The 72,089-nt window shown below is 44.6% G+C and overlaps 2 protein-coding genes, 1 long non-coding RNA gene, 1 other non-coding gene and 1 pseudogene across 4 annotated transcripts; all 5 read left to right on the top strand.

The window, feature by feature from the left end:
* The first annotated feature begins 41,694 nt into the window (after nucleotides 1-41,694).
* On the top strand, nucleotides 41,695-43,155 carry LOC123161972 (aspartyl protease family protein 2-like). Its single transcript, XM_044579774.1, has one exon. It carries the CDS (start codon nucleotides 41,750-41,752, stop codon nucleotides 43,070-43,072), a length of 1,323 nt encoding a protein of 440 aa, XP_044435709.1. The 5' UTR covers nucleotides 41,695-41,749; the 3' UTR covers nucleotides 43,073-43,155.
* Nucleotides 43,156-45,587: 2,432 nt separating this feature from the next.
* LOC123162986 (uncharacterized) lies at nucleotides 45,588-46,645 on the top strand. The gene is made up of 2 exons (XR_006481621.1): nucleotides 45,588-45,928; nucleotides 46,071-46,645. It is a non-coding gene; the product is annotated as an uncharacterized lncRNA (long non-coding RNA).
* Nucleotides 46,646-55,938: 9,293 nt separating this feature from the next.
* TRNAE-CUC (transfer RNA glutamic acid (anticodon CUC)) lies at nucleotides 55,939-56,011 on the top strand. The gene has a single exon. It is a non-coding gene; the product is annotated as a tRNA-Glu (tRNA).
* A 1,742-nt stretch (nucleotides 56,012-57,753) lies between these two features.
* On the top strand, nucleotides 57,754-61,027 carry LOC123158467 (aspartyl protease family protein 2-like; annotated as a pseudogene).
* Nucleotides 61,028-67,050: 6,023 nt separating this feature from the next.
* On the top strand, nucleotides 67,051-70,660 carry LOC123157399 (uncharacterized). The gene is made up of 2 exons (XM_044575675.1): nucleotides 67,051-69,217; nucleotides 70,103-70,660. The coding sequence occupies exon 1, from the start codon at nucleotides 67,346-67,348 to the stop codon at nucleotides 68,969-68,971; it is 1,626 nt and encodes a 541-aa protein (XP_044431610.1). The 5' UTR covers nucleotides 67,051-67,345; the 3' UTR covers nucleotides 68,972-69,217; nucleotides 70,103-70,660.
* The last annotated feature ends 1,429 nt before the right edge of the window (nucleotides 70,661-72,089 follow it).

Genomic DNA, 72,089 nt, shown 5'->3' with positions numbered 1-72,089 from the left:
CATATTGGGCCTTAGTGGAAAGGTGGAAAGGAGGGAGAAGGAGCAAAGGAGGGGGCTCCCCCCCCCAAGCCCAATCCGAATTGGGAGGGGGGCCGGCCCCCCCTTTCCTTCTTCCCTCCCCTCTCTTCCTTCCCTCTCCTACTCCTAATAGGAAAGGGGGGCCAAACCTACTTGGAGTAGGATTGCCCCCCCTAGGGCGCGCCTCTCCCCTTGGCCGGCCCCCTGCTCCTCTCCCCCTTTATATACGGGGGAGGGGGGCACCCCTAAGACACACAAGTTGATCTACGAATCGTTCCTTAGCCGTGTGCAGTGCCCCCCTCCACCATATTCCACCTCGGTCATATCGTCGCGGAGTTTAGGCGAAGCCCTGCGCCGGTAGAACATCATCATCGTCACCACGCCATCGTGCTGACGGAACTCATCCCGGACGCTTTGCTGGATCGAAGCCCGGGGAACGTCATCGAGCTGAACGTGTGCTGAACACGGAGGTGCCGTACGTTCGGTGCTTGGATCGGTCGGATCGTGAAGATGTACGACTACATCAACCGTGTTGTCATAACGCTTCCGCTTACGGTCTACGAGGGTACATGGAAAATACTCTCCCCTCTCGTTTCTATGCCATCACCATGATCTTGCGTGTGCGTAGGAAATTTTTTGAAATTACTACGTTCCCCAACAGTTGCATCCGAGCCAGGTTTTATGCGTAGATGTCATATGCACGAGTAGAACACAAGTGAGTTGTGGGCGATACAAGTCATACTGCTTATCAGCATGTCATACTTTGGTTCGGCGGTATTGTGAGATGAAGCGGCCCGGACCGACATTACGCGTACGCTTACGCGAGACTGGTTTCACCGTTACGAGCACTCGTGCTTAAAGGTGGCTGGCGAGTGTCTGTCTCTCTCACTTTAGCTGAATTGAGTGTGGCTACGCCCGGTCCTTGCGAAGGTTAAAACAGCACTAACTTGACGAACTATCATTGTGGTTTTGATGCGTAGGTAAGAACGGTTCTTGCTAAGCCCGTAGCAGGCACGTAAAAATTGCAACAACAAAGTAGAGGACGTCTAACTTGTTTTTGCAGCGCATGTTGTGATGTGATATGGTCAAGACGTGATGCTATATTTTATTGTATGAGATGATCATGTTTTGTAACCGAAGTTATCGGCAACTGGCAGGAGCCATATGGTTGTCGCTTTATTGTATGAAATGCAAACGCCCTGTAATTGCTTTACTTTATCCCTAAGGGTAGCGATAGTCGTAGAAGCAATAGATGGCGTAAACAACAACGATGCTATGATGGAGATCAAGGTGTCGCGCCGGTGACGATGGAGATCACGACGGTGCTTCGGAGATGGAGATCACAAGCACAAGATGATGATGGCCATATCATATCACTTATATTGATTGCATGTGATATTTATCCTTTATGCATCTTATCTTGCTTTGATTGACGGTAGCATTTTAAGATGATCTCTCACTAAAAATTATCAAGAAGTGTTCTCCCTGAGTATGCACCGTTGCCAAAGTTCGTCGTGCCCAGACACCACGTGATTATCGGGTGTGATAAGCTCTACGTCCATCTACAACGGGTACAAGCCAGTTTTGCACACGCAGAATACTCATGTTAAACTTGACGAGCCTAGCATATGCAGATATGGCCTCGGAACATGGAGACCGAAAGGTCGAGCGTGAATCATATAGTAGATATGATCAACATAGTGATGTTCACCATTGAAAACTACTCCATCTCACGTGATGATCGGTTATGGTTTAGTTGATTTGGATCACGTGATCACTTAGATGACTAGAGAGATGTCTATCTAAGTGGGAGTTCTTAAGTAATATGATTAATTGAACTAAAATTTATCATGAACTTAGTACCTGATAGTATTTTGCTTGTCTATGTTTGTTGTAGATAGATGGCTCGTGCTGTTGTTCCGTTGAATTTTAATGCGTTCCTTGAGAAAGCAATGTTGAAAGATGATGGTAGCAATTACACAGACTGGGTCCGTAACTTGAGGATTATCCTCATTGCTGCACAGAAGAATTACGTCCTGGAAGCACCGCTGGGTGCCAGGCCTGCTGCAGGAGCAATGCCAGATGTTGTGAACGTCTGGCAGAGCAAAGCTGATGACTACTCTATAGTTCAGTGTGCCATGCTTTACGGCTTAGAACCAGGTCTTCAACGACGTTTTGAACATCATGGAGCATATGAGATGTTCCAGGAGTTGAAGTTAATATTTCAAGCAAATGCCCAGATTGAGAGATATGAAGTCTCGAATAAGTTCTACAGCTGCAAGATGGAGGAGAATAGTTCTGTTAGTGAGCATATACTCAAAATATCTGGGTATAATAATCACTTGATTCAACTGGGAGTTAATCTTCCGGATGATAGCGTCATTGACAGAATTCTCCAATCACTGCCACCAAGCTACAAGAGCTTCGTGATGAACTATAATATGCAAGGGATGAACAAGACAATTCCCGAGCTCTTCGCAATGCTAAAGGCTGCGGAGGTAGAAATCAAGAAGGAGCATCAAGTGTTGATGGTCAACAAGACCACTAGTTTCAAGAAAAAGGGCAAAGGGAAGAAGAAGGGGAACTTCAAGAAGAACAGCAAGCAAGTTGCTGCTCAAGAGAAGAAACCCAAGTCTGGACCTAAGCCTGAAACTGAGTGCTTCTACTGCAAGCAAACTGGTCACTAGAAGCGGAACTGCCCTAAGTATTTGGCGGATAAGAAGGATGGCAAGGTGAACAAAGGTATATGTGATATACATGTTATTGATGTGTACCTTACTAGAGCTCGTAGTAGCACCTGGGTATTTGATACTGGTTCTATTGCTAATATTTGCAACTCGAAACAGGGCTACGGAATAAGCGAGCACTGGCCAAAGACGAGGTGACGATGCGCGTGGGAAACGGTTCCAAAGTCAATGTGATCGCGGTCGGCACGCTACCTCTACATCTACCTTCGGGATTAGTTTTAGACCTGAATAATTGTTATTTGGTGCCAGCGTTGAGCATGAACATTATATCTGGATCTTGTTTGATGCGAGACGGTTATTCATTTAAATCAGAGAATAATGGTTGTTCTATTTATATGAGTAATATCTTTTATGGTCATGCACCCTTGAAGAGTGGTCTATTTTTATTGAATCTCGATAGTAGTGATACACATATTCATAATGTCGAAGCCAAAAGATGCAGAGTTGATAATGATAGTGCAACTTATTTGTGGCACTGCCGTTTAGGTCATATCGGTGTAAAGCGCATGAAGAAACTCCATACTGATGGACTTTTGGAATCACTTGATTATGAATCACTTGGTACTTGCGAACCGTGCCTCATGGGCAAGATGACTAAAACACCGTTCTCCGGTACTATGGAGAGAGCAACAGATTTGTTGGAAATCATACATACAAATGTATGTGGTCCGATGAATATTGAAGCTCGTGGCGGATATCGTTATTTTCTCACCTTCACAGATGATTTGAGCAGATATGAGTATATCTACTTAACGAAACACAAGTCTGAAACATTTGAAAAGTTCAAAGAATTTCAGAGTGAAGTGGAAAATCATCGTAACAAGAAAATAAAGTTTCGACGATCTGATCGTGGAGGAGAATATTTGAGTTACGAGTTTGGTTTACATTTGAAACAATGTGGAATAGTTTCGCAACTCACGCCACCCGGAACACCACAACGAAATGGTGTGTCCGAACATCGTAATCATACTTTACTAGATATGGTGCGATCTATGATGTCTCTTACTGATTTACTGCTATTGTTCTGGGGTTATGCTTTAGAGACGGCCGCATTCACGTTGAATAGGGCACCATCAAAATCCGTTGAGACGACGCCTTATGAACTGTGGTTTGGCAAGAAACCAAAGTTGTCGTTTCTTAAAGTTTGGGGCTGTGATGCTTATGTGAAGAAACTTCAACCAGATAAGCTCGAACCTAAATCGGAGAAATGTGTCTTCATAGGTGTCACGCCCAATATGCGACCCTATCCAAAAGGAACTCGAAGGTCCCACCAAGGATAGACCCGCATATTGGAACACTTTTGCAAGGTGGATATCATTACATCAACATTACATAATAGATGGGGATACATACAAAAGGCATACAATGTCACATGAATACAACAATACATCATACAAGAGATCAACATCCGACTACGGATGATACATAAACAGAAACTCAAACAATATCCACCCTGCTAGCCCAGGCTGCCGACCTGGAACCTATCCCCTGAACGAAGAAGCAGAAGAGGAACTCAAGGCAAGCAAGCATCGCTCTCGCATCATGATCATCGCATAACCTGTACCTGCAACTGTTGTTGTAGTAATCTGTGAGCCACGAGGACTCAGCAATCCCATTACCATGGGTATCAAGACTAGCAAAGCTTAATGGGAAAGGAAGGGGTAAAGTGGTGAGGTTGCAGCAGCGACTAAGCATGATATGGTGGCTAACATACACAAATGAGAGCGAGAAGAGAAACAAAGGAACGGTCGTGAAGCTAGCAATGATCAAGAGGTGATCCTGAACACCTACTTACGTCAAACATAACACAGAAACCGTGTTCACTTCCCGGACTCCGCCGAGAAGAGACCATCACGGCTACACACGCGGTTGATGCGTTTTAATTCGGATCTGGTGTCAAGTTATCTACAACCGGACATTAACAAATTCCCATCTGCCACATAACCGCGGGCACGGCTCTCGAAAGTTTATACCCTGCAGGGGTGTCCCAACTTAGCCCATGACAAGCTCTCGCGATCAACGAAGGAATAGACCTTCTCCCAGGAAGACCCGATCAGTCTCGGAATCCCGGTTTACAAGACATTTCGACAATGGTAAAACAAGACCAGCAAAGCCGCCCGATGCGCCGACAATCCCGATAGGAGCTGCACATATCTCGTTCTCAGGGCACACCGGATGAGCCAGACGTCGGGTTGGCATAGACCCTGGTTGCCCAGGGGGCGCCGGACATCGCTCGGTTCGGACCAACACTTAGACAAGCATTGGCCCGGGGGGGCTAAAATAAAGATGACCCTCGGGTTGGCCGACCCAAGGGAAAGGATAGGTGGTGGTGAGGCAAATGGTAAAACCAAGGTTGGGCCTTGCTGGACAAGTTTTATTCAAAGCGAACTGTCAGGGGGGTCCCATAAATCACCCGACCGCGTTAGGAACGCAAAATCCGGGAACATAACACCGGTATGACGGAAACTAGGGCGGCAAGAGTGGAACAAAACACCAGGCATAAGGCCGAGCCTTCCACCCTTTACCAAATATATAGATGCATTAATAATATAAGAGATATTGTGATATCCCAACATAACCCTGTCCACCATGGAGCAATCTTCAACTTCACCTGCAACTAGCAACGCTATAAGAGGGGCTGAGCAAAGCGGTAACATAGCCAAACAACGGTTTGCATAGGAAAGGTGTCAAAGGTTAGAGGTTCATGGCAATATGGGATGGCTTGATAAACAGGTAATAGGTAGCGCAGCATAGCGATAGAACGAAGCAACTAGCATAGCAATGATAGTAGTGAGATCCAGGGTAGCGGTCATCTTGCCTGAAATCCCGCAAGGAAGAAGAACGAGTCCATGAAGAAGATGAAGCCACGAAGACGAACCACACGTAGACGAACGAATCCTCACGATCGCAACGAAACAGGAACTATCGAGAAGAAGCACACAACATAGGTAAACACACCACACATGAACAAGGCATGATGCACAACAAGCATGATGCATGACCAAGCTACATGAAGCTACTCATGGCAAGAGATGATGCAAACAAGAACAACACATCAAGGCAAGTTTAAATGAGGCCGGGAACAACATATAACAATTCCGGTAAGTCCTCATATGCAAATTTCGAAATTGGTCCAGAACTGAATAAACCTTATGTTCAAGTTGTTAAACAGCAAGTTAAGATGCACCAAGATGATCTACATGAAATTCTAGTCAAGTTACATATAAAGTTCATTAGATTCGGAGCTACGGCCTAGAAGATATGAGCAAAACAAGTTAAACATGGCATTGATGCAAAATGCATACAAACATCAAGCAAACACCTCAAAACAAGGATGCAACATGATAATATGAAGCTACATGCAAAATCAAGCAAGTTTCATATAGAGCACACTCAAAACGGAGCAACGGTGCAACACATACACTCTATACAAGTCATAACAACAATCTGTCCATAACAGCAACTAGGCATATTGCAAGCATCAAAACAACATGCTACAGCACCCCAACATAATAACAAAAGGCATGGGCATGAAGTACAGGTAAAGCATAACAAAACATGAACACTGAGCTATCTCCAGAAAAGACTAGAACATGCTCAAAAAGACATGGAGATATTGCAAATAATAACAGTTTCAGACTTTAGCAGAAATAACATCAGGTTGCAATGTTTAGAGCTATCAAACAACATGTTACAGGAACATATCATGGCAAACAAAGGCATGGCATGAATCTACTAATTGCATAGATCAAAAGTCCCTTACTGACCATGAGCCAAAAAGGCATAGAAAATATGATGGCACCCATGTAAACATGGCAAGTTATATTACAGATTCAAACATGGCAGGAACAACAATAAGTAGGCATGTTGGTGAGCTTGAACCACTCACCACAGAGCAATACATGGCATGGCAAGGCAACCAACAGTAAGAAGGCATGTTTATGAAGCTAAGCATGGCAAGAGCAAGGTCATAGGGTGCATGGATCACTAGGAAACATCATGGAAACATTGAACTTAATGTTAACAGGCTGACAGCAACATTTTCAAGCAACTTTGGAGCAAGATATGAACAATCTACAGCAAGCTATAAATGCAACCAGGGGCATGGATGGATAGGGCATACATGTAGATCAAAACATGTTTATAGACATCTCCAGATTATGCATAGAATGATTAGTAGCAACATGTTAACATAGCAACAAAATATACAGAATCTGTCTAGCAAAACAGCAACAGCAAGTACACTACTTAACAAGCTCGATTCACTCACCACAAGTCATTGCATGACAAGATAAGCATAGCATCATCAAGAAGACATGTTTGTGAAACAAACAAAGTCAAGAACAAGTCCATAGCATGCAAGGATCAACTATAGCAACCTTGGCCAAATTGAATAACATGTAAACAATCTGCCAGGAAACATTTTGAAGCAAAAGTAGAGCACTCAAATGACATGCTAGACTACTCCATAATTGCAAACAAGGGCATGAATGGATAGACAATAACCATATGTTCAAAACACCCTTACTGAAGTATCTCAAAATATGCATGGATCTCTCTATAGCATCAAGTTTACATGGCATCAAAATAACAGCAGAACAGGGACTAAAATCAGCAATATCACGAAGCCTAGTTTGCATGCTTGTGCTAGTCACCACATTGATCACAAAAATACATGGCATACACCTCTGGAAAGATGGCATGGCATAGATCAAAACACATGAAGACATCAACCTCATAGGATGCACACATCAATCATGGCAAAAATGACAAATGAGCAAGTTATAACAGTTTCAGCAGATTAACATCAACATGCACTCTTCCAACAGCATTTCGGGCGTCAAGATGAGCTCAAATGAAAATGTCGCAATGGAATGAAATGAAGTACTCGTCGAGGCGAACAATTTGACATATTACACGCACGAAACAGAGCTACGGATGCAGAGATACAGCATGATGAACATGACATGATTATGTCACGGATTCGGGGACTTGGAGAGATTTTTACCCCGCGGAAAAAAAACGAAGCGGATCGGGTCCGGGCGCGGATCGGGCCGGGGCGGGACCCGGGCGGTGGCGTCGGCTCCGGCGAGGTCGGAGGAGGCCGGAGGAGGCGTCGGCGAGGCAGCCCCGGACCGGATCTGGCCGGATCCGGCCGGCGGCGTGCTGGAGCGGCGGCGGACGGCGGCGACCGGCGCTCGGGCGGCCGGGGAGCCGCAGGAGGCGCGCGGGCGGCGAGGCGACGGGGCGGCGCCGGAGGCGGAGGCCGGCTGCGGCGGTCGGGGCCGGCGCGGAGGCGGCGAGGCGCGGCCGGGCCGGCTCGCGGGCGCGCAGCGGCGACGACCGGGCCGAGCGGGCCCGCGATGGGCTCGCGTGGGCCGGCGGCGGGCGCGGAGGAGAGAGAAAGAGGGTGCGGGTGAGGTGGCGGCGCGGGAGTGGCTGGCGGCGGCGGCGCGGGTGACGTGGCACGCGCCCATTGGTTGGGCGACGTGGCTGGCTGGACGTGTCCGGCCGGGGGCGGACCTGTCCGGCGGCGCGAGAAAGAGGAGGCTAGGGTTTGATCTGCATTTTTGGACGAGGAGGGACACATATTTATAGGTAGAGGGAGCTAGGAGAGTCCAAATGAGGAGCGGTTTTCGGCCACGCGATCGTGATCGAACGACCGAGAGCATGGAGGGGAGTTAGATGGGTTTTGGGCCAGTTTGGAAGGGGTGTTGGGCTGCAACAAAAGAGGCTTGCGGTTACCCGGTTAACCGTTGGGGTACCAAACGACCTCCAAATGGCACGAAACTTGATAGGCGGTCTACCGGTGCTATACCAAGGCCGCTTGGCAAATCACGTTCCATTCCGAGAAAGTTTAACACCCGCCACAAGAGAAGAGGCAAAAAGGGGACGCCGGAGGACATAGGAGTGCCGGATTGCGAAACGGACAACGGGGAAAATGCTCGGATGCACGAGACGAACATGTATGCAAAATGAAATGCACATGATGACATGATAAAATGCAACACGCAAGCAAATGACATGGCAACGACGGCGAATAACTGGCGGACACCTGGCGCATCGAATCCGGGGCGTTACAACACTCCTCCACTAACAAGAGATCTCGTCCCGAGATCTTAGGACCGAGACGGAAGAGAAAAGGGATGAGGTGAAACAAGAACTCAAGAGAAGAAGCAAAGAATCGAGAGCATTCGAGAAGAAGAAGGAACGATGAGAATGACGAGAATCGAAAGCTCACGGAATCAGATAGACTATGAAATCACTCGTTCTAACCGGAGTGGTTAGAATGAGAAAAGAAACGGATAAGACTGAAAGGATTTAGGCAGCACTCCGGCTGAAAATGGAGGATTAGAACGAACTTGAGAGGATGGAATGGTACTTGATGAACTCTTGAAGAATGAATTAAATCATGAAGAACCACCATGAAGACTCCGGTAACAAAAGATGATGAGATAGAATGAAGGATGAAAGAATAAGATGAGCCTTGCGATGATTTAGATGGAGGTTCCGACGAAATGGCCGAGGAAATTCGAACTCCGGAAAAGAAAAGATGAAAACACTTGGAACTAGAATTTATTCATCAAGAACAAACTCCGAAGGAAAGGATTAACCACTTGGATGAAATAAGAATAAGATTTATTGTATGCTTATCCTTCATCAAATTAAATTGATGACAAGCAATGGATTTACATATTACTTATTCTTCTTGAAAAAGAATTGAGAAGTGACATATCGCAAACTTGGGAAGGTCTTCATGAACCACCGGTAGGATTGAAACGAACGAATGGATTAATATGATAAATAAGGAAAAGACTCTGAAAGAACCACCGTGAGAATTCGAAAAAGACTGATGAAAGAGACTTAATCAACGGGAAGAATTAGAAAAGCACAAAGATACTTGAGGAATAAAAAGACAAGATAATGGCGGAATCGCGAACTGGTTGAAGAATACTTGTACGAAGCACCTGGAGAATATAGAGACGACCGATACTGAAAACATAGAACGTAGAAATCTTCCGAAAAGATGACCTCCGGATGATCGAGAGAGAAAGCAACTCCTTAAATACTCCGGATGGATGAAAAGGAATTGCACGACTGGAAACAATTTGGTAGGATAACATCGAGCTAGCACCGCGAATCTCCGGGTAACGGACAAGATTTAGGGGGAAAACTCTTCTCCGATCATCAAATGACGACGAGAAACACCACCAAAATTACTGAGATACTCCGGGAGAATGAAAACGAAGAGGTTAAGACAACAATGAAAAGAATTTGAAATCGATCTTGGATAAGGCATGTGACTGATGAAATTCGTTCTTACGTCACACTTGAAAAGAATTTAGAATTACTCCGGGGGAATTAGAAGAGTCAGGTAAGATCCTGGGAAAAGAACTGTGGGTTAGGGCCCACTAAAGAGATAACACCGTTGGAAAAGGATTGTTGAACAGATAGGTGATGCACCGGAACAATTGAAATATTTGAATGAGGTGACAACCTTGAATTAATTGGAACAGAGACGAATCTCTTGAGATGTCTTGAACTCCGGAAGGATAAACTGGCGAGAGGCGAACGAGCAGGGAAAACACTTGAGCTGAGGGAAAGAATATAATCACTACCGAAAAACTTGAGTTGAATACACCGGAAAAAGAAAAAGAGATGAAGAATGGCGAGCGAGACGAGAATTCACCGGTTGAAATAATGGAAAGGCTGAAGAGGCTCTACACGAATGAAATTGATGGTTGAAAGAGACTCAAGCTCCGGGAAGAAGAGGGTGGGAGGGCGGGAAAACAAAGGCAACTTGGAAGGGGAAACCGACGAACAACTTGAAGAAAAAAGACTGGTTGAAATCATTGAGGAAAGAAACAAAGACTTCGCACGAGTAGGATGGATACTCGATTACAGACTCCGGTTCCGAGAGGAAGAAGGGTGGGCGGGTGGGAAAAAGAAAGACAACTTCGGACAGGGAAAAACAACGACGTCGGAGGAATAACTGAGGATTGATCTCGAAAACGAAGAAGAGGCACGAGTCAACTTGACGAGAAATGCACCGGATAAAAGAGGATGGACAACTAACAAAAACTAACTGCGTGAACCTAAAGAAAAAATTTGAAGGGGAAGAGGGGTAGTTCAAAACACCTATGTCAAGATTCCTTACCAGAGCGACGAAGGGGCAGAGGAGTAAAAAGAATTCCTACTCTCCGATATAACTAGACTCAGAAAAAGTTTTCTTCTAGACTCAACAACGGCCAAACTACACGATCAATCAAGGGGGGCTCCTAGGGTCGGTCGAGGCTCTGATACCAACTTGTCACGCCCAATATGCGACCCTATCCAAAAGGAACTCGAAGGTCCCACCAAGGATAGACCCGCATATTGGAACACTTTTGCAAGGTGGATATCATTACATCAACATTACATAATAGATGGGGATACATACAAAAGGCATACAATGCCACATGAATACAACAATACATCATACAAGAACAACATCCGACTACGGATGAATCATAAACAGAAACTCAAACAATATCCACCCTGCTAGCCCAGGCTGCCGACCTGGAACCTATCCCCTGATCGAAGAAGAAGCAGAAGAAGAACTCAACGCAAGCAAGCATCGCTCTCGTGTCATGATCATCGCATAACCTGTACCTGCAACTGTTGTTGTAGTAATCTGTGAGCCACGAGGACTCAGCAATCCCATTACCATGGGTATCAAGACTAGCAAAGCTTAATGGGAAAGGAAGGGGTAAAGTGGTGAGGTTGCAGCAGCAACTAAGCATGATATGGTGGCTAACATACGCAAATGAGAGCGAGAAGAGAAACAAAGGAACGGTCGTCAACTAGCAATGATCATGAGGTGATCCTGAACACCTACTTACGTCAAACATAACACAGAAACCGTGTTCACTTCCCGGACTCCGCCGAGAAGAGACCATCACGGCTACACACGCGGTTGATGCGTTTTAATTCGGATCTGGTGTCAAGTTATCTACAACCGGACATTAACAAATTCCCATCTGCCACATAACCGCGGGCACGGCTCTCGAAAGTTTATACCCTGCAGGGGTGTCCCAACTTAGCCCATGACAAGCTCTCGCGATCAACGAAGGAATAGACCTTCTCCCAGGAAGACCCGATCAGTCTCGGAATCCCGGTTTACAAGACATTTCGACAATGGTAAAACAAGACCAGCAAAGCCGCCCGCTGTGCCGACAAATCCCGATAGGAGCTGCACATATCTCGTTCTCAGGGCACACCGGATGAGCCAGACGTCGGGTTGGCATAGACCCTGGTTGCCCAGGGGGCGCCGGACATCGCTCGGTTCGGACCAACACTTAGACAAGCATTGGCCCGGGGGGGGGCTAAAATAAAGATGACCCTCGAGAGAGCGACTCCCAAGGGAAAAGATAGGTGGTGGTGAGGCAAATGGTAAAACCAAGGTTGGGCCTTGCTGGACAAGTTTTATTCAAAGCGAACTGTCAGGGGGGTCCCATAAATCACCCGACCGCGTTAGGAACGCAAAATCCGGGAACATAACACCGGTATGACGGAAACTAGGGCGGCAAGAGTGGAACAAAACACCAGGCATAAGGCCGAGCCTTCCACCCTTTACCAAATATATAGATGCATTAATAATATAAGAGATATTGTGATATCCCAACATAACCCTGTCCACCATGGAGCAATCTTCAACTTCACCTGCAACTAGCAACGCTATAAGAGGGGCTGAGCAAAGCGGTAACATAGCCAAACAACGGTTTGCTAGGAAAGGTGTCAAAGGTTAGAGGTTCATGGCAATATGGGATGGCTTGATAAACAGGTAATAGGTAGCGCAGCATAGCGATAGAACGAAGCAACTAGCATAGCAATGATAGTAGTGAGATCCAGGGTAGCGGTCATCTTGCCTGAAATCCCGCAAGGAAGAAGAACGAGTCCATGAAGAAGATGAAGCCACGAAGACGAACCAAGCGTAGACGAACGAATCCTCACGATCGCAACGAAACGGGAACTATCGAGAAGAAGCACACAACATAGGTAAACACACCACACATGAACAAGGCATGATGCACAACAAGCATGATGCATGACCAAGCTACATGAAGCTACTCATGGCAAGAGATGATGCAAACAAGAACAACACATCAAGGCAAGTTTAAATGAGGCCGGGAACAACATATAACAATTCCGGTAAGTCCTCATATGCAAATTTCGAAATTGGTCCAGAACTGAATAAACATTATGTTCAAGTTGTTAAACAGCAAGTTAAGATGCACCAAGATGATCTACACGAAATTCTAGTCAAGTTACATATAAAGTTCATTAGATTCGGAGCTACGGCCTAGAAGATATGAGCAAAACAAGTTAAACATGGCATTGATGCAAAATGCATACAAACATCAAGCAAACACCTCAAAACAAGGATGCAACATGATAATATGAAGCTACATGCAAAATCAAGCAAGTTTCATATAGAGCACACTCAAAACGGAGCAACGGTGCAACACATACACTCTATACAAGTCATAACAACAATCTGTCCATAACAGCAACTAGGCATATTGCAAGCATCAAAACAACATGCTACAGCACCCCAACATAATAACAAAAGGCATGGGCATGAAGTACAGGTAAAGCATAACAAAACATGAACACTGAGCTATCTCCAGAAAACACTAGAACATGCTCAAAAAGACATGGAAGATTGCAAATAATAACAGTTTCAGACTTTAGCAGAAATAACATCAGGTTGCAATGTTTAGAGCTATCAAACAACATGCTACATGAACTTATCATGGCAAACGAAGGCACGACATGAATCTACTAATTGCATAGATCAAAAGTCCCTTACTGGCCATGAGCCAAAAAGGATCAGAAAATATGATGGCACCCATGTAAACATGGCAAGTTATATTACAGATTCAAACATGGCAGGAACAACAATAAGTAGGCATGTTGGTGAGCTTGAACCACTCACCACAGAGCAATACATGGCATGGCAAGGCAACCAACAGTAAGAAGGCATGTTTATGAAGCTAAGCATGGCAAGAGCAAGGTCATAGGGTGCATGGATCACTAGGAAACACATGGGAAACATTGAACTTAATGTTAACAGGCTGACAGCAACATTTTCAAGCAACTTTGGAGCAAGATATGAACAATCTACAGCAAGCTATAAATGCAACCAGGGGCATGGATGGATAGGGCATAACATGTAGATCAAAACATGTTTATAGAACATCTCCAGATTATGCATAGAATGATTAGTAGCAACATGTTAACATAGCAACAAAATAACAGAATCTGTCTAGCAAAACAGCAACAGCAAGTACACTACTTAACAAGCTCGATTCACTCACCACAAGTCATTGCATGACAAGATAAGCATAGCATCATCAAGAAGACATGTTTGTGAAACAAACCAAGTCAAGAACAAGTCCATAGCATGCAAGGATCAACTATAGCAACCTTGGCCAAATTGAATAACACGTAAACAATCTGCCAGGAAACATTTTGAAGCAAAAGTAGAGCACCAAAATGACATGCTAGACTACTCCAAAATTGCAAACAAGGGCATGAATGGATAGACAATAACCATATGTTCAAAACACCCTTACTGAAGTATCTCAAAATATGCATGGATCTCTCTGTAGCATCAAGTTTACATGGCATCAAAATAACAGCAGAACAGGGACTAAAATCAGCAATATCACGAAGCCTAGTTTGCATGCTTATGCTAGTCACCACATTGATCACAAAAATACATGGCATACACCTCTGGAAAGATGGCATGGCATAGATCAAAACACATGAAGACATCAACCTCATAAGATGCACACATCAATCATGGCAAAAATGACAAATGAGCAAGTTATAACAGTTTCAGCAGATTAACATCAACATGCACTCTTCCAACAGCATTTCGGGCGTCAAGATGAGCTCAAATGAAAAATGTCGCAATGGAATGAAATGAAGTACTCGTCGAGGCGAACAATTTGACATATTACACGCACGAAACAGAGCTACGGATGCAGAGATACAACATGATGAACATGGCATGATTATGTCACGGATTCGGGGACTTGGAGAGATTTTTACCCCGCGGAAAAAAAACGAAGCGGATCGGGTCCGGGCGCGGATCGGGCCGGGGCGGGACCCGGGCGGTGGCGTCGGCTCCGGCGAGGTCGGAGGAGGCCGGAGGAGGCGTCGGCGAGGCAGCCCCGGACCGGATCTGGCCGGATCCGGCCGGCGGCGTGCTGGAGCGGCGGCGGACGGCGGCGACCGGCGCTCGGGCGGCCGGGGAGCCGCAGGAGGCGCGCGGGCGGCGAGGCGACGGGGCGGCGCCGGAGGCGGAGGCCGGCTGCGGCGGTCGGGGCCGGCGCGGAGGCGGCGAGGCGCGGCCGGGCCGGCTCGCGGGCGCGCAGCGGCGACGACCGGGCCGAGCGGGCCCGCGATGGGCTCGCGTGGGCCGGCGGCAGGCGCGGAGGAGAGAGAAAGAGGGCGCGGGTGAGGTGGCGGCGCGGGAGTGGCTGGCGGCGGCGGCGCGGGTGACGTGGCACGCGCCCATTGGTTGGGCGACGTGGCTGGCTGGACGTGTCCGGCCGGGGGCGGACCTGTCCGGCGGCGCGAGAAAGAGGAGGCTAGGGTTTGATCTGCGTTTTTGGACGAGGAGGGACACATATTTATAGGTAGAGGGAGCTAGGAGAGTCCAAATGAGGAGCGGTTTTCGGCCACGCGATCGTGATCGAACGACCGAGAGCATGGAGGGGAGTTAGATGGGTTTTGGGCCAGTTTGGAAGGGGTGTTGGGCTGCAACAAAAGAGGCTTGCGGTTACCCGGTTAACCGTTGGGGTACCAAACGACCTCCAAATGGCACGAAACTTGACAGGCGGTCTACCGGTGCTATACCAAGGCCGCTTGGCAAATCACGTTCCATTCTGAGAAAGTTTAACACCCGCACAAGAGAAGAGGCAAAAAGGGGACGCCGGAGGACATAGGAGTGCCGGATTGCGAAACGGACAACGGGGAAAAATGCTCGGATGCATGAGACGAACATGTATGCAAAATGAAATGCACATGATGACATGATAAAATGCAACACGCAAGCAAATGACATGGCAACGACGGCGAATAACTGGCGGACACCTGGCGCATCGAATCCGGGGTGTTACAACACTCCTCCACTAACAAGAGATCTCGTCCCGAGATCTTAGGACCGAGACGGAAGAGAAAAGGATGAGGTGAAACAAGAACTCAAGAGAAGAAGCAAAGAATCGAGAGCATTCGAGAAGAAGAAAGGAACGATGAGAATGACGAGAATCGAAAGCTCATGGAATCAGATAGACTATGAAACCACTCGTTCTAACCGAAGTGGTTAGAATGAGAAAAGAAACGGATAAGACTGAAAGGATTTAGGCAGCACTCCGACTGAAAATGGGAGGATTAGAACGAACTTGAGAGGATGGAATGGTACTTGATGAACTCTTGAAGAATGAATTAAATCATGAATAACCACCATGAAGACTCCGGTAACAAAAGATGATGAGCTAGAATGAAGGATGAAAGAATAAGATGAGCCTTGCGATGATTTAGATGGAGGTGTCGACGAAATGGTCGAGGAAATTCGAACTCCGGAAAAGAAAAGATGAAAACACTTGGAACTAGAATTTATTCATCAAGAACAAACTCCGAAGAAAAGGATTAACCACTTGGATGAGATAAGAATAAGATTTACTGTATGCTTATCCTTCATCAAATTAAATTGATGACAAGCAATGGATTTACATATTACTTATTCTTCTTGAAAAAGAATTGAGAAGTGACATATCGCAAACTTGGGAAGGTCTTCATGAACCACCGGTAGGATTGAAACGAACGAATGGATTAATATGATAAATAAGGAAAAGACTCTGAAAGAACCACCGTGAGAATTCGAAAAAGACTGATGAAAGAGACTTAATCAACGGGAAGAATTAGAAAAGCACAAAGATACTTGAGGAATAAAAAGACAAGATAATGGCGGAATCGCGAACTGGTTGAAGAATACTTGTACGAAGCACCTGGAGAATATAGAGACGACCGATACTGAAAACTTAGAACGTAGAAATCTTCCGAAAAGATGATCTCCGGATGATCGAGAGAGAAAGCAACTCCTTAAATACTCCGGATGGATGAAAAGGAATTGCACGACTGGAAACAATTTGGTAGGATAACATCGAGCTAGCACCGCGAATCTCCGGGTAACGGACAAGATTTAGGGGGAAAACTCTTCTCCGATCATCAAATGACGACGAGAAACACCACCAAAATTACTGAGATACTCCGGGAGAATGAAAACGAAGAGGTTAAGCCAACAATGAAAAGAATTTGAAATCGATCTTGGATAAGGCATGTGACTGATGAAATTCGTTCTTACGTCACACTTGAAAAGAATTTAGAATTACTCCGGGGGAATTAGAAGAGTCAGGTAAGATCCTGGGAAAAGAACTGTGGGTTAGGGCCCACTAAAGAGATAACACCGTTGGAAAAGGATTGTTGAACAGATAGGTGATGCACCGGAACAATTGAAATATTTGAATGAGGTGACAACCTTGAATTAATTGGAACAGAGACGAATCTCTTGAGATGTCTTGAACTCCGGAAGGATAAACTGGCGAGAGGCGAACGAGCAGGGAAAACACTTGAGCTGAGGGAAAGAATATAATCACTATCGAAAAACTTGAGTTCAATCCACCGGAAAAAGAAAAAGAGATGAAGAATGGCGAGCGAGACGAGAATTCACCGGTTGAAATAATGGAAAGGCTGAAGAGGCTCTGCACGAATGAAATTGATGGTTGAAAGAGACTCAAGCTCCGGGAAGAAGAGGGTGGGAGGGCGGGAAAACAAAGGCAACTTGGAAGGGGAAACCGACGAACAACTTGAAGAAAAAACACTGGTTGAAATCATTGAGGAAAGAAACAAAGACTTCGCACGAGTAGGATGGATACTCGATTACAGACTCCGGTTCCGAGAGGAAGAAGGGTGGGCGGGTGGGAAAAAGAAAGACAACTTCGGACAGGGAAAAACAACGACGTCGGAGGAATAACTGAGGATTGATCTCGAAAACGAAGAAGAGGCACGAGTCAACTTGACGAGAAATGCACCGGATAAAAGAGGATGGACAACTAACGAAAACTAACTGCGTGAACCTAAAGAAAAATTTGAAGGGGAAGAGGAGTAGTTCAAAACACCTACGTCAAGATTCCTCAACAGAGCGACGAAGAGGCAGAGGAGTAAAAAGAATTCATACTCTCCGATATAACTAGACTCAGAAAACAGTTTTCTTCTAGACTCAACAACGGCCAAACTACACGATCAATCAAGGGGGCTCCTAGGGTCGGTCGAGGCTCTGATACCAACTTGTCACGCCCAATATGCGACCCTATCCAAAAGGAACTCGAAGGTCCCACCAAGGATAGACCCGCATATTGGAACGCTTTTGCAAGGTGGATATCATTACATCAACATTACATAATAGATGGGGATACATACAAAAGGCATACAATGTCACATGAATACAACAATACATCATACAAGAGATCAACATCCGACTACGGATGATACATAAACAGAAACTCAAACAATATCCACCCTGCTAGCCCAGGCTGCCGACCTGGAACCTATCCCCTGAACGAAGAAGCAGAAGAAGAACTCAACGCAAGCAAGCATCGCTCTCGCGTCATGATCATCGCATAACCTGTACCTGCAACTGTTGTTGTAGTAATATGTGAGCCACGAGGACTCAGCAATCCCATTACCATGGGTATCAAGACTAGCAAAGCTTAATGGGAAAGGAAGGGGTAAAGTGGTGAGGTTGCAGCAGCGACTAAGCATGATATGGTGGCTAACATACGCAAATGAGAGCGAGAAGAGAAACAAAGGAACGGTCGTGAAGCTAGCAATGATCAAGAGGTGATCCTGAACACCTACTTACGCCAAACATAACACAGAAACTGTTTTCACTTCCCGGACTCCGCCGAGAAGAGACCATCACGGCTACACACGCGGTTGATGCGTTTTAATTCGGATCTGGTGTCAAGTTATCTACAACCGGACATTAACAAATTCCCATCTGCCACATAACCGCGGGCACGGCTCTCGAAAGTTTATACCCTGCAGGGGTGTCCCAACTTAGCCCATGACAAGCTCTCGCGATCAACGAAGGAATAGACCTTCTCCCAGGAAGACCCGATCAGACTCGGAATCCCGGTTTACAAGACATTTCGACAATGGTAAAACAAGACCAGCAAAGCCTCCCGCTGTGCCGACAAATCCCGATAGGAGCTGCACATATCTCGTTCTCAAGGCACACCGGATGAGCCAGACGTCGGGTTGGCATAGACCCTGGTTGCCCAGGGGGCGCCGGACATCGCTCGGTTCGGACCAACACTTAGACAAGCATTGGCCCGGGGGGGGGGCTAAAATAAAGATGACCCTCGGGTTGGCCGACCCAAGGGAAAGGGATAGGTGGTGGTGAGACAAATGGTAAAACCAAGGTTGGGCCTTGCTGGACAAGTTTTATTCAAAGCGAACTGTTAGGGGGGTCCCATAAATCACCCGACCGCGTTAGGAACGCAAAATCCGGGAACATAACACCGGTATGACGGAAACTAGGTCGGCAAGAGTGGAACAAAACACCAGGCATAAGGCCGAGCCTTCCACCCTTTACCAAATATATAGATGCATTAATAATATAAGAGATATTGTGATATCCCAACATAACCCTGTCCACCATGGAGCAATCTTCAACTTCACCTGCAACTAGCAACGCTATAAGAGGGGCTGAGCAAAAGCGGTAACATAGCCAAACAACGGTTTGCATAGGAAAGGTGTCAAAGGTTAGAGGTTCATGGCAATATGGGATGGCTTGATAAACAGGTAATAGGTAGCGCAGCATAGCGATAGAACGAAGCAACTAGCATAGCAATGATAGTAGTGAGATCCAGGGTAGCGGTCATCTTGCCTGAAATCCCGCAAGGAAGAAGAACGAGTCCATGAAGAAGATGAAGCCACGAAGACGAACCACACGTAGACGAACGCATCCTCACGATCGCAATGAAACGGGAACTATCGAGAAGAAGCACACAACATAGTAAACACACCACACATGAACAAGGCATGATGCACAACAAGCATGATGCATGACCAAGCTACATGAAGCTACTCATGGCAAGAGATGATGCAAACAAGAACAACACATCAAGGCAAGTTTAAATGCGGCCGGGAACAACATATAACAACTCCGGTAAGTCCTCACGTGCAAATTTCGAAATTGGTCCAGAACTGAATAAACATTATGTTCAAGTTGTTAAACAGAAAATTAAGATGCACCAAGATGATCTACACGAAATTCTAGTCAAGTTACATATAAAGTTCATTAGATTCGGAGCTACGGCCTAGAAGATATGAGCAAAACAAGTTAAACATGGCATTGATGCAAAATGCATACAAACATCAAGCAAACACCTCAAAACAAGGATGCAACATGATAATATGAAGTTACATGCAAAGTCAAGCAAGTTTCATATAGAGCACACTCAAAACGGGGCATCGGTGCAACACATACACTCTATACAAGTCATAACAACAATCTGTCCATAACAGCAACTAGGCATATTGCAAGCATCAAAACAACATGCTACAGCACCCCAACATAATAACAAAAAGGCATGAGCATGAAGTACAGGTAAAGCATAACAAAACATGAACACTGAGCTATCTCCAGAAAAGACTAGAACATGCTCAAAAAGACATGGAGATATTGCAAATAATAATAGTTTCAGACTTTAGCAGAAATAACATCAGATTGCAATGTTTAGAGCTATCAAACAACATGTTACAGGAGCATATCATGGCAAACAAAGGCATGGCATGAATCTACTAATTGCATAGATCAAAAGTCCCTTACTGACCATGAGCCAAAAAGGAACAAAAAATATGATGGCACCCATGTAAACATGGCAAGTTATATTACAGATTTAAACATGGCAGGAACAACAATAAGTAGGCATGTTGGTGAGCTTGAACCACTCACCACAGAGCAATACATGGCATGGCAAGGCAACCAACAGTAAGAAGGCATGTTTATGAAGCTAAGCATGGCAAGAGCAAGGTCATAGGGTACATGGATCACTAGTGAACCATCATGGAAACATTGAACTTAATGTTAACAGGTTGACAGCAACATTTTCAAGCAACTTTGGAGCAAGATATGAACAATCTACACAAGCTATAAATGCAACCAGGGGCATGGATGGATAGGGCATCACATGTAGATCAAAACATGTTTATAGGAAATCTCCAGATTATGCATAGAATGATTAGTAGCAACATGTTAACATAGCAACAAAATATGACAGAATCTGTCTAGCAAAACAGCAACAGCAAGTACACTACTTAACAAGCTCGATTCACTCACCACAAGTCATTGCATGACAAGATAAGCATAGCATCATCAAGAAGACATGTTTGTGAAACAAACCAAGTCAAGAACAAGTCCATAGCATGCAAGGATCAACTATAGCAACCTTGGCCAAATTGAATAACACGTAAACAATCTGCCAGGAAACATTTTGAAGCAAAAGTAGAGCACCAAAATGACATGCTAGACTACTCCAAAATTGCAAACAAGGGCATGAATGGATAGACTATAACCATATGTTGAAGTATCTCAAAATATGCATGGATCTCTCTGTAGCATCAAGTTTACATGGCATCAAAATAATAGCAGAACAGGGACTAAAATCAGCAATATCACGAAGCCTAGTTTGCATGCTTGTGCTAGTCACGACATTGATCACAAAAATACATGTCATACACCCCTGGAAAGATGGCATGGCATAGATCAAAACACATGAAGACATCAACCTCATAGGATGCACACATCAATCATGGCAAAAATGACAAATGAGCAAGTTATAACAGTTTCAGCAGATTAACATCAACATGCACTCTTCCAACAGCATTTCGGGCACCAATATGAGCTCAAATGAAAATGTCGCAATGGAATGAAATGAAGTACTCGTCGAGGCGAACAGTTTGACATATTACACGCACGAATCGGAGCTGCGGATGCAGAGATACAGCATGATGAACATGGCATGATTATGTCAGGGATTTGGGGACTTCGAGGGATTTTTACCCCGCGGAAAAAAACGAAGCGGATCGGGTCCGGGCGGGGATCGGGCCAGGGCGGGACCCGGGCGGCGGCGGCGGCTCCGGCGAGGTCGGAGGAGGCCGGAGGAGGCGTCGGCGAGGCAGCCCCGGACCGGATCTGGCCGGATCCGGCCTGCGGCGTGCTGGAGCGGCGGCGGACGGCGGCGACCGGCGCTCGGGCGGCCGGGGAGCCGCGGGAGGCACGCGGGCGGCGAGGCGACGGGGCGGCGCCGGAGGCGGAGGCCGGCTGCGGCGGTCGGGGCCGGCGCGGAGGCGGCGGGGCGCGGCCGGGCCGGCTCGCGGGCGCTCGGCGGCGACGACCGGGCCGAGTGGGCCCGCGATGGGCTCGCGTGGGCCGGCGGCGGGCGCGGAGGAGAGAGAAAGAGGGCGCGGGTGAGGTGGCGGCGCGGGAGTGGCTGGCGGCGGCGGCGCGGGTGACGTGGCACGCGCCCATTGGTCGGGCGACGTGGCTGGCTGGACGTGTCCGGCCGGGGGCGGACGTGTCCGGCGGCGCGAGGAAGAGGAGGCTAGGGTTTGATCTGCGTTTTTGGACGGGGAGGGACACATATTTATAGGTAGAGGGAGCTAGGAGAGTCCAAATGAGGAGCGGTTTTCGGCCACGCGATCGTGATCGAACGACCGATAGCATGGAGGGGAGTTAGATGGGTTTTGGGCCAGTTTGGAAGGGGTGTTGGGCTGCAACAAAAGAGGCTTGCGGTTACCGGGTTAACCGTTGGGGTACCAAACGACCTCCAAATGGCACGAAACTTGACAGGCGGTCTACCAGTGCTATACCAATGCAGCTTGGCAAATCACGTTCCATTCCGAGAAAGTTTAACACCCGCACAAGAGAAGAGGCAAAAAGGGGACGCCGGAGGACACAGGAGTGCCGGATTGCGAAACGGACAACGGGGAAAAATGCTCGGATGCATGAGACGAACATGTATGCAAAATGAAATGCACATGATGACATGATAAAATGCAACACGCAAGCAAATGACATGGCAACGACGGCGAATAACTGGCGGACACCTGGCGCATAGAATCCGGGGCGTTACAACAGGATACCCAAAAGAGACTGTTGGGTACATCTTCTATCACAGATCCAAAAGCAAATATTCGTTGCTAAGAATGGATCCTTTCTAGAGAAGGAGTTTCTCTCGAAAGAAGTGACTGGGAGGAAAGTAGAACTTGATGAGGTAACTATACCAGCTCCCTTATTGGAAAGTAGTTCATCACAGAAATCGTTTCCTGTGACACCTACACCAATTAGTGAGGAAGTTAATGATATTGATCATGAAACTTCAGATCAAGTTTCTACTAAAACTCGTAGGTCTACCAGAGTAAGATCCACACCTAAGTGGTATGGTAATCCTATTCTAGAAGTCATGTTACTTGACCATGATGAACCTACGAACTATAAGGAAGCGATGATGAGCCCAGATTCAGTAAAATGGCTAGAAGCCATGAAATCTGAGATGGGATCCATGTATGAGAACAAAGTTTGGACTTTGGTTGACTTGCCCGATGATCGGCAAGCCATTGAGAATAAATGGATCTTTAAGAAGAAGACTGACGCTGACGGTAATATAACTGTCTATAAAGCTCGACTTGTTGCGAAAGGTTTTCGACAAGTTCAAGGGATTGACTACGATGAGACATTCTCACCCGTAGCGATGCTTAAGTCTGTCCGAATCATGTTAGCGATTGCCGCATTTTATGATTATGAAATTTGGCAGATGGATGTCAAAACTGCATTCCTGAATGGGTTTCTGGAAGAAGAGTTGTATATGATGCAACCGGAAGGTTTTGTCGATCCTAAGGGAGCTAACAAAGTGTGCAAGCTCCAGCGATCAATCTATGGTCTGGTGCAAGCCTCTCGGAGTTGGAATAAACGCTTTGATAGTGTGATCAAAGCATATGGTTTTATACAGACTTTTGGAGAAGCCTGTATTTACAAGAAAGTGAGTGGGAGCTCTGTAGCATTTCTAATATTATATGTGGACGACATATTGTTGATTGGAAATGATATAGAATTTCTGGATAGCATAAAAGGATACTTGAATAAAAGTTTTTCAATGAAAGACCTCGGTGAAGCTGCTTACATATTGGGCATTAAGATCTATAGAGATAGATCAAGACGCTTGATTGGACTTTCACAATGCACATACCTTGATAAAGTGTTGAAAAGGTTCAATATGGATCAGGCGAAGAAAGGGTTCTTGCCTGTATTACAAGGTATAAAGTTGAGTCAGACTCAATGCCCGACCACTGCAGAAGATAGAGAGAAAATGAAAGGAGTTCCCTATGCTTCAGCCATAGGCTCTATCATGTATGCAATGCTGTGTACCAGACCTGATGTGTGTCTTGTTATTAGTTTAGCAGGAAGGTACCAAAGTAATCCAGGAGTGGATCAATGGACAACAGTCAAGAACATCCTGAAATACCTGAAAAGGACTAAGGATATGTTTCTCGTATATGGAGGTGACAAAGAGCTAGTCGTAAATGGTTACGTCGATGCAAGCTTTGACACTGATCCGGACGATTCTAAATCGCAAACCGGGTACGTATTTTTATTAAATGGTGGAGCTGTAAGTTGGTGCAGTTCTAAACAAAGCGTCGTGGCGGGATCTACATGTGAAGCGGAGTACATAGCTGCTTTGGAAGCAGCAAATGAAGGAGTCTGGATGAAGGAGTTCATTTCCGATCTAGGTGTTATACCTAGTGCATCGGGACCAATGAAGATCTTCTATGACAATACTGGTGCAATTGCCTTGGCAAAGGAATCCAGATTTCACAAGAGGACCAAGCACATCAAGAGGCGCTTCAATTCCATCCGGGACCAAGTCCAAGTGGGAGACATAGAAATTTGCAAGATACATATGGATCTGAATGTTGCAGACCCGTTGATCAGCCTCTCTCACGAGCAAAACATGATCAGCACCAAGACTCCATGGGTGTTAGAATCATTACTATGTAATCTAGATTATTGACTCTAGTGCAAATGGGAGACTGAAGGAAATATGCCCTAGAGGCAATAATAAAGTTATTATTTATTTCCTCATATCATGATAAATGTTTATCATTCATGCTAGAATTGTATTATCCGGAAACATGATACATGTGTGAATACATAGACAAACATAATGTCACTAGTATGCCTCTACTTGACTAGCTCATTAATCAAAGATGGTTATGTTTCCTAACCATAGACATGTGTTGTCATTTGATTAACGAGATCACATCATTAGGACAATGATGTGATTGACTTGACCCATTCTGTTAGCCTAGCACTTGATCGTTTAGTATGTTGCTATTGCTTTCTTCATGACTTATACAAAGTTCCTACAACTATGAGATTATGCAACTCCCGTTTACTGGAGGAACACTTTCTGTGCTACCAAACGTCACAACGTAACTGGGTGATTATAAAGGTGCTCTACAGGTGTCTCCAAAGGTACATGCTGAGTTGGCATAAATCGAGATTAGGTTTTGTCACTCCGATTGTCGGAGAGGTATCTCTGGGCCCTCTCGGTAATACACATCACTTAAGCCTTGCAAGCATTGTAACTAATGAGTTAGTTATAAAATGATGTATTACGGAACGAGTAAAGAGACTTGCCGGTAAGGAGATTGAACTAGGTATTGGATACCGACGATCGAATCTCGGGCAAGTAACATATCGATGACAAAGGGAACAACGTATGTTGTTATGCGGTTTGACCGATAAAGATCTTCGTAGAATATGTAGAAACCAATATGGACATCCAGGTTCCACTATTGGTTATTGATCGGAAACAGTTCTAGGTCATGTCTACATAGTTCTCGAACCCGTAGGGTCCGCACGCTTAACGTTACGATGACAGTTTTATTATGAGTTTATAAGTTTTGATGTACCGAAGTTTGTTCGGAGTCCCGGATGTGATCACGGACATGACGAGGAGTCTCGAAATGGTCGAGACATAAAGATTGATATATTGGACGGATATATTTGGATACCGGAAAGGTTCCGGATGAGATTGGGACTATACCGGAGCCCCGGGAGGTTATCGGAACCTCCCGGTAAGTATATGGGCCTTATTGGGCCTTAGTGGAAAGGAGGGAGAAGGAGCAAAGGAGGGGGCGCCCCCCCAAGCCCAATCCGAATTGGGAGGGGGCCGGCCCCCCTTTCCTTCTTCCCTCCCCTCTCTTCCTTCCCTCTCCTACTCCTAATAGGAAAGGGGGGCCAAACCTACTTGGAGTAGGATTGCCCCCCCTAGGGCGCGCCTCTCCCCTTGGCCGGCCCCCTCCTCCTCTCCCCCTTTATATACGAGGGAGGGGGCTCCCCTAAGACACACAAGTTGATCTACGGATCGTTCCTTAGCCGTGTGCAGTGCCCCCCTCCACCATATTCCACCTCGGTCATATCGTCGCGGAGTTTAGGCGAAGCCCTGCGCCGGTAGAACATCATCATCGTCATCACACCGTCGTGCCGACGGAACTCATCCCCGACGCTTTGCTGGATCGGAGCCCGGGGAACGTCATCGAGCTGAACGTGTGCTGAACACGGAGGTGCCGTACGTTCGGTGCTTGTATCGGTCGGATCATGAAGACGTACGACTACATCAACCGCGTTGTCATAACGCTTCCGCTTACGGTCTACGAGGGTACGTGGACAATACTCTCCCCTCTCGTTGCTATGCCATCACCATGATCTTGCGTGTGCGTAGGATTTTTTTTGAAATTACTATGTTCCCCAACATCTTCTTCATTCATAACATAACCCTTAGGAACAACAGGTAATACATAATCATTGGGAGAACCTTCATCATCACTATCATCAGTAATAGGATCTTTAGTAATTTCATTCCCCCTAACTCTAGCAAGTTGTTCATCAAGAAATTCACCTAATGGCAGAGTAGTATCACGCACAGAAGTAGTTTCATCATGCATAGCAGAAGTGGCATCATCAATAACATGCGACATATCAGAATTCATAGCAGTAGTAGGTTTAGGTGTCGCAAGCCTACTAATAACGGAAGGAGAATCTAGTGCAGAGCGAGATGGCAATTCCTTACCTCCCCTCGTAGTTGAGGGCAAAATCTTGGTTTTAGCGTCTTTCAAATTCTTCATAGTGATCAACAGATATAAATCCCAAGTGACTCAGAGAATAGAGCTATGTTCCCCGGCAACGGTGCCAGAAATTAGTCTTGATAACCCACAAGTGTAGGGGATCGCAATAGATTTCGAGGGTAAAGTATTCAACCCAAATTTATTGATTCGACACAAGGGGAGCCAAAGAATATTCTTGAGTATTAGCAGTTGAGTTGTCAATTCAACCACACCTGGATAACTTAGTATCTGCAGCAAAGTGTTTAGTAGCAAAAGTGGTATGATAATAATAGTAACGTAGCAAAAGTAAAGATAAATGTTTTGGGGGTTTTGTAGTACTTGTAACAGTAGCAACGGAAATTTAAATAAGCGAACAACAATATATGAAAAGCTCGTAGGCAATGGATCAGTGATGGATAATTATGCCGGATGCGATTCCTCATGCAATAGTTATAACATAGGGTGATATATAACTAGATCCAATTCATCAACGTAATGTAGGCATGTATTCCATAAATAGTCATACGTGCTTATGGAAAAGAACTTGTATGACATCTTTTGTCCTACCCTCCCGTTGCAGCGGGGTCCTAGTGGAAACTAAGGGATATTAAGGCCTCCTTTTAATAAAGAACCGGAACAAAGCATTAGCACATAGTGAATACATGAACTCCTCAAACTACGATCATCATCGAGAAGTATCCCGATTATTGTCACTTCGTGGTTGTCGGATCATAACACATAATAGGTGACTATAGAGTTGCAAGATAGGATCAAGAACACACATATATTCATGAAAACATAATAGGTTCAGATCTGAAATCATGGCACTCGGGCCCTAGTGACAAGTATTAAGCATAGCAAAGTCATAGCAACATCAATCTCAAAACATAGTGGATACTAGGGATCAAACCCTAACAAAACTAACTTGATTACATGGTAAACCTCATCCAACCCATCACCGTCCAGCAAGCCTACGATGGAATTACTCACGCACGGCGGTGAGCATCATGAAATTGGTGATGGAGGATGGTTGATGATGATGACGGCGACGAATCCCCCTCTCCGGAGCCCCGAACGGACTCCAGATCAGCCCTCCCGAGAGAGATTAGGGCTTGGTAGCGGCTTCGTGTCGTAAAACGCGATGAAACTTTTTCTCTAATTTTTTTCTCCCCAAACGTGAATATATGGAGTTGGAGTTGACGTCGGTGGAGGTCCAGGGGGCCCACGAGATAGGAGGCCGCGCCCTAGGGGGGGCGCCCCCCTGTCTCGTGGACAGCTTGTGGGCCCCCTGGCATTAATTATTTCGCCAAAAATTCTTATTAATTCCAAAAAGTGCCTCCGTGGATTTCCCGGACATTCCGAGAACTTTTCTTTTCTACACATAAAACAACATCATGGCAGTTCTGCTGAAAACAGCGTCAGTCCGGGTTAGTTTCATTCAAATCATGCAAGTTAGAGTCCAAAACAAGGGCAAAAGTGTTTGGAAAAGTAGATACGTTGGAGACGTATCACATTCCATTCCATGTATCTAACGAAACACTGAAATGGAATGGTCCCAGTTCACCTACTTACCACAATAAAACATAGGAACGAAATCAACCCATTCCAGTGGAATAGAACTATGACATTTTGTTCCACTTCGTTCTCCAACAAAACACACCCTAGGTGAATGATTCCCCTGCATTAGGCAACGCAAACACGTTGTATTCATCGTCACTTCATAGAAATAAAAGGCAGCATTAATATAAACTTGAAGCATTTTCAAGGTTTTGAGGGGGGGGTGAAAAAATCAGTGATGTAACTCTCGATGTTGATAGTATTGAACAACCCCCCCACCCCACCCCCACCCTACATGTGTAACCCGCCTATCCAGCCCACCTCCATTTCATCCCCAAAGTGTTTCTAGCGGAGCATGTACGTACCGGGTAAATATCCGACATTGATTCGCTTCAAGATCTGTGTATTTTGGACTCCTATTCATGTGGTATTCTCTGTATTTGCTTTGCCTCTCATCTTGTTTAGAAAAATTGAAGTCATATCAGAGGATCCAATCACCCTTTGTGCCAAAGAGCAGGATGTAATGTGCACGCATGACTCTGTCATTCTCCCACCCCTCCCATGGAAAATAGCAACATTATTTTCTTAGTGTTTTTATATGATTAATATCTTTTAGACTAGAATTAAAATTTTCAATTTTTTATATATTTGAAATCCTGATGACAAGATCTTTCAAATAAGATAATATTGAATATAGTTTTAAACTCATTTAATTTTTTCCATTTCACAAAATTGATTGGAATTGAAATGAGTATAACAAATTTTAACTATTTCTTCAATTGGGTTAATTTGAATTGAATCCTATATATCACTTTATGCCATAAATTTCAATAACATTGTTACCAGATGCATTTCAATTGCCAAATCGCTTTGTTACGAGATGCATTTCAATACCAAATGTTTCACTATCAGATGAAATTGCCAGCATATGAATTTCAATACCAGATGCATTTCAGTTACCATACCACTTTCAGTACCATATTCATTTCAACAACATGCATTTATCTTAATTTCAATACTATTTAAAAAAATATTTCAATAAAATTTAGTACAACATCCATTTCAATAAAAAAATGTGAAATGTGGATGATAAATTTCAGTACCAAATGCATTTTGATGATAAATTTCAGTACCAAATGCATTTTGATAGGGAGGCATTACAACCAAAATTTGGAAAAGGAGGTTTACCTCCGGCCTCCTGCATCAATTGATGCATTTTGATACGAGAGGCATTACAATGCCACATAACTTTGTTACCAGGTGCATTTCAATACCATATGCTTCACTCAGATCATTTTGTTCGCATTTACAGTTCAATACCAGATGCATTTCAGTTAACAGACCACGTTTTTTTGGAAATATCATACCACTTTTAGTACCACATCCATTTTAATAACTTGCATCTGTTTTGCCACAGCTTTTAGCACCACAACTCATTCCCATGCTAATTGAGCATGATACTGAGTATTTCTTTTATAATGAAAAAGACTTTTGCATTTGGAAGAGTCCACATGCTTGATTGTGATGCCCTATAAATTTGTAATCGGCCTATACACGGTCCTTGCCGGTTCTGCATAATTGTTTTCCTTGAAAAGTCTGCTTACTTGCCTATCTATACAATTCAGATTCTTAACAAGCTCATAATGTAAAAGTCAGCACAGAGATAAACTAATTTCTAGGCGATTTAATATCGTATGGGAAAATGACCTACGAGACATGAGAAATTTTGACTCTTTTTGTTACGAGGCAAAGTGCCAAGCTTTTTTTTCTCCAACCAGTATCGAGTAATTTGTCTAGAAATGAACTTCTTGTTCAAGGGCTTTATATTTTCATTAAGACCATTTGATGTGCTGCAACTTACATGCTAATTTTATCAAAGACTTTATGTCAAGGATAAACCCCTTTTTGTTCGAGCAGTGATAGGCGCCGGTCGACCGACCGAAATTTTGGCCGGTTCCCGCGCAGCCCTTCGATCTCATCGCGTCTAAACCGTACGGTCAGTTTCATTCCCCTCGAACTTCACTCCTCGCAGCCCCCTCCTCTGAGAAAAACATGGCAGCTGCCCCCCCCCCCCCCCCCACGTCCCACATGGCGAATTTCTACCCCTCGCCGTTCGATGCTCACCGTCGAATCTCACCGCCGACGCTCGATGCTCGCCGCTGTCAAATGCAGCAAAAATAGACAACAAATGTATCAAAACGCGAACACCACAGTAGCAAAAATGACTATGGTTACAGCAAAAAGCACATAATCGGCCCGTCATGAAAAAATGATGTAGCAATTGACAAGGCGATAGTAGCAAAACTCAAAACGGTTGTAGCAAAAATTGGTACATTGCTTCTACCAAACAAAGACATGGTAGCAATTATTTTGGTTGGTTCGAGCAAAAACCGAACATGGTGGTAGCAATAATTGGTACACTGCTTCTACCAAACAAAACATGGTAGCAAAAATTTGAGTTGGTTCCAGCAAAAAACTGAACATGGTGGTAGCAAATTGGTACCCGCTAGTTCCAGCAAAAGAGAAACTTGGTAGCAAAAAAATGGTTGATTCCAGCAAAGAAAAAGACGATGGAAACAAAATATGTGGCTGCTTCCGGCAAAAAAGGTACCCGCCATATCTCCACCTCGTCGTTGTAGTTCCAAAAGCCCCTGAACACCGGACGCCGTGGCTCTCCAACACTTGTCGCCGCGGTCTTCAACACCGGTGTGTGCTGGTTTCAGCACTGGTCCAGCACAAGGCGGCACTGTCGGATGGAGCTCAAACAACCGCCGGTTGCAGCTCCCCTCACTAGTAGAAAACAGGGCTTTCGTCCAGGCCAGTTTAGCCCATTAGTCCCGGTTCAATCCAGAACCGGGACCAATGGAGCTATTTGCCCCGGTTCGTGAGCCCAGGGGGCCGGCCGGGCCACGTGGGACATTGGTCCCGGTTCGTCCGGACCTTTTGGTCCCGGTTGGTGGGACGAACCGGGACCAATGGTCCTGGCTCCTGGCCCACCACTATTGGTCCCGGTTGGTGGCATGAACCGGGACCAAAGGGTTACCTTTAGTCCCGGTTCATGCCACCAACCGGGACTAAAGGGTTGGCCCTCGTTGCACCCAGCTTTTAGTCCCACCTCGCCAACAGAAGGGCGCCCACACCTGTTTATAAGCCCGTCCCTCTCTGTGTTGTTGATCTCCTCTCAAAGTGAAAATAGATGCACCTATAGAGGAAATTGGACCTAAATTTATAAATAGAAATTGATTGTGAATTTATGTTTAATTTTCTCTATAAGTGCATCTATGTTCACTAACAGAGAAGTTTTTATTTTTTGTGACCTAAAAGAAAAAAGAAATCACCAAAAAACTGTAAGTATTTATTTCTAAGTAGAACTGAAAAAATAATGGCACTAGTAAAGTTAATCACAAACTTCAAATTCACACAAATTTCAAAGAATTCAATTTAACTATTCACACAAATTTCAAAGAATTAAAAAATAAAGCAAAAAAACAAAAGAAAATAATTAATGCAGAAAACAAAACAAAAAAACTGGAAAAAACTAAAAATAGCAACAATAAGTATTTTATTGTAAGTAGAAACAAAATAAAATGAATAAAGCAACAAAGAAAACAAAAAAAGAGTTTCCAAATTTGAAAACTAATGGCACTAACAGAAAGTTTATAATTTTTCTAGAACTAAAAGCAAAAAGAATTAAAAAATAAAGCAAAAAAGAAAAGAAAATAAATAATGCAGAAAACAGAACAAAAAATTGGAAAAAAAAATAAAAATAGCAACAATAAGTATTTTGTTGTAAGTAGAAACAAAATAAAATAAATAAAGCAACAAAGGAAACAAAAAAAGAGTTTTCAGATTTGAAAACTAATGGCACTAACAGAAAGTTTATAATTTTTCTAAAACTAAAAGCAAAAAGAATTAAAAAATAAAGAAAAAAAACAACAAAAACTAAATAATGCAGAAAACAGAACAAAAAACTGGAAAAAAAATAGCAACAATAAGTATTTTGTTGTAAGTAGAAACAAAATAAAATAAATAAAGCAACAAAGAAAACAAAAAAAGAGTTTTCAGATTTGAAAACTAATGGCACTAAGAGAAAGTTTATAATTTTTCTAAAACTAAAAGCAAAAAGAATTAAAAAATAAAGCAAAAAACCAAAAGAAAAATAAACCAAAACCAAAATAAACTAAATAAAGCAACAAATAAAACAAAAAAACAAAAAAAATGCCACCTACTGGGCGCCCACGGCCTGAATACGACTAGAAACCCTATGGGCCAGGATTCAGGCCCGTGGAAGGCCCAGTAGGCCCACAGGCACAGATGGCAGAGTTAGGCCCGAAAGCCTGCTTTAGAGAGGAGCTCGAGAGGGGAGCCGCACCGCACCTTATAAACTGGTGCGGCTCCCTCTCAACTAGCGAGGTGGGACTAAACATTTGGCGCGGGGCAGCACAAGGCCTTTGGTCCCGGTTGGTGGAACCAACCGGGACTAAAGGGGGCCTTTGGTCCCGGTTGGTGGCACCAATCGGGACTAATGCCCCCCTTTAGTCCCGGTTGGTGCCACCAACCGGGACCAAAGGCCGCCGCTTCCTGCCCTTTGGGCTGCTAAAAATTGGCCTTTGGTCCCGGTTGGTGGCACCAACCGGGACTAACGGGGGGCATTAGTCCCGGTTGGTGCCACCAACCGGGACTAATGCCCTTGCTATATAACCAGGACTTGTGAAAATTTCACATCTCCCTCGCCTCCCTAGCCAGTTGCCCCCGCCGCCAGGCTGCCCAAATCGCTTGCGCGCTCCTCGTCGCCGTCGCCGCCGCCGGCCGCCATCCCCGTCTCCCCGTGCCCCTGCCCCGCGCCCGAGCCCACGCCGGCCGCCGCCCCGTGCCCCTGCCCCGTCCCCGAGCACGCACGGCCGCGCCCCTGCGCCCCGGCCCGCCCCCACCATTGTCGACGTCGTCGCCGGTGCCCGCCCCCACTGCCGCCCCTGCCTCGACGCCGCCCCTCCTCCCCGTTCGGTCCGGCTCCGGCGACCCCCTTTCCTCCCTGTCCCCTCGATCCTCTTCATATAATTTTTTTTCATATGCATATGTTGATTATATGGATGGATGGATGATGTATATGTTCATTATATGGATGGATGGATGATGTATGCTTTTTTTCATATAATTTTTTTAGGCAGATTTTTAGATTTTTTTAGGCAGATTTTTAGAATTTTTTGTGTATGTATGTTATGTTTATATGTATGTATGTATGTTCATATGTATGTATGTTTATATGCGAAGCATATGCAAAGAAAATGTATGAATGGTCATATGCAAAGAAAAATGTATGTATGGTCATATGCAAAGAAAATGTATGTATGTATGTTCATATGAAAGAAAAATGTATGTATGTATATCTGTTTATATGTCTTTTTTTTTAAAAAATAATTGTTTTTTGCATTTTTATAAAAATGTATATATGTTCTCTGTGTGTATATATGTTTTATGTTCATAGATTTTTATTTGAACATTATTTAAAAAAAAACAAGCAATACAAGAAGAAGAAAAAGAATGAGAGGAAAAAGGAAAAAAGAAGAGGAAGAAAGGAGAAGAAGAGGGGATAGGAAGAAGAGGAGAAATAAATAAGAAGAAGAAAAAAGAAGAAAAAGAAGAGGAGAAGAAGAAAAGAATAGAGGAGAAGAAGAAAAAATAGAAAAATTTCTATTTTTTCTTCTTCTCCTCTATTCTTTTCTTCTTCTCCTCTTTTTTGTTCTTCTTTTTTTTCTTCTTCTTCTTCCTTCTTCCTCTTTTCTTCCTTTTCCTTATTTTCCTTTCTCGAGGGATAAGAAGAAAAGAAGAGGAGAAGAAGAAAGAAAGGAATAGAGGAGAAAGAAGAAACTTTGACACGAGGGGGGGGGGTACCGATACCCCCTCCCCGATAACATTATTTTCCCATGTATATGTATATTGCGTCGTTGTCGATATAACGAGGGTGTCGAGGATCACCGAGGGGTCGAGGGTCGGGGGTCGTTAAGGGGTCAAGGGTCGAAGGTTTCAGGGTCGAGGGTTCCTATAGTGTCAAAGTATTGAAGAAATCCAATAGCTTGTGGGCGTCGATGCCCACGTCGATGCCCACGTCACTTGTGGGACATAGATGTATTGTTCAACGCCGACCCCCTCCCGATAGCTTCAACACGTGGGGGGGTCGATATTACCCCCTCCTAGCTTGAAGCGTTCTCGAGGCCACCCCCTAACCCTTGAAGCGTTGTCGAGGCCACCCCAAACCCTAGACGAATCCTTATTGTGATTAGCTAGCTAGTTCTACGTTTGCCACTAATATATCCATATCTGTCATGTTTGAATAATAATTGCCATGTTGTAAATATTTGTAGAAACTATGGACACCCCCCGAGACGAAGCACAAGAAGCGTTGTTGAGGGACATAATCGCAGAAGGAAGTGATGCCCTCTCGATGTTTCTCAACGACAACGATGGTCTGGAAGGAGAGGGTGAAGAAGCAGCTGGCCCTCTCCTCATTGATTTACATGGCTCCGATGACCCAATGCCGGTGCAAGAAGGAGAGGGTGAAGAAGTAGACCGTGAGGACGGCTCCGGTGATCACCAAACCGAGTCCGGCCAGGTATATATATTAGTTAAGCCTGTGCTGACTAGCTAATTGATGCATTCATTGTTTTGGTATGTACACATATTAATTAACTCTCGTCTTTGTTCTTTTTTCTAGCCCTCCGGATCGAGCACAACTTCGGTAAAGAGACGAGGCCCGAAGAAAAAGTTGAGCTCGGATGAAAAGTTTGAGATCATACAAATCGCGCGCGACGGCCAACCGATTGAACCCTACCGGACAAAGAAGGCATTTGTTGCTCAGTGTGGGGTTCTGGTTAGGGACAAGATCCCGATCAGCATCCAGCAATGGTATAAGCCTAAGAACAAAGACCCTGAGGTGTCTTATGTCAATGAGATGCAGGAAGAGAATCTTTGGACTGAGCTGAAGTCAAATTTCACCCTACCGCCGGAGGATGATCCGGAGAAGCCAGTTATAGAGCCATTAATCAAGTCTTTTGCTTTGAGGAAGATGGCAGACCTATTCAGGAATTGGAAGAAAGACCTCAATAGGTATGTCGAAAAAAATGAGACACCAGAATTCATTGGCAAATATGAGAAGATCAGAGATGACTGGCCCGCATTTTCCCACAAGACATCGGAAAAGAGTAAAAAAATGTCGGCGACAAACAAGAGAAATGCTGAGAAGAAGAAGCTTCACCATCGCACGGGGTCAGGTGGCTACCTCGTAGCCCAGCCTAAGTGGGCCAAGGCTGAGAATGATCTGCTTGATAAAGGGATCGAACCAGAGACAATGAACTGGCCAGAACGTTGCCGGACTTGGTTCTTTGGGGCCGGCGGATCCTTGGACCCTATAACAGGGAAGTGCATTTGGACGGAGGAACAATTGGACATACCAGTCAAGAAGCTTCAGCAATATATCGAAGCAGCGCAGCAAGGGACGTTCGTTCCAGACAGGGAGAAGGACGAGCTCACAATGGCCCTCAGCAATCCTGAGCACCCTGGACGGACACGAGGCACGCCAGGCTCCGTTTCGTGGAAGGCTGGATTTCCGGACGCAGGGGGTTACAAAACCCACGAGAGGAGGAAGAAACTGGAGCAGAGCCAACTGCAGTCGCTGCACGAAAGGGTAATGGGGCTAGAGGAACGAGAAGCGGATCGCAGCAAACGACCTGCCGAAGCTTCCCCCGAAGCTACCCCGCCATCTCAGCGGAAAAGTAGCGTGGCTTCCACCGAGCTGCTTCAGCCAGAGCATGCCTTGACGGCTCCTGCCAGCTATCCCGTGGATGCTATCACGGATGCTGAAAATTGCCACCTTATGGCGCAATGGAGCAATTTGAATGTCAAGGCGGCTGTTGGCTCTGTTTATCCTACTAAACCCGACTCAACTTTTCAATGCCGGCCGATTCCAGAAGGATATGCTAAGGTGATGGTCGATGAAATAACGGAGGGATTTGAGGACCTCCGGCTTGACCACCCTACCGGTGAAGGGGAGTATCGGCTGGGTTCTGCTCTGAAGACTCCATGCCTATGGCGGAAGGATCTCATCAACCTTCCGAACTGGACGCCTCCGCCTCCTCCTCCTCCTCCGGCGAGTCAGGGCACTCCGCCTCCTCCACCGGCGAGTGACGATCAGGGCACTCGGCCCGCTCCTTCTCCGGCGCGTGGTGGCACTCCGCCTCCTTCTCCGCCTGCGCCGGCGCGCCCGAGCTGCCAGCCTCCTCCTTCTCCGCCTCGTCAGCAAGGGCGGAAGAGACCCGCCACCGCTCCGGCTTCTACGGCGCGTCGCAGTCCTTCTCCTCCACCTCGTAAGCAAGGAAAGAAGACATCCGCTCCGTTTACTCTGCCGGCGTCTAGCAGTACAGCCAAAGGCGGGAGGAGATACAGATTCGGTCCTTCTCTGAAGACTCCAGAGAAGTTACCGTACGAGAGGAGCGAGGAGGAAAACGCGAAGATCGCGCAGACCGAAGTGGATGACTGGTTTCAAGGGTTGAAAGCAAAGAGACATCCACCTCCGGAGGAGAAGGTAGATCCAGTGAAAGGGAAGCGCACTCTGGCTGCCCTGACAAAACCACCCAAGTCTCCGCCGAAAGGCAACTATGAGCGCATTATTGGAAAGGCATTTGCCGAAGCGGAGAGGTCGGGAAGTACTAAAAGTGATCAAAGGATGAAAGAACGACGAGCTGGGAAACAAATTGCCCAGCTCGGCGAACAAGCGAAGCAATCGTGCCCCCCGCTCAAGGTGCCTGCTAGCGACATCGTCGATCCGAGGATGGTGCCCGATTATGGCAATCCTGCAAATTACCTGCCCGACGATGTACATTATGATATCATGGAGGTGCAGATACAAAGATACGAGTACGGGAAGCCTCTCGTCAAAGATGAAAGTTCTCTATCAACGATGATGTGAAGATTGCATGATTGGTACATGAAAACCTGCAAAGAGTCTGAGGGGAGGAATACTTTGTATATGAGAGTTAAAAAGGAGCATGACCTCCTTGGAATTGAACTGTTGCCTATTCCATTTGAGGAGTTCTATCAGTTTTTCAATCAATTGGCCATCGATAAAGCAACGGTCACCTCCTACTATCTGTAAGTAGTACTACTTCCGTCATTAAGTATCTCTATATAACTCAGCCCTTTCATTTGCATGTATTTATAATTATCCTCACTATATTATGCAGATTGAAGATCGCCGAATTGAAGAAAAGACAAGTGGGAGATATTGGGTTCATTAACACGTATCGCATAGATGCAACTGAGGTTCAATATCGTGCCCAAGAAACCGAGGCCAACTTGCTACGATCGTTGGAAATAAATGAACACAAAGATATAATACTCTTTCCTTACAACTTCAAGTGAGTGTTACTGTCTTGTGGCATATTCGGTTTCCTTATTAGTCCAGGTTATAGTAATGTAATATTGATGAGTTATGCATGTGTGCGCAGCTACCACTATATTCTCCTAGAGATTAAGCTTGAGAAGGGAGTAGTAACTGTCTTAGACTCCAAGCGAAAAGATCCCAAGGAGTATGCGGACATGACTGAAATGCTCGAGAAGTAAGTTAAATCGATCATTATCCACCATATCAGCAACTTAATTTGTTCATTTCTGATATCAAGTAATTGTTTTCTTTGTATGGCAGGGCTTGGAGAAAATTCACCAAAAAAGCTCCGGGACTACCGAAGAAGCTGCAATTTAGGCACCCGAAAGTAAGTACTATATAGTAGCATATTCCAGGCATCTCCTAGTGATTCAAGCGCTAGTTTCATCAATACCATTTAGCATGCTTGCTAATTATCAGTTTGATTGACCTCTATTTCTTGTAAAGTGGTTGTGGCAGGAACAAGGGAATGATTTCTGTGGATACTACATTTGCGAGTCCATCCGCCACACGACCTGTGAGCGGGGCTACTCCGACAAACAATATGAAGTGCGTAAATAACAATATTCACAATTTTATTTTATTACCATCATTTGTGTTGAGTTTCATTCATTCATATATATATATATATATATATGTATTGACCCCCTTCTTAAAATTAGATGTTTCGGATGTGGGATGAACTCCTAGCACCAGATCGCATGCGAGCAATTCAAGAGGAATTGGCGGCATTCTTTCTTGACCACGTGATCGCTGAAGACGGAGAATACTATGTGGACCACGCGTCCGTATTTTAGGAGATTATATATTTGTAAAAGATAATTATTGTATATATGTAGCCGGTAGTGTCGGATAGATATACGAGAACTTGTTTGTTCGACCAATCTCTCGGAGAAGGAGAGGTGGTCGATATCACTTCTCTCTGTATGCATATATGTTCATGACGATCTTCTGTTTGCTTACTAGCTAGCTAGCGTGTCTAGCTAGTCCTCTCTATACATATGTATGTATGGTACGTAGCGTCGACCAAGCACGGACAAAAGAGAGGACACTTCTCTCTATTAATTAGCTAGCTATAGCACAATATATGAAACACCTAAATTAACCCCCCAAAACCCCCCAACCCCCCCCCCTTTAAAAAAAACAAAAACCATAGCCACATAAACGCTGACGCGTGGATGCCTATTGGTCCCGGTTGGTGCCACCAACCGGGACCAAAGGCCCTCCTGCCTGGGCTCAGGGGACAGGCCACGTGGAGGCCCTTCTGTCCCGGTTCTGGATTGAACCGGGACTAAAGGGGGGAGGCATTAGTACCGACCCTTTAGTCCCGGTTCACCAACCGGGACTAAAGGCCCTTACCAACCGGGACAATAGGCCCTTTTTCTACTAGTGCCTGGACGCCGTTGCAGCTCGACCAACCCGAGTTTGCAGATTCTGCAGCCACCGGTTGATCCACTGCCCGTCTCCGCACAAAAAGGTGTTGTTGCTTTGCTTGGGCGCTGGGGGCCGCTATCGCCGGTGGTGCTCGTCTATGGTGGCAGAATCAGGCAGCAAAACAAAATCAACATTGCTGCCAATATAAAGTTCCAAGATTCCCGGCCCCGTCTCGACAATCACTTAATAGTGTAGGAGCACACCTTCGCCTAATCGCCCAAGTGGAGAACCGCCTTACCAGGACACAGGAGACCGACGCTGCCGCCTACATACCTGTAGATGGGATTATGACCATCGACTTCTCACTATCTGAGACTGCTAACCCGGCCAACAAAAACCACCGGTGCCACTGCACATCTATGTCCTCTGCCTCAAGCTACCTTCCATAGATCTCACTTAAGAGTAACACCGAACAGGTTAGCTCTGGCTTGTGCGATCAAGTCAGCTCCAAGACAATGCCTTCAAGAAGGTCATCGGTGAGGAAATCACCGCAATTATGTGTCCCGAGAATGGGGCAAGGGTTTCCCCTGAAGCAAAGATCACGACTGGAGGAGAGAAGCATTGCAGGGACGCCTTTAACAAGGATTACGGCGACAAGAGGCGTCGTCGTCACTGCTCACGACACACAACACCAAGCCGAGATAGGGTTTCCCCAGCTGCCTTCATGCGATGCACTCCCCTTCGCATCATCCATCAAGTAGTGTTAAGATCAATACCGAAAATATACCAATTGATCAGATGAATATGAATATTTGCCTTTTCTTATGGGTAAGAGTTTGAAACTGGCATGATAAGAAATACAAAAATAATGCGCCAATCCATCAAACTATTAAACAAAATGTTTAGGTCCATATGGTGGCACAAAATCACAATATAACAGAGTTTCTTATATAACTCCTGGCACGCTTATTCCAATATATAGCTATTAATTTTTGGGATGTTTGATCTGAGGTAAAGAATGATAAAGAATCACAAATGCACCATGCATGCAATAGCACATACATCTTCTGTAATCCGGTCAACTGAATTGGTCTGTGTGAAGGTCCACACTTCTACGTCAATTGTCCATCATATACACACTAAGAAACCGCAGATTCAGTACAAGCAGGTGCATTAAAGCTCCCCTGTTAATCTAATCCCATCCTATCTTTGCTTAATAATCAAATATCATGATAGTGATTAAGTCCTGCTCATTTTTCGATTGTACTTCAATTCTTGCCTGCTCGCATTGATAAAAATGCTTAAAACTCCAATCCATGTGAATGTATTATGCATGCATGGGTTACCTTTGTAGCTAGAACTTTCTCATGGAACCGATAAGAAGAGATACGAGGTTGCTTAACACGATCTATCATTTAGAAGTTGCTTTAGCTATGTGTTAAAAAAGGTATTTCTAGATTACATATCACAAGCATGTCAATAGTAATCAACCCTCTTATCTAAACCTAACTTAAGAACATCTTACGACGATCGAGAGAAAACTATACATGGTGATGCACAATTATCTTTCCAAACAAATCATATTTGCCGACATTCAAATAATAATAGGATTCATTGACAAAAGGTATCATATCAAGCCTACAATAATAAATTATTTTCTTTCAATATTTAATAGCCCATGCAGCAGCACGGGTTGATGACTAGTGTCAATAAGGGATATTGGATTCATATTGAATGCAGCCAATCCCTCGTATACATGGAGGGTTGTAAGGTATACGCAAACCCCAAATAGGGATTTTGGATTCACAATAAATGCACTCAGACCCTTCTCTACATGGATGTGGGCCTTTTAAGAACAAAAATATTTTCGTAGAATTGAACGGAATTACAACCAAGGGTTTCATTGGTTGATCTACACCGTAATAATTCGGTCCCACCAGATGAACATCTCGTATTTTTTGATTAATATGGATATTAAATGGACATATCTAAAGCATAATAACTCGGTCTCACCAGATTAACGTCTCGTATTTTCTGATTAACATGAGAATTTCTAGAGTCTCTAATGTATAGATAGATAGATAGACCCATAGACAGATGTATAAATAGATATATAGATATATAGATATAGATAGATGTATAGATGTATAGATATAGATAGATAGATACATAGAAATGCTGCCAAATCCTTCTGTACATAGAAGTGTACAAGGGATATGCAAATCTCAACAAAGGATTCTTGGTTCATTATAAATGCAGCCAACCCATACACAAAAGAGTGCTCACTATTGTGTGCACGAGCCAACAAGTTAACTCTCCAACAGCCACATCCATGGAGCTCTCCAATCACGCTCTTCTCCTCCATCTGGTGCTTGCGGCGCTCCTCCATCCTACCGTCGTCGTCGCTTTTGACGATGCCACATCAGGCCGCAGCAAGGGCTTTAGCCTGCGCCTGGTCCCTAGCCCCGGCTGGAACAGTACCATCCACGTCGACGACGACGGCTTCGTGCACCTGAACAAGCCAGTTGAGCACGCCCCCAACGTACTTCGGCCGCACATGCCTCACAAAGAGAGGTACAACATCATCACCACCGTCGGGACGGGCCATGGCCGCCGCACGTACACCCTCGCGATGGAGATGACCCAGAGCCTGACGTGGATGCAGTGCGTGCCGATCCAAAACCCGTTTCAGCAGGTGCCGCCGCCCTTCGACCCGACGGCCTCGCCGTCATTCCACCCGCTCGCGCCCACCAACCACCTTTGCTCGCCGCCGGGGGGCAGCGTGTGCAGGTTCAGGAGCAACCCCATGTTCCTCGGTGTCACGAGTGGAAGCGGTGTGCTCGGCCATGAGACCATGTCCTTCGCGGCCTCGGGCCATGGCGCCGCGCCGGCGGTCGAACCCGCCGTCGTCATCGGCTGCGCGCACACCAGCGAGCGTTTCAGAAGCCACGGAGTGCTTGCCGGCATCCTCGCCCTGGGCAAGACGTACCCGTCGCTCATCTGGTTACTGGGCCGTGGCGGCTTGCATCGCTTCTCCTACTGCCTCTTCTTCCCGCAGGGGAACCGGCACGGGTTCCTCCGGTTCGGCAGCGACATCCCGGTCGACACGAGGCACATGAAGAGCACCAGGCTGCTCTACCCCGAGGCGAGCGCCTACTACGTCAACCTCGCCGGCATCAGCTTTGGCAGGACGCGGCTGGGCGGCAACCTGGCGGAGGTGTTCAGGCGCCGAAAGCTCGCGGATGGCAGTTGGCACAGTGGTTGCGTGCTTGACGCCGGGATGTTCTGGGGGGGTACGTTCATGATCAGGCCTGCGTACGACATCCTGGAGCGCGCCCTGGCGGAGCACGGCAGGAGGCTCGGGGTGCCGCGCGTACCCCGCCACAACTTCGGTCTCTGCTTCCGCGCGACCCGCGCCATCTTGTTGCATTGGCCGACGGTGACGCTGCACTTCGAATCCGAGCAGGACCTTGTGCTCACGCCGAATAAGCTGTTTGTCCTGCAGGATCAAGACATGTGCCTCACCGTGACACCGAACCCGCAGATTACCGTCATCGGCCCAGCGACGCAAGTGGGCACGCGCTTCGTCTACGACCTCGCCGCCGGCAGGGTGTACTTCGCCCCTGAAAACTGCAATGCCGACACTGGCGTCTAGGATTGATCTTCTGTTCCTGTAGCGGTCAACCCAATTCGATGTGGTTAACCGTCTGTCTCTGAAATAAAAGGAAAATTAAACTATATTGAGAGTGCAATAATTAACAAACAAAAAGATCAAATATCTTTCTTATAGAAAAATGCCGACGGTGCTCGAGCTGCAGGGAGCTCGTTTTCAAAATACAAATTTCCGCAGCGTGAAATTTTTCGGTTTCTTGAACACACATACACATGTACACTAAGTATGTGCAGAATTTCATAACGTTATACCTTCACGCATGGAGTACAAAAAAGGGAGAATACGTATTTCCAAAACGGGCCGACCATTTTTGTTGGCCGGCCGGAATTTTGTTTTCTTAATTACAGCCTACAAATCATAATATTTTGAAATGAGTTTTCACACGTTCGTGCAGAATACATATAAATTTCCATGGATTGTTTTTGATTTTTTTGATACTTTAAAATGGGTTTTGTGAATTTCTTCAAAATAGCGGCCTCCCTGATGCTTGAGCGCCAAAAGACCGCACTGAAGACTTGTCATGCTTTGCACTTGCGTGTTATCCCTTCTTACTTAATGTCTCTTACAAAATTTCCAAAATGGGCTATAAATTATATCACTTCTCAGATGACACTTTTTTTGTAACTTGGGAGATGTTCGTAAATACCACTTGGTCAATTGGGGTTTGGCTTAGCAATCTTTTGGAGGAATGGGTCTTACCAATGCTGGGGATTTCAATATGACACTCCTGGGCAGACTTGATTCCTTCGTTTTTGTAATGGCTAACCCAATTTGCTGTCATCAGTTTTGGAGAGTCCAATAAATAAACAAAAAAGATCAATGCCAAATATATTGGATTGTGATGTCGCTCAATGTCAAATATCCCAAGGCATCTGAGCTGCCATTTCCAGCCCGAAGCTCAATCGGTCCATTTTGGTTTTGGACCGGTCTAGCTCGGTTGGACTGACTTTTGGCCCAAGACCAATACGAAGTCACTTGGGGAGAGGAGAGGACGCACGGTCTCTCTCTTCCCATCACCCTGAGCCGCCACCCGCTCAAGCTGCACGAGGGCACGACTAGCGCCGCCTCCGTCGGCCGTCGTAGACCACCTTCGTCAACCGTCGCCCATCTCCAAGCGTCACCATGGAGCACCTCCTCGGCTTGTTACCATCGACCATGAAGCTGGAGGAAGCATAGGACGAAGCCGGACCCGATGCATGTGCACGTCGTTGTCGTCTCCCATGATTCCTCGTTGAGCGACATGAGGAGGTAGCATGATCCTCCATCTCTTCCCACGCACGGGCATGGGCACAACCAGCACCACACCGGCCAACGCGCACGGCACGGTCAAGGCGAAAGTCAGCAGTCCAGTGTAGGCGAACGTGCTAACTTTTAGACAAAATTTCTTTACAAAAATGGGCTTATTGGCCCTGGGCTCCAAATCGCCTCACTCATTCGACCAACCATCTATTAGTTCATAATATCACGGCATGATGCAATTAGTGATAGAATGAACATACGCTTTCGGTGCATCAGAATAATTTCATTAGAATTGAGGCGAAGGCATTAATTTGAGATATGACCTGTGGTGAAGGCATTAATCTGAGATATGACCTGAACAATGCTAAGAGCCCTTTTTGAATACAGATGATAAATATCATGTAGCTCCAACATTAGGTGAGAAAGCAACAAAAACACAACCAGGAACATAGCCTGGGTCATGGGCTATGCCAGGAACAGATATGTTGACATTTGAGAATGCAATGGAAACAAAAAGGGAAATTTGATGGAGGGGAACGAAACCAAAAACGTCAGAAACTATAGACATCCATTGCCTAGACCCTAGAAAATCCACACCTTCGATCTCTGTAGTTCTTTCTCTCTTCTTTTTAAACGCGCGATAATATTTCGTACAGACCACATTTTCACCGTTTGAGACGATGAAGGCACTCTCAATCCGTCCCGGTCAAAGGAAGTAAAAGGATACTCTCTCCATGGCCATGCAACCGAACAAAGCAAGAGACTACTCTCCTTTGTAATTCAGATGATATCTTCGTGCTCGAACATTTGCTGAGAAAACAACAAAGCGAAAAAATAACAAGACGGCCCGTGGTTTTGCTCTCGTCTCATGGAAGAGGAACCATGGGCCGATGGCACAAGCAGACACAAACATTGACATCGCCGAAACAAATGCAGTAGCTGCAGAAATTATGGAGTAAAAAAGTCTTTGACCTCTGGACCGCAAGTCTTCAACTCCTTCCATCAACCCCTCCTCCCCTCCTACAAATAGACCCCCGCATCTTCCAGCCCATCTCACCACTGCAGTCCTGCTCTCCTCTGAAATCTGCAGTTCTGTTCTGCCTACAGCAGTGGCGGATGTACAGGGTGGCCAGGATGGGCCGCGGCCCACCCTGGGATTCTGAGACAACACATATACATATAGATATAAATGGGCCAGAAAAAAAAACAGCCCAATAAACAGAGCAGGTCCATATCCAATTTGGGTCCAGTTCCCCGACGCCTGCTCCCTCTCGCACCTGCTCGACGCCTCGACCCCAAATCCCCGATAGCCGCCGCGTCTCGCCGTTCCTCGCCGGTCGCCGCCGTTCGAGCCCAGCGCCCCTGCCGCCGCCCAGCCGCCGAGGAAGCTGCCGGCTCCCGCTTCTTCTCCAGCCCGCCCGCCAGGCCCTCGATCCAGGGCTCCGGGCGCATCTCCCTGCGCGCGCGGCGAGCCCCTGGCCCCCTGTCCCAGCGCACGGCTGCGCCTTGACCCTGCCGCGGTGCCGCCCTGCCGGAGTCCGGCTGCCTGGCTGACTGGCGGCCTTGCCCTCGACCCCCTCCAAATCCGGCTGCAGTGAGGTACTGGAAACAAATATAGCAAATTCATGATTTACCCCAAATTTATGATTTAGGGTTTGCTTTTTTGCACTATGTAGTATGTTCTGCCTCAATTAGCTTTATTGATAGGAAGCAATACTGATAGAAAGTAGTATTCTTGCAGATTTGTTGAAGAATGAAGAGGTCAGCAGACATTATTTTTCTTTTCCAAAGAGAAGCTATGAAGATAGGGAAGAAGAAGAAGGCAGAGAATCTGTCGGATGTGGCTGAAGAGCAGACCCGCGAAGTTGTGTGTATGCCGGTTGTGATCGAAGAGCAAATTGAAGAACCAACATTGTCTATGTAAAATGTGACCATAGAGCAAACCGAGGATGTGTCACCGCCATCACCACCGGTTTATGATTTTAGTCGTCTTAAACATGATCCCGGGGACAAGCTACCCATTGCAAGTTATCCTATCAATGATCAAGACGCAGTTCGAAGATCATATATCCTTAAAAAGCCATTCAAACCTTATGCACATGACTTTAAAAGAAGAACAATTAGGAGTAGAGAACGTTCATTCAATCCTTTGTAGCTTCATAATCATAGTTGGCTTGAATATAGTATCAAGAAGGAATCTGCATTTTGCTTTGTATGTTACTTGTTCAAAGAGAAAAAAACTAGTGGTAAGGGAACTAATGCATTTACTGATGGTGGTTGGAGTAATTGGAATAGAGAGGATGCTCTTCTTAAGCATGTTGGTTGCGTATCAAGTGTGCATAATGCAGCTCAAGAGAGAGATAACTTATTTGTGAATCCTCGTGCAGCAATTGATGATCTTTTTGTGAAGGTGAACAGTGAGGATCTACGTCTTTACAAGATGAGGTTGAAGTATTCACTTAGATGCTTGTAGTTTCTTCTTCATCAAGGATTGGCATTTCGTGGGCATGATGAAAGTGAACAGTCTAGCAATAGAGGAAACTTCCTTGAGCTATTGAAGTGGCTTGCAGCAAATAGTGAGGAGGTGAATAAGTATGTTTTGAAGAATGCACCAGGTAACTGCCAATTGACATCTCATCAGATACAACATCAGATTATCCAATGTTGTGCACAACTTACTAGAAAGCAAATTATTGATGAACTTGGTGATGAGCACTATGCTATTCTAGTTGATGAGTCTAGTGATGTATCACATAAAGAACAACTAACTTTATGCTTGCGTTTTGTTGATAAAGTAGGGAGGCCGTCTGAGCACTTTCTTGGAGTTGTTCATGTAAGTGACACTACTTCATTGTCACTTAAGGAAGCAATTGAAACTTTACTTACTGATCATGGTTTGACTATAACACAAATTCGTGGACAAGGATATGATGGGGCTAGTAATATGAGAGGAGAAATTAAAGGATTGAAAACATTGATCATGAAAGAGTCGCCTTCTGCCTATTATATTCATTGTTTTGCACATCAACTCCAGCTAGTTCTTGTTGCTGTTGCCAAGGGAAATGATGATTGTGTGTGGTTTTTTGATCGAGTGTCTTTATTACTGAATGTTATTGGAGTGTCTTGTAAGCGTCATGACATGCTTCGAGATGCTAGACTTCAGAATATCCTAAAACTACTTGAATGTGGTGAGTTAGAAACTGGGAGTGGTTTGAATCAAGAGATGGGGTTACCTAGGCCTGGTGATACTCGGTGGGGCTCTCATTACAAAACTGTTCTTAACATTATTGCTATGTATCCCACAATCCGTGATGTGCTCATAACTCTTGGACAAGATGCTTCACAAAGAAGTGATTGGCCCAAAATTCATACTATTGTTGGAGTGTTCGAGTCATTTGACTTTATTTTCAATGCACACTTGATGCTTGTCATTCTTGGATACACAATGATTTGTCTGATTGTTTGCAAAGAAGAGACCAAGATATTCTTACTGCAATGGCACTTGTTAGAACTGCAAAAGGTAGAATACAAGAGCTTAGGGATAATGGGTGGGATGCATTTCTGCAAAAGGTCACACTGTTTTGTAACAAGCATGGCATTCAAGTTCCTATAATGGAAGATAATTATGTGCCTTATGGAAGATCAACACGGTTTGCTCGACCCCAAACAAATGATGGTCACTTCAGAAGAGAAGTTTTTCTTGGAGTCATTGATCAAATTAGTCAAGAGCTTGAAAATCGGTTTGATGAGATCAATATGGAGCTGCTATCTTGTATGTCTGCTTTGAATCCCGCCAACTCATTTGCTGCTTTTGATGCACAAAAGGTATGCAAACTTGCTTCTAAAATTTGTATTGCTTTCAAAATTGGTACATAATCTCTTTAACTCATTTGTTTCTTTTGATGCACACAAGGTACAAAGACTTGCTGATTTTTATCCCAAAGACTTTTCAAGTGCCGACTTGATACACCTTGAACTACAACTTGATAACTATATTGACGACATGAGAAATGATGAGAACTTCCAAGGCCTTGGAAATCTTGTTGATCTCTTGGTTAAGCTTGTCCAAACAGGGAGACATATAGTTCATCATTTGGTGTACTTGCTTTTAAAATTGGTATTGATTCTCCCGGTGGCAACGGCAAATGTTGAGAGAGCATTTTCTGCCATGAGTTTTGTCAAGAACAAGTTGAGAAATAAGATGGGTGATAGTCTTTTGGATGATTGCCTAGTCACATACATTGAGAGGGATGCTTTCTCCGAGGTGAATGAAGATGACATAATTGATACCTTCATGGCAATGCAAAAACGTAGGCCAGAAAGATAGTCTTTTTGAACTTCTCAAGGTATGTGCTATGGTCCATGTACTATTTACTATGTAGGCTTCTTTATGCAAAACTGAGAATTAATTGAGAATTTTAGTGTGTTTGTAAGACCATATCTATTTCTATGTGCTATTGATAATTAGTTAGAATGTTCACATGTCATATTAGTTATCAAAAAAAATTAAGGCGGACCACCCTGATGTCAAATGCTAGCTCCGCCACTGCTGCCACTGATACGACTCTATGTACACCAAACGTTTGCTTCCGACTAGAAACGAGAAATAAAACTACATTGTGGGTATGAAGAGGATAACTTGGCATGGTATCGGAGAGCTAAAATATAAAACTAGGTGTTGTTATCATATAGTTGGAAAATATTACTAAATATTATAAATACCGAGTGTGGAATAATGATGGGTCGGTGTGCGGAATTATCCTAGGCAATTCTTAACAAGACTGGTAGTCGTCATTGTAATTTCATATGAGGGAGAGACATAAGCTAACATACTTTCTCTTCTTGGATCATATGCACTTATGATTGGAACAATACCAAGCATCCGCAACTACTAAAGATCATTAAGGTAAAACCCAACCATAGCATTAAAGCATCAAGTCCCCTTTATCCCATACGCAACAACCCCCTTACTCGGGTTTATGCTTCTGTCACTCAAGCAACCCACTATAAGCGAATCATGAACGTATTGCAACACCTTACAGCGGGATACGGGAGAGTGTACCGCGTAAAAGATATGAGGATGGTGATGATGGTGGTGATGTTGATGAAGACGATCACCGCGGCGATGATTCCCCTCCCAATGGCACTCCAGCGCCACTAAGAGAGAGGAGGAGAGGTTCTTCCCCTTGTGCTTCCTCCTCCATGGCCTCCCCCTAGATGGGGAGAGGTTCTCCCTCTGGTCCTTGGCCTTCATGGCGATGATAGCCCCTCCGGGATCCTCCTCCATGGCCTCCGGTGATGATGGCCCCCTCCAGCAGGGTGCCAGAGAGGGCCTAGATTGATTTCTCATGGCTACAGAGGCTTGCGGCGGCGGAACTTCTGATCTAGGTTAATTTCTGGAGGTTTGGGTATTTATAGGAGAGGTTGGCATCGAGAACAAGTCAGAGGGGCCCACGGGTAGTCCACAAGGCACAGGGGCGCGCCTAGGGGGGTGGGCACGCCCCCCACCCTCGTGGGGCCCACAGAACTCCCCTCCGGTAGATTTTTGTTCCAGTATTTTTTTATATTTTCCAGAAAAAATCTCCGTTGATTTTCAGCGCATTCCGAGAACTTCTATTTCTGCACAAAAACAACACCACGGTAGTTCTGCTGAAAATAGCGTCAGTCCGGGTTAGTTCTAATCAAATCATACCAAAATCATATAAAACAATTGTAAACATGGCATGAATACTTCATAAATCATCGATACGTTGGAGACATATCAACATCCCCAAGCTTAATTCCTGCTCATCCTCGAGTAGGTAAATGATAAAAGAAATAATTTTTGAAGTGTGAATGCTAGCAAGTTCTTAAGTTTGATCAATGATAATTCCAACCACTTTTTCTAGCATCATTATATATCATAACAGTAGCTCAACTCATGAAACTTCTCATGATCAAGTAACAAGCTATTCACATGTTAAAGTATAGATCATAAACTTTCTTGAAACTAACAAACTATATTCTCAGTCATCAAACAATTGCAATTCATCTTATTTTTAGGAAGGGTCTATGTCAGAGCTTTAATTTAGCAAACTCCACATACTCAACTATCATTTAATCTTTCACAATTGCTAACACTCATGTGATATTTATGGGTTCAAAGTTTTAATCAAACATAGAGAAAGATAGGGCTTATAGTTTCGCCTCCCAACCTTTTACCTCAAGGGTAATGTCAACAATAATAATTTATGAAAACCTATATCCAAGTGGATATATATATATCAGGATCTTTCCAACACAATGTGCTTGCCAAAGGATAAAATGTAAAAAAGGAAAGGTGAAGATCACCATGACTCTTGTATAAGGTATAAGACAAGGATAAAAGATAGGCCCTTCGCAGAGGGAAGCAGAGGTTGTCATGTGCTTTTATAGTCGGATGCACAAAATCTTAATGCGAAAGAACGTCACTTTATATTGCCACTTGTGATATGGACCTTTATTATGCAGTTCGTCGCTTTTATTGTTTCCATATCACAAGATCGTATAAAGCTTATTTTCTCCACACTAATAGATCATACATATTTAGAGAGCATTTTTTTACTGCATGCAACAATGACAACTTACTTGAAGGATCTTACTCAATCCATAGGTAGATATGGTGGACTCTCATGGCAAAACCGGGTTTAAGGATATTCGGAAGCACAAGTAGTGTCTCTACTTGGTGCAAAGAATTTGGCTATCATGAGGGGGAAAGGCAAGCTCAGCATGTTGGATGATCCATGACAATATACTTTATTTCGGATATAAGGAAACATAACCCATTACGTTGTCTTCCTTGTCCAACATCAACCTTTTAGCATGTCATATTTTAATGAGTGCTCACAATTACAAAAGATGTCCAAGATAGTATATTTATATGTGAAAATCTCTCTTCCTTCAATATTCTTTCATGAATTGTTCAAGTGACCAATTCTGTGTTTGCTAACTTTCAAATAAGTTTACTAGTCATTACTCCCCATGATATAAGCATATGAAACATATATAAATTCAGATTTATGATATTCAATCATTCAACCATTTACTCATAGGATATACGTGAAGCACATGAGTAAATGACAAACTACTCCAAAAGATATAAGTGAAGAACACTGAGTAGTCAAATAATTAACTAGCCATGGGAGGATTCTTTTTCATTCAATATTTCAGATCTAATGATTTTATTAAAACAGCAAGTAAAATTGAAAATACGCTCCAAGCAAAACACATATCATGTGACGAATAAAAATATAGCTCCGAGTAAGGTATACCGATAGTTTTGAAGACGAAAGAGGGGATGCCTTCCGGGGCATCCCCAAGCTTAGGCGCTTGAGTCTTCCTTGAATATCACCTTGGGTTGCCTTGGGCATCCCCAAGCTTAGGGTCTTTCTGCTCCTTATTCTCCTCATATCGATATCTCACCCAAAGCTTGAAAACTTCAATCACACAAAACTTAACGGAACTTCGTGATATAGGTTAGTATGATAAAGAGTAAACCATTCACTTTGGTACTGTCAAAGACAAGGTTCGTAATTGTTCTCACACAATGCCTAATGTACCATATCATTTCTACAATTTATATTGAGAAATATAATCCAAAGAAACTAGAAAACAAGCAAACTATGCAATGAAAACAGAATCTGTCAGAAACAGAACAGTCTGTAATGATCTGAACAGCAACCATACTTCTGCTACTTCAAAAATTATGAAATAAATTGGTGGAAATGAGGAATTTGTCTATTAATATTATGCAAAAAGAATCAACTCAAAAGCACTCTTCTGTAAAAAAAAATGGCAGTTAATCTCGTGAGCACAAAGTTTCTGTTTTTTACAGCAAGATCACATTAACTTTCCCCCAAGTCTTCCCAAAGGTCTTACTTGGCACTTTATTGAAACAAAAGCTATAAAACATGATTACTACAGTAGCTTAATCATGTAAACGCACAAAAATAGTAAGGGTAAAAATTGGTTGTCTCCCCACAAGCGCTTTTCTTTAATGCCTTTTAGCTAGGCATGATGATTTCAATGATGCTCACATAAAAGAAAAGAATTGAAACATAGAGAGAGCATCATGAAGAATATGACTAGCACATTTAAATATAACCCACTTACTATGCCTAGGGATTTTGTGAGCACATAATTTATAGGAACAAGAATCAACTAGCATAGGAAGGCAAAACAAGTATAACTTCAAAACTTTAAGCACATAGAGAGGAAACTTGGTATTATTGCAACTCCTACAAGCATATATTCCTCCCTCATAATATTTTTCAGTAGCATCATGAATGAATTCATCAATATAACCATCACATAAAGCATTCTTTTCATGATCTACAAGCATAGAGAATTTTCTACTCTCCACATAAGCAAAATTCTTCTCGTTCGGAATAGTGGGGTCACTAATTCCTAAAGTTGACACTCTTCCAAACCCGCTTTAGATAATAGTATTATTCATACTCCAAAAGATATAAGTGAAGTTCATGGAGCATTCTACAATTAATATAGACTAACCAATATCCAAGCTCAAAATATATAAGTGAAGCACACGAAGCTTTCTATAAAACCATACTCAAAAGATCTAAGTGAACCACGAAGAGCATTCTATAAGGTCATACTCAAAAGATATAAGTGAAGCACATGAATCATTCTATAAATTGATGAAGGGCCATATCATACTAGCATGGTTCTTAAAGAAAAATAAAAACACAAAGGACACAAATCATGTGAACAAAACAAAAACCGAGGTACACCGATAATTGTTGAAGAAGAAAGATGGGATGCCAACCAGGGCATCCCCAAGCTTAGATGCTTGAGTGTCCTTGGAATATTTACTTGGGGTGCCTTGGGCATCCCCAAGCTTGAACTCTTGCCTCTCTTTATTCTTCTCACATCGGTAACTCCTTGTTCTTCAAACACAAAAACTTAATAAAAACTTTGTGAGATCCGTTAGTATACTAAAGCAAATCACTACCTTTAGGTACTGTTGCAAACTCATTCCAATTTCATATTATCACTTTATCTACTGTATTCCAACTTCACCATGGTTCATACCCCCCGATACTACCCATAAACTCATCAAAATAAGCGATCAACACATAGAAAACAGAATCTGTCAAAAACAGGACAGTCTGTAGTAATCTGAAAGTTTAGTATACTTATGTAACTCCAAAAATACTAGAACAAATATGAAAATTTAAACAATTTCTACAGAAGTAATGTGCAAAAAGTTTCAGACCCATTTCACTTTCCAGTAAAAAATGTAAATTCACGTGCTACAGCCAAAGTTTCTGTTTTTGTACTGCACAAAGTAAACAAGCAATCTAATCATCCTAAAACCAAAGCTTGGCACATTATTTTTATAATACAATGGATATATACAAGGAGATAATTATTTACAGAGAAACTTCCATGACAAATTCTACATTGTTTTCATGAGCATGAACACAAGTGCTCAAGGTCGACCCTCACTTCTTCAATGCATAACTTTCCAATCACTTTTATTTTTGAAAAACTTTTTAGGCATAAGAGGCAAGTAATTTTTTTTGTATTTTCATTCTTTATTTTTTTTATATGTTTCACCCACAACTAAACAGAAACAAAAAGGAAAAAAACAAAATCTACTTAGTGGAGCAAGCAAACAAGCACACACGAGAATATCAACCCCACGCTATTGCTCGCCGGCAACGGCGCCAGAAAAGAGCTTGATAATCCCCAAGTGCAGGGAATCATCGTAGCAATTTCCAAAGGTGGAAGTGATAAGTATGGAGTGTCGAACCCACAAGGATCTAAAGGTAATATCAATATTCTCTCAAGCCCTATCTGCCACTGATACGACTCTACATACACCGAACGTTTGCTTCCGACTAGAAACGAGAAATAAAACTACGTTGTGGGTATGAAGAGGATAACTTGGCATGGTATCGGAGAGCTAAAATATAAAAGTAGGTGTTGTTATCATATAGTTAGAATATATTGCTAAATATTATAAATAGCGAGTGTGGAATAATGATGGGTCGGTGTGCGAAATTATCCTAGGCAATTGTTAACAAGACTGGTAATCGTCATTGTAATTTCATATGAGGGAGAGGCATAAGCTAACATACTTTCTATTCTTGGATCATATGCACTTATGATTGGAACTCTAGCAAGCATCCGCAACTACTAAAGATCATTAAGGTAAAACCCAACCATAGCATTAAAGCATCAAGTCCCCTTTATCCCATACGCAACAACCCCCTTACTCGGGTTTATGCTTCTGTCACTCAAGCAACCCACTATAAGCGAATCATGAATGTATTATAACACCCTACAGCGGAATGCGGGAGAGTGCACCGCGTAAAATAGATGAGGATGGTGATGATGGTGGTGATGTTGATGAAGACGATCACCGCGGCGATGATTCCCCTCCCGATGGCACTCCGGCGCCACTAAGAGAGAGGAGGACAGGTTCTCCCCCTTGTGCTTCCTCCTCCATGGCCTCCCCCCTCCCTAAATGGGGAGAGGTTCTCCCTCTAGTCCTTGGCCTTCATAGCGATGATGGCCCCTCCGGGATCCTCCTCCATGGCCTCTGGTGATGATGGCCCCATCCGGCAGGGTGCCAGAGAGGGCCTAGATTGATTTCTGGTGGCTACAGAGGCTTGCGGCGGCGGAACTTCCGATCTAGGTTAATTTCTTGAGGTTTGGGTATTTATAGGAGAGGTTGGTGTCGAGAACAAGTCTGGGGGGCCCACGGGTAGTCCACGAGGCACAGGGGCGCGCCCAGTGGGCGCGCCCCCCACCCTCGTGGGGCCCACGGGACTCCCCTCCGGTAGATTTTTGTTCCAGTATTTTATATATTTTCTAGAAAAAATCTCCGTTGATTTTCAGCGCATTCCGAGAACTTTTATTTCTACACAAAAACATCACCGCGATAGTTCTGCTGAAAACAGGGTCAGTCTGGGTTAGTTCTAATCAAATCATACCAAAATCATATAAAACAATAGTAAACATGGCATGAATACTTCATAAATTATCGATACGTTGGAGACGTATCAATTCACCCTAAACCTGAATCTCAATAACCTCTTTCGTAGTGTTAACTATTAAGGCTTCAGGATGCTTCTCTCGATGATGGACAGTTATCTACATTTTTAGTTTGCTTCCTCCTAGTTTCTTTGGTAAAAGCAAATGCCTGTAAAAGCTAAGCCTTGGCAAGCTATTAGTTGCTTTATGAGCTAATTGCTACTTTGTGATGGTGACCTTTATGGAACCTTTTGATATTTATATGGCTGAGAGACACTCATGGTTGATGATTCCAGACTTTGAGAAGTTGTAGGGTTCAGCTTCTACCTATCAACTGGGAGGCATATTGCTTGAATTTTCTCCATAATTGGTATTCGATCATGCGTCGCCATGGGAAATTCTGATGTGTTATGGATCAAAGAGAGCTACAGCGAGCAAATATAGCCTTTGCTCGGTTCAAGGATGTTGCCACCCATGTCTGAATTCAAGCAAAGCTGCAATTCAGCTCTAACGTTCGTGTTGTTTTGTGTTGTGTACATGACAGATATACCACATAAATAGATATGTTTCAGTATTGCAACTGTAACGATTCCGTCATAGTCTAGGTGGTTAGGATACTCAGCTCTCACCCGAGAGACCCGGGTTCAAGTCCCCGTGACGGAAATCCTTTCATTTTGAAATTATTATTTTCCTCTCTGCTTTGTGCTACTTGAACTCGTAACGCTCCTATGCTTCACGTCCAAGTCTGGAGCAGTTCCAGCTAATTTTGATAGGTGAGCAATACATCTGATCAACGTTGATGCCTCACTCCCACCTAGTCCTTCTCTCTCATCTCTATCGTGACCGCTAACCAGCAAACTCCTTATGCAGGTAACCTTATCAACCGTTGTTGCTACTGACGGGCCAACAATAGTTCCAGGTATAGAAAGCTCAACGGTAGATAGAAAAAGATGAGGAAGGGGAATGCAACATGAATCAAGAAGAAAATCAAATTGAATGGTTAAAAACATTAGTGAATTATAGTGAATGAAATGTGCTAGTACTACCAGCAAACTCCTTGTTTGAATCTCTCATGAGCAGGGCCCAGCCCAGTCCCCTTTCTTCTCCGGCAGTGACACCAGCCCGGAGTAGAGGAGGGAAAGGTGCAAGGGATCCATGTACATAGTAATAGGTCTAGGTCGCCTGCCACAGTGACGTTTGGCTTCATGCCAGACTGGTGAGTGCCACCGCCGTATTAGAGCAGCGTGTGGCGGCTAGCGACTGTTGTTCTTCCGATTGCAGTGCTCCTTGGGTTGGGGCTTGAACTTGTCGGTGGATGTAACACCCTTCCAATTGCGGTGCTCCATGGGCTTGGGCTTAGGCTTGAACTTGTCGGTGTATGTAACACCGGCGTCACCACTAATAATTTTGCATGCCTCCTTGATCTGGAGGATTGCCTACTCTTTTGGCTCATTCTTGAGTCACCATCGTGCTGATTGGGACTAACAACGGGACGAGATAAGGTTGGGATCCCTTCTATTGGGTGCTGGTGATCCTTCTTCAATGTTTGCGATGGAGCCTTGGCGCCCGCAGAACGTTCGATGGCATTCTTGCATAGCCTTTCCGGCAAATCCTCTGGCCGAAGGGTGGAACTTTTGCATCTTACCAGCTCCCTCCCAGCAGATCTGCCGAAAGGGAAGCAGTGTAGAGACAGTGTGGTTGCCACTTCTATTTTCCCTGGCATGCGTAGCTGCTCGAGATACAGTGGTGGTGGTCATATTGTCGGCAGTTGTGTCGTGTGCAGCGACGACAAGGCTTGGACCTCCATCGGAGCTGCAATTTGGACCCAATTGCGTTTTATATTATGAGATTAGGGCCCTCATGAAAATGTCTGGGCTGGTTGTAATTTCCTTTCTTTTTGCGTCCTTGTTTGGGCTTTTGCAATGTGGCTGCTTTGAACTATGAAACCTTCTCGGACCTTCATGCGCAAAGAAATGACATAAATTAATTCATAGTACATGAACGTGTGCAAAGGATACTCAACAAGCGATTATCGACTCATAATAAATGCAGGAAAATCCTCCTCCCTACGTGGGTTGTGAAAGAGATATGAAAATCTCAACAAGGAATTTTGGATTCCTAATAAATGCAGCCATACCCACACTTACATGGAGGGTTGCAAGGTACGTGAAACCCAACCCGGGATTTTCTTTTTATTCACATTAAATGCAGTCAAACCCTTCTCTATATGAAGTGTGCAAGGGATACGCAAATCAAAACAAAGATTTTTTTGGTTCATAGTAAATGCAGCCAAACCCACCTCCAACAGTCCGGCTCTCGAGATAAAAGCATACTCACTATTGTGTGCACGAGCCAACAGATTAGCCAGCCACAGTTTGTCTGCATTGCTGCGACGGATACCATCCATGGAGCTCGCCGTGCACGCTCTCCTCCTCCCTCTAGTGCTTGCGGCACTCCTCCACCCCGTCCTCATCGATGTCGCTGTTGCCAATGCCACAACAGGCCACGACGGTGGCTTCAGCCTGCGCCTGGTCCCAGCCCCAGCTGGAACAGTACCATCCACGTCGACGACGGCGGCTTCCTGCACGTAAACTGGCCAATTGGGCTCGACACCAACGTGCTTCGGCCGCACGTGCACCCTTTCCAAGGGAGGTACACCGTCGCCACCAGTGTCGGGACGGGCCATGGCCGCCATATGTACACCCTCGCGATGGAGATGACCAGCAACCTGACGTGGATGCAGTGTGTGCTGACCCAACACCCGTTTCAGCAGGTGCCGCCGCCCTTCAACCCGGCGACTTCGCCGTCATTCCACCCACCCGCACCCAGGAACCACATTTGATCGCCGTCATTCCACCCACCCGCACCCAGGAACCACATTTGCTCGCCGCCGGGGCACAACATGTGTAGGTTCCATGCCACCCCCACCGGCCCCAGTGGCTTGCAGGCGAGTGGGGTGCTAGGTGCAGAGACCCTATCATTCACGGCCTCGGGCCACGGTGCCATGTTGGTGGTCATTCCTACCGTCATCATTGGTTGCGCGCACACCACCGCGAGTTTCAAGAGCCATGGGGTGGTCGCTGGCGTCTTTGGCCTGGGTAAGACGTACCCGTCGCTCATTTGGTTCCTTCGTCGTGACGGTTTGCATCGCTTCTGAAGGAAATATGCCCTAGAGGCAATAATAAAGTTATTATTTATTTCCTCATATCATGATAAATGTTTATTATTCATGCTATAATTGTATTAACCGGAAACATGATACATGTGTGAATACATAGACAAACATATAGTCACTAGTATGCCTCTACTTGACTAGCTCATTAATCAAAGATGGTTATGTTTCCTAACCATAGACATGTGTTGTCATTTGATTAATGGGATCACATCATTATAAGAATGATGTGATTGACATGACCCATTCCGTTAGCCTAGCACTTGATCGTTTAGTATACTGCTATTGCTTTCTTCATGACTTATACATGTTCCTGTAACTATGAGAAATATGCAACTCCCGTTTACCGGAGGAACACTTTGGGTACTACCAAACGTCACAACGTAACTGGGTGATTATAAAGGAGTACTACAGGTGTCTCCGAAGGTACATGTTGAGTTGGTGTATTTCGAGATTAGGTTTTGTCACTCCGATTGTCGGAGAGGTATCTCTGGGCCCTCTCGGTAATGCACATCATTGTAAGCCTTGCAAGCAATGTGACCAAATGAGTTGGTTACGGGATGATGCATTACGGAACGAGTAAAGAGACTTGCCGGTAACGAGATTGAACTAGGTATTGGATACCGACGATCAAATCTCGGGCAAGTAACATACCGATGACAAAGGGAACAACGTATATTGTTATGCGGTTTGACCGATAAAGATCTTCGTAGAATATGTGGGAGCCAATATGGGCATCCAGGTCCCGCTATTGTTTATTGACCGAGAATGGTTCTAGGTCATGTCTACATAGTTCTCGAACCCGTAGGGTCCGCACGCTTAACGTTACGATGACAGTTTTATTATGAGTTTATAAGTTTTGATGTACCGAAGTTTGTTCAGAGTCCCGGATGTGATCACGGACATGACGAGGAGTCTCGAAATGGTCGAGACATAAATATTGATATATTGGAAGCCTGTGTTTGGACATCGGAAAGGTTCCGGGTGAAATCGGGATTTTACCGGAACACCGGGGGGTTACCGGAACCCTCCCGGGGGTTAATGGGCCTTAGTGGGCCATGAGGGAGAAGAGGAGGGCCGGCCAGGGCAGGCCACGCGCCCCCTCCCCCCCTAGTCCGAATAGGACAAGGAAGGGGGGGGCTGCGCCCCCCTTTCCTCTTTCCCCTCCCCCCTTTCCTTCTCCACCAAGGCAAGAGGGGGGAGTCCTACTCCCGGTGGGAGTAGGACTCCTCCAGGCGCACCCCAAAGGGGCCGGCCGCACCTCCCCCTCCTCCTTTATATACGGGGGCAAGGGGGCACCCCATAACACACAAGTTGATCTACGGATCCTTCCTTAGCCGTGTGCGGTGCCCCTCTCCACCATATTCCACCTCGGTCATATCGTCGCAGAGTTTAGGCGAAGCCCTGCGCCGGTGGAGCATCATCATCGTCACCACGCCGTCGTGCTGACGGAACTCATCCCCAAAGCTTTGCTGGATCGGAGCCCGGGAGATCGGAAATCTTATATTTTCCATATCCATATACCATTGAATCCTTGGGGTTCCAGAATCCGCCTATTTTACTAGTCTTCGGAAACGGAAAACCCTGAACCAAGAAGAGTTGGATATGTTATGTAGGGTATGTTTTTTTATTAATTTTATTTTGAGCTCTCAAAATTCGTCATCGAGCTGAACGTGTGCTGAACTCGGAGGTGCCGTACGTTCGGTGCTTGGATCGGTCGGATCGTGAAGACGTACGACTACATCAACCGCGTTGTCATAACGCTTCCGCTTACGGTCTACGAGGGTACGTGGACGGACACTCTCACCTCTCGTTGCTATGCCATCACCATGATCTTGCGTGTACGTAGGAAACTTTTTGAAATTACTACGTTCCCCAACAGCTTCTCCTATTGCCTCTTCGTGCCCGGGTCGGCAAACCAGCACGGCTTCCTCCGGTTCGGTAAGGACATCCTGGTGGACACAAGGCACATGAGGAGCACCAGGATGCTCTACCCCGAGGATAGCTCCTACTTCGTCAACCTCGTCGGCATCAGCGTCGCCGGGTCATGGCTGCGCGGCAACCTAGCGGAGGTGTTCAAGCGCCGACAGCTCGACGACGGCAGGTGGCATAGCGGGTGCGTGATCGACGCTGGGACACCCTGGGGTGTGATGGTCAAGGTTGCGTACGACATCCTAGAGAACACCCTGGCAGAGCACGGTAGGAGGATCGGGGTGAGCGGGTGCCCCGCACCAACTTCGGCCTCTGCTTCCGCGCGACCCGTGCCATCGTCTCACAGTTGCCGACGGTGACGCTGCACTTCGAGCATGAGCAGGATCTCGTGCTCACGCCAAATAAGTTGTTCATTCGTGCAAGAGCAAGACATCTGCCTCACCGTGTCACCGAGCACACACATCACCATCATCGGCGCGATACAGCAACTGGGCACACACATCTATGACCTTGCCGCCGGCAGGGTCTACTTCGCCCCCGGGAACTGCAATGCCGACACCGGCGGCCAGGGTTGATCTTTCGTTTTTTAGCGGCCAACCCAGTTTGGTTTTGAAAAAAATAAACAATATTGTGAGTGTAATAAGCTGACAAAAAGAGCAAATATCTACAAACTAAAGAATGACTTTGTAGAAGACTGAAATTCATTTTAATCGACTCCGCTGGCTTGTGGAGGGGAAACTATCCAGTGCTCCCGACAATGGGATGTTACGCAACTCCTCGATCACCTTCTTTTGGGGGAATCTGCTCCTGCATCACCTCGTGCATTATATCTGAGGCAGTGACAAATCTACTGGTGAGGGTTCTATAGGCTCGAGCCTAACGTCCAAAATCACAAAATTATTTTTACTACTAAGCATCGATAGGCCCAGCCAAGCAAAAGTAGACCATCTGGCCCATGTAATCAAATTAGGCAGCCTGCACGGCCGCATGAGCAGACATCATGCGGGCGGTTCCGAGCGCCCCTGTGGAAAATCCTATTTGACGCTAACTGCGTCAAAATGACGAGCTTTCGCACAGGCGATCTCCCCGAGCGCAAGAATTGGGCCGGCCCACTTCCCCACTGAGAGGCAGCCGGTTTTGGGAACCTTCCAGAAGGTTCCCAGAACCGGTTTTTTATTTTTATACCAGTTTTATGGTTTTCTTTTGTTTATATTTTTTTTCTGATTCATTTCCTTTTTTTCCATTTTCTATTTCTTTTTCTTCTTTTCTTTCCTTTCCTTTCTTATATTTTCTTTTTTCGTTTTTTCGTTTTTTATTTCTTTTGAAAATTGTTTGAAAATTTAAAATTTGTTGGTGTTTCTAAAAAATGTTCGTATTTAAAAAATTTGTTCATAAGTTGAAAAATGTTCACATTTTTAAAATATTGTTACGCGAGTTTCAAAAATTGTTCTTGTCTTAAATCAAAATCTTTGGAATGTTTTTGTTCATTTTTCCACAATTTTAAAAAATGTTCCTGTTTTAAAAAATTCTTCATAAATCCCAAAATTTCTTCATATTTGGGAAATTTAAAAATGTTCCTGTTTCATTTTTGCAGGAGATTCAAAAATGTTCCTTTAAGAAAATGTTCACAAGTTTAAAAACTCGTTCAAATTTTGTTCAGGAATTTCGACATATGTTCAGGTTTCCAAATTTTGTTTTGGAAATTGGAAAAATGTTCCTGTTTCAAAAGAATTGTTCATGATTTTCAAAAGTTGTTCACTATTTCAAAAAAATATTTGTGTTTTAAAAATAACTATTGTTTTCTATATTAGTTCACAATTTCGATAAATGTTCACAATATTTCAAAATTTGTTCTCGTTTTCAAAATATGTTCTCAATTTAAAAAAAAAACGGGTTTCAAAAAATGTTCTTGTTTTCGTAATTTGTTCACAATTTCAGAAAAATGTTCATGTTTCAAAAAATGTTCAGGAATTTCACAAAATGTTCTCGTTTTCAGGTAGAAACACAATTTCAGAACAATGTCGATGTTTGAAAAATGTTCGCGGTTTCAACATTTTGATCGCCATTTCAAAAAATATCCCTGTGTTTTTTGTTCGCATTTCCAAAATACATATGAACACAAATATTTTTCGCATTTTTAAAATATATTCGTGTTTTATTTCTTTTGGTTTGAATTAAAAAAATGTGTTTTTCAATTTTTGTTTAAAAATATAATTTGTGGTGTTAGAAAATATTTAGGAATTTCCAAAAAAGGAAATAAAACATCACTTTTTTCGAAAACTCTTTGTAATATATAAAATAATTGCGTGATTTCAAAACTGTTTGCAACTTTGAAGGAATGTTTTCCAAATCTCAACCTTACTGTGTATTCTTATAGTGTTTTGCACCTTTACGTACATCCGCCATTCTCTGGCGTAGTGGCTAATGGCTCACAGTCATTACTGTGCTGTGTCCGAGGTCGGGGGATCGAACCCTGTCGTTCTCGATTGTTTCGCAGGTATTTTTTGCTATCGCGTGATAGGAAAACAACGAACGGGCGCGTTGGTGGGCCGGCCCAGTCGCACGTCCACCCTGTGCGTCGAGTTTCTTCATGACGCAAAATGCGTCGTATAGGAACTCCCCGCCCCTGTGTCTCGCATTAAGCGAGACAGGAGCGCACCCCTCGCTGAAGCGAACCGCCAGTTGAGCCGGCCCACGCGCGGAAACACCACCCCGTTTTATGTTATGTTTTGTTTTTTGTTTTTGGCTTTCTTTTTTTTACTTTTACTTATACTTTAAAATATTTGAAAAATGTTGATCAAGTATTTGAAAACATGTTGATCATGTATACAAAATGTTGAACAACTATTTAAAAAATGTTGAACAAGTAAATGAAAAAAATGTTGAACAAGTATTTAAAAAATTGTTGATCATGTATATAAAAATGTTGAATGAGTATATAAGAATGTAGAATGAAAAACAAAAAGAAAAAACAAAATAAACCAAAGGAAAAATGTTGACCATGTATTCAAAAAATGTGACCATGTATTCAAAAAATGTTGACCAAAACAAAATAAAATGAAAAAACGTGGTGAAAACTAAATAAGACAGAAAAGGCGATGAAGGATATCGGCTCTTTTACATCAAGTAGGCCGCACCCTATAGTACATCATGAACTCAACACAGAGGGGATTGACTAGCGTCGCTATCTCGTATCGAGGAAACCCGGGTTTGATCCCAGGCTGCGATTCATTTTCTTCTATGTCCTGTGTTATTTTTACTAGCTATTTTTTTGAGAATTTGCTATTATTACTTCCTACGCGCGCGAATTGTCCAGCCCAACGCGACGTGATAGAGGATCGATCTTGTAGCGACCAATCGAGCGACGCAAGCACCTTGCTAATGGTCCGGCAAACGAGATCGCGCGCGTGAGCGCTGGTACGGCAAACTAGGAGCTCCCCCTCATGCGCGCGAGTTGTGTAGCGACTAGCGAGGCATGGAGGCAGCCCGCACACTCTCTCCGGGACCTAGTCGCCGGACCAGTTCGGTGGCGGCGGCCGGAGACCGGCATGGTGGTGACACACAACGCTGGCAGATTTCTTCTTCTCTCTCCATTTTCTTCTTTCTTGTTTTTTTGTTGTTGCTTGTTTAGTCCTGTGCTGCAGTGTGCTTTTGTGTCGTCAAATGTCAATCATTTATATGGTGTACGCTTTAGCTAGTTTAGTTCTAGTCAATAGCTTTTTTTGGCGGGTGAAGTTCTAGTCAGTAGCTACTAGTTGGTTCTGGTTATCACAAACTAATTCATGTCTTGTTTGATTATTTGTAGAAATGAAAATAAAGAAGACTTTGCACAGTTGGTTTGCAAGCAGTTCAAATACGCCCCCCCCCCCCCCTGCTGTTTATGAATCCAACACTACCCCCATGGAGAACACAACCCGGGGGAGGCGTTTTGGATGAACAGTAACTCAAAAAAGTGATAAAATGTTTTCAAAACATTCTGAATTTTTTGTGGATGTTCGTGTTAGTGTCGCAAGCATGCTTGACAATTTTCATGTGAAACGAAGCTATAGTGTTTCGTCGGTGAAAAAAACAAATTTAGGTTGACATTTTGGGGTAACATTTGGTGTTTCGATTTGGTATTTCGATTTGTTTTTTTCACAGGCCAAAATGTTTAGCCTTTTTGCCTAAAACTTTGTAGGTAGCATTTGGATGTGACTATGAATACATAAAAAAATTGTTGGTTTTTTTTTTGAAATTTCAAAAATCATTTTTTGCACGCAGGAGCACGTGCTTCCGGGAGCCAAATTGGATTTCTGACACAATCCCCTCTATACAACAAATGAGAGCATATTTTGCAAAATAGATTCAAATTTTGGTTCATAATTTGATATTTTTCAAAAATACAAAAAAATCTAGTAACTGCTATATGGTTTCATTAGTAATCTATGGAAATTTTAGTATATTTGCACAAAATGATTGGAAGATAACCGATTTTCCTTTGAAAGAACGTTTAGTTTTCTCGGCATAATCTTTGATCCCACCCTCCATTTTCCTTTTAGATTCACCACTGATCTGGGGGGAAGGGACATGATCAATTCATTGAGCTATTTACGTATGTCCCCTTGGAAGATTTGCTTCTTGCCCCGTGTAAGCATCAACATCACAAGATCAAACATCGCATCATCATGGCTTCACTACCCATAGTACATTAACTGGTTCATTACTTAACATGGTAGTCAACACTTAATATAACAATCTACGAGCTTAGAACATTACCACTAACATAACCAGGTTTGCAGAATATACAACTAGCATCACCATTTTCAAATTATACAAGCAGCATCACTAGGTTCCCAGACCAACTATGTAGTTCTCAGGCCAAATACTACTTAACATAGCTAACTATTGGATTCATACATTTCAAAAAAAAAAAACTATTGGATCGATAAAGTTAATTCATCTCAGATGGCCTTGATCTTGAGAAGCTTGTCCTCCCATATCCCAACTTTTAGCAGGTTAGCAATGGTGAATTCTCTCTTCTTCATCTCCTCCTTAAAGCAAATCTATATCATGTTTGATATCATCCCTCTCCTCCTTTAGATTCCCATAATGTGTCGCGTGTTTGAGAGATCTGAATGCTCCTTAGCTCCTTGTAGTTAATGTTCTGTTGCTGCATGCCCTTGTCAATCTCCATGTTTGCCCTCTAGAGCTCTTCCTTTGTCCACATCTCACTATTCTCGTTTCATCTTTTCTATTGGTGCATCTCATGTACTTGCCTCTCTTGCCAATCAAATAGTTTACTCACATCATCAATAGGCTTCTTTTCTGCAGGTTCACTTCCTCATTCTCCTTCTTAAGCTCACTCACCTCTCTCTCATGAGCTTGCTTTTTCCGACAAAGGGTGAATTTTATTAGCTCAGAATGGAGCATCAAGAGGATACAAACACAATGAGCCCACACCCGGCCTCTGCATAACGAAGATGCACACGGCCAATACCAATACACACACTGATGCCTAGTAGTCATATAAATTCAAAGCTATGTAGGCGGGGGGGGGGGGTGTCTAAGCAATCAGATTCGCAGTCGGCAAACTATAGCAATGACCATATCCTCACCAACCATCTCATGACATCACATCGATGACAAAGTTTTCCAACAACAATGCCTTCAAGAAGGAAGCGACGCTCATGCATCGTCGTCACTGGATACAACCATCAAAGCCAGAATCTTGGTATTCACCCTGAAAAATCAGTCTGAGCATATCCAAGCAATGCCTCAAGAAGGTAACAACGTTAAAAAAAATGTCGTCATTGCCAGGTACAACCAACTCGGGTCAGACCTAGGTTTTCACCCCGGAGCTCGAGACCAGGTGCACGCATCACCACCATCGAGGGCGCACATGTGTTGTCGCCACCACTTTTCGCGATCCCTTCATCGACATGTGAAGTATCCTCATTGCTGCACAACCCTCCCTCTGCGTCAAGTCTTCATCCATAGTTTGCATCTCACCGCCAAAGTCAACCACCGGGTCTGAAGATGAACTCTCTCCGAAGACCTTTCAGTGACCTCCGTCATCGTGGAACCACAAAAGGTCATTGTAGTACAATGTGCAGCCGCCATCACCCGCCCGACCAGGTCTGTATCACCACGCCAAGTTGTCCATATCTGAATCAGGCAACTATACTGGATCGGCCATTGACGACCCCGAAGCTCCGTCCGCCCGCCATCAGATAATTCTAAAAGTGTGTGTTGAAATAATTAAAATTTGTTTGAAATGTTTATGAAATGTTTCTGTAATTGATTGGAAGATTAATAATATAATTAAAATGCATATAGATATTTTGAATTATATTCTTATATTATTTTTATAAAAATGTAGTACACGTATGAAAAGTTTCTCAAACTGAATATAAATAAACAATTAAATTTTGCATGAAACGTTGTTGAAAGTGTTTGAGATATGACTGGGATAATTGCTCTTTGAACATTTATGAATATGTACGCAAAAATTTAAAATATCGAAACACGATTATAAAGAATTAAATAAATTGGATAATTCATAGTAAATTTTTAATGGCAAATAAAAATGGAAGATTGGTGAAATAAGGGAGACGTGAGAGACCGCAAGTCTCCGATCACGACCTTACCCAGTGCCCACGGCCCCTTCGTCTCTCCCTCATCCATCTCCACAGCCGCCGTCTCCGCAGCCGCCGTCTTGCCCGGCGCCGCCGTCCCCATCCTCAGCAGCACAGCGCGGGCGGTTGCCGAACCCCACTCCCTGCCCCTCTCCCTCCCCCGCCTCCGAGCCGTCCCCTATCCCAGCAGGCAGCACAGGCAAGAATTCCCCCAAATCCCCAGCCAATCTCGCCCCAACCCCCAACACCGCCGAAAGAACCCTAGAGCCAGTGCCGCCCATGGCCAGCGCCGGCGGCAGGTTCGAGAAGAGCCCCACCGCCGAGAAAGCCCTAGAGGCAGCGCCGTCCGTTGTCAGCGCCGGCGGCAGGTCCGGGGAGGTCCCCACCGCCCAGTTCCACATCTACCAGCCGCCATCCTCTCTCCGCGGCTGGCCCGACGACCACGACACGGAGGCCGCCCTCCGCCACCTCGGGCTCCTCGATTTCGCGCGGCTCCAGCTCCCGGACGGCATCCCCCGGCACGACCTCGTCTCCGATCTGGTCGCCTCCTACCACCGGGAGAACTGCCGGGGCTACGCCTACCTCTGGGGCGTCCGCGTCAGTGTCGACCGCAAGTCCTTCCTCAGCGCGGCAGCCCTCCAAGCCACGGCGGAGCACAAGGTGCTCCCTCCACGGCGCAGGACGAGGAGCACAAGGAGCTCGTCCACGGTTACCTGCGCCGCCTTGCAGTTCATGGAAATGTGGATCCTCCCGCAGTTCCATGGCAGGGACATGTTGCCGTCGATTGTGTCGGCTGCGATGCGGGAGGTTAAGGCGGAGTTAGCGCATAACGTGGACTGGGGTGAGCTGATCTGGGACCTAGTACAGAATGAGATTCTCGAATTGCCAAAGAGGGATGATAAAAATTCATACTTTGGGCTGCATCTCCTGAGACTCATTTGGCTAAAGCATCCAGAGGTGTTCGGGTTGAAGGACAAGATGGAAAGACTCGCTCGGGTGCATCTTGACAGAATCTTGCCGCAGGTAGTCGACAACGTGACAGAAAGAATCCGGTTGGAGTTTATGAGACCGAAGAAGATTACGAGATTCTTCCGGGTGCAGCAGCCGCAGGTTGTCAACAACCTGTCCAAACCGGTGGAGTCTGGGGATGAAGCTGCAGCAGGTGTTCAAGTTCGACAGCAATCTGTGGTGGGGGATGAAGCTGCAGTAGTTGTTCAAGTTCAACAGCAACCCGTGGTGGGGGATGAAGCTGCAGCAGTTGTTCAAGTTCAACAACAATCCATGGTGGTGCAGAGCTCACCGCTGGCCACAGTGCTGAATAATGATGCAAGCGTGGGCAAGAGGAACAGCTTGGAGGCTGCCCTGGCAGAGCCTGGGCACGCTGATACGCACAAGCATGGAGTGAAGCATGTGAAGCAGCAGTTTCAGCAGGGCAATCAACAAAAGCAGACCTGTAACAGTAACAAGTGTAGTGTACCCAGTGGATCCATAGTGCTGAATGATGATGCGAGCGTGGGCAAGAGGGACATCATGGAAGCTGCCCTGGTGGAGCCTGGGCAGGCTGATGCACACAAGCATGGAGTGAGGCATGTGAAGCAGCAGTTTCAGCAGGTCAATCGACAGAAGTGGACACGTAAGAGGAGCAAGCGTAGGGTACCCAGTGGATCAACAATCTCTTCCGCAAATAGTTCTCGTGACATTATAGGAATAAAGAGTGAGGTTAAACGTGTGCGACTGGAGAACCAACCTCCAAAGGAGTTGCTTGAAGCAGAGATGTTTATCCAGGCAATTAAGGTGCTGAACGAGACACTATCTGCAGAAACCATCGTACATATCTTGCAGGACTCTCCACCGTCTGGCTCCCCACTGATGCGGGGTGGTGCAGTAGTGGAGGTCACTAAATAGGAGAACGGTTCTCACGCTCGAATGTGATCCTGGTGGGATCAGTAACAAGATGTAGATTTGCTCTCATCTCGTGAGCGTTTGGCTCTTGGTTGGCTAGTCTCGGAGAACTGGAATCATTGGTTCATCTTTTGGATGTGTTGCCCTAAAACCTGGAGCCAGAGTACTTCATATGAAACAAATGATATATTTGTTGGATGGTTTCACTTTTTTGGGAGTAGTCAGCATGTGGATGCTTGGGCTTTCCAGGTCTGATCCTTATCTTGATTCTTGTTACTTATTAGTACCACTCGTAGAGTATGTCAATTCGGATGATGCTTATGTCTTGAAGACCATCTGATTACTCTGAACTGTGAAGTATCTATGCTATTTTAGTTTTCCTACTCCCTATTGTCCAAATTTACTTTCGTGTTGCATCATGAAGCAAGAATGACAGTTTTTATGATGCGATATTCAATCTTGGTTTGTTAGAAATATGACATTTCTGTTGTTGAAGAATGACAGTGTTTATGATTTGATATTCAGTCTTGGTTAGAACTATGGCATTTCTGTTGTTGAAGAATGACAGTGTTTATGATGTGATATTCATTCTTGGTTTGTTAGAAATATGGTATTTCTGTTGTTCAAGTGGTTAGTTTGGATCTCGTCTTCCATATGTTTATATGTTGTTGCGGAGAAGTAATATGGTGGTATAATAATGTTTTAATTACTGCTAGAAGTTCGTATCATGGTGTGATCAGTATTGTTTGTACCATCATGCCCTTTATTATAAAGGGGTATGGGGTAATCTCAGCCATCGATGTGTTTAGGGAGGTGTAACGAAGCAGAAGTGTAACATTTATCATAAATCTAGCAATAGTATGAGCAATGTAAATGACTAAATGCTTTCTAGAAAGTTGTTTATTTATGAATGAAGATAGTAATTACTCGTCATGAATTATCTCCTAATATAATCTTGGCCTAGATGGAGTAGCTCATCATGAATTAGTTTGCAGTCTGCAGAAAAATTTAGCAGTCAGTTAATGCCCGTAAACTCCGCCGCCATGACTGGCTACAAGCTAGCATTACAAGTGTTCTCCTGCTATATATTGAATGAAAACCAAAAGACATTCATCATCATCATCCATCTTGCAGGTAGGCTCCTATACTAGGCAACAATCAAGAATGGCACTCCATCTCCTCTCTTGGTCCGCGTGCTTCATCATTGTTCTCGTCGTTGCTTCTGCCACCGACTATGATTGTAATATGTGTCCTTGGGGGCGGTGACTTTGCACTACAGGGATGAGCTCACATTGGGTTATATCTACCGGAGACTAGAGCCTTATTGGTCTTGAATGCTGCCAGCAACTTAAATGTGTTAACGAAGCAACATGTTCTCCCCTGCTTCACATTTCTCTAGTTCCATATAATACATGAAGATGCCATGTGTCGTTCAGAATGTTTTTTTTTTTGCGGACACGTGTCGCTCAGAATGTGATTCTGGTGGGACATGTAATAGGATAGGATGTAGATTTGTTCTTGTCTGGTTAGCGTTTGGCTTTTGGAGCTCGGCTTTATGTGGTCTGTAGCTCATGGTTGGCTCTGCTGTTAGAAAAATTGGATGCTTGGTTCATCTTTTGGATGCTTTGCCGTAAAATCTGGAGCCAGAGTACCTCATATGAAAAATAGAAGTTTTACGTGTTGGATGTTTTATGGTTTCTTGGGTGCTCGGGATTTCCAGGTCTGATCCTTACCTGGTTTCTCTTATTAGTACCAGGTCATTTTTTATGGTACTTATGATTGTCTTGCACATCCTGTGAATATTCTGAACTATGTATTCTGTTATTGCTTTTCTACTGAACATCCCTGCTGTCCAAATTTACTGTAAAGATGAGAGATGCAATCTTGGGCATGCTCTTTTGAGTGAATAATTTTGTTAGAGATGTTATTTCTTGTTTTAAAATCTAGATGCTTTGCGTCTAAAAATCTAGGATGAATGAGGTACCAAACAATCTGGCATATGGTGCAACGCTTGAGTTGAAAGTGTACAATCAGTAGGAATTAATCATCAAATTAGCCGGACTTATTTTTACCCTTTATGTACGCAAATCTCTTTGTGTTCTAGCAGTGAACACATCAATCCACTCCCTAATGAGCAGATTTGAGTCCTCTCTAACCCACCACGGCTTAAAAAATAATTAAACACTAAAATCAAGCTGACGAGACTGGTAGTCGATCCCGTGACGCTGAAAGCACTTCCACAAGGCTAGGGGCTATGTTTTGTGCTAAAATATGAATATGGGTTCTATGTTAACTACCTAAACATGTAGCAACAAATTCAGGGTCCGATGAAATATCCGTTAACCGGTCGGTTTCCAGAATATTGACCAGCAAAAAACCTTGATTCATATAGACAACATAGAAAATAGCACAAAAATCGTGAGCCACAAATCTATCAACATTAATAATTAAGCGAATTTTGAACATAGTAGTCATACAAATGTAATCTTAAAGTGAAATATCCTCAATGACCAACTCCCCACGCTCTAATCTCAAAATTTAAACCTAAAAATAAGTCTATCAATCTCACCTAGTAACAAGGGGGCAAGCAGCCGTTCCTGGGATGGATCCGCTCCGACTCAGCCCACTGCTGGCACTGTGCCCAGCCCAGGCCAGCCTCCACTCGCCGCCGTTCCGTCTCCGATCAACCCAGGGTGTCTCCGTCTGGAACAACCTAACAAGCGGGGTCACGGGGAGGTGGAGCCAACGCTCGATCGTGGTTCTTTTTTTGAGAAAAAATATCGTGGTCCTCGCCTCGAGTAAAACAACCCAATACAGTGCTTGTTAGGCCTAGGCTAGTAGCTCAGTACTCCAGGTCAGCTGACCCATTCATTTACTGACGGAAGGAAGCCCATTAGTTGATTAATGAAGCACAACTAGCCCAGCTGCTCGGGTAACCCCAGATGCGTTGACGATTTTCCCTGATGTATCGGGGGCCATTGTAGCGCGTGCGTGCCTCGCAAGCCCGGGCAAAGAGCGAGAGCAAACCAAGCTTTCAAACCCTGAGATATAAAATATATAGAGACCGTTCATTAAATCTTTGTAGCATAGGGAAATAGATACAGGTATGATGTTCCTACAT

The sequence above is a fragment of the Triticum aestivum genome, chromosome 7B (assembly GCF_018294505.1).
Source record: "Triticum aestivum cultivar Chinese Spring chromosome 7B, IWGSC CS RefSeq v2.1, whole genome shotgun sequence".
Classification (NCBI taxonomy): Eukaryota; Viridiplantae; Streptophyta; class Magnoliopsida; order Poales; family Poaceae; genus Triticum; species Triticum aestivum.
The sequence above is the reverse complement of the archived record's forward strand: the minus strand, read 5'-3'. Positions and strand labels throughout refer to the sequence as shown.

Coding starts and splice junctions, on each gene's coding strand:
- LOC123157399 (XM_044575675.1), top strand. CDS start 67,346: ATGGCCAGCGCCGGCGGCAGGTTCGAGAAGAGCCCCACCGCCGAGAAA.
- LOC123161972 (XM_044579774.1), top strand. CDS start 41,750: ATGGAGCTCTCCAATCACGCTCTTCTCCTCCATCTGGTGCTTGCGGCG.